The 72,089-nt window shown below is 40.8% G+C and overlaps 4 protein-coding genes across 5 annotated transcripts; 3 read left to right on the plus strand and 1 right to left on the minus strand.

Annotated features, from left to right (window-relative positions):
- The first annotated feature begins 7,453 nt into the window (after positions 1 to 7,453).
- On the plus strand, positions 7,454 to 22,607 carry disp2 (dispatched RND transporter family member 2). Its single transcript, XM_031829229.1, has 8 exons — positions 7,454 to 7,621; positions 14,638 to 15,060; positions 15,149 to 15,178; positions 15,584 to 15,707; positions 16,283 to 16,410; positions 16,769 to 16,887; positions 17,129 to 17,226; positions 17,601 to 22,607. Exons 1-8 carry the CDS (start codon positions 7,530 to 7,532, stop codon positions 21,099 to 21,101), a joined length of 4,515 nt encoding a protein of 1,504 aa, XP_031685089.1. The 5' UTR covers positions 7,454 to 7,529; the 3' UTR covers positions 21,102 to 22,607.
- Positions 22,541 to 25,299, minus strand: rpusd2 (RNA pseudouridine synthase domain containing 2). Its single transcript, XM_020488395.2, has 3 exons — positions 24,374 to 25,299; positions 23,908 to 24,204; positions 22,541 to 23,714 (listed from the first exon to the last, which is right to left on the minus strand). The coding sequence occupies exons 1-3, from the start codon at positions 25,076 to 25,078 to the stop codon at positions 22,935 to 22,937; spliced, it is 1,782 nt and encodes a 593-aa protein (XP_020343984.1). The 5' UTR covers positions 25,079 to 25,299; the 3' UTR covers positions 22,541 to 22,934.
- An 8,926-nt stretch (positions 25,300 to 34,225) lies between these two features.
- Positions 34,226 to 42,742, plus strand: LOC109893816 (coiled-coil domain-containing protein 32-like). Of its 2 annotated transcripts, none has more exons than XM_031829231.1 (4): positions 34,226 to 34,323; positions 35,817 to 36,092; positions 41,152 to 41,305; positions 41,480 to 41,909. In XM_031829231.1, exons 2-4 carry the CDS (start codon positions 35,831 to 35,833, stop codon positions 41,661 to 41,663), a joined length of 600 nt encoding a protein of 199 aa, XP_031685091.1. In that variant the 5' UTR covers positions 34,226 to 34,323; positions 35,817 to 35,830; the 3' UTR covers positions 41,664 to 41,909. The 2 variants fall into 2 exon arrangements, with proteins under 2 accessions (XP_031685091.1, XP_031685090.1); XM_031829230.1 differs by lacking the exon at positions 34,226 to 34,323 and adding an exon at positions 34,445 to 34,748 and having other exon boundaries at positions 41,480 to 42,742.
- A 1,726-nt stretch (positions 42,743 to 44,468) lies between these two features.
- prlh2r (prolactin releasing hormone 2 receptor) lies at positions 44,469 to 51,512 on the plus strand. Its single transcript, XM_031829232.1, has 2 exons — positions 44,469 to 45,110; positions 48,766 to 51,512. The coding sequence occupies exon 2, from the start codon at positions 48,768 to 48,770 to the stop codon at positions 49,986 to 49,988; it is 1,221 nt and encodes a 406-aa protein (XP_031685092.1). The 5' UTR covers positions 44,469 to 45,110; positions 48,766 to 48,767; the 3' UTR covers positions 49,989 to 51,512.
- Positions 51,513 to 72,089: the final 20,577 nt, after the last annotated feature.

The following is a 72,089-nucleotide window of genomic DNA, read 5'->3' on the forward strand; positions in this document are numbered from 1 at the left end:
GGCTCAGGGGAACAAAACATCGATATTTTGGGTCCATGGCCAGGAAACTCCCCAGACCTTAATCCCATTGAGAACTTGTGGTCAATCCTCAAGAGGCAGGTGGACAAACAAAAACCCACAAATTCTGACAAACTCCAAGCATTGATTATGCAAGAATGGGCTGACATCAGTCAGGATGTGGCCCAGAAGTGAATTGACAGCATGCCAGGGTGGATTGCAGAGGTCTTGAAAAAGAAGGGTCAACACAGCAAATATTGACTCTTTGCATCAACTTCATGTAATTGTCAATAAAAGCCTTTGGCAAGCCTTTGGCACTTATGAAATGCTTGTAATTATACTTCAGTATTCCATAGTGACATCTGACAAAAATATCTAAAGACACAGAAGCAGAAAACTTTGTGGAAAGTAATATTTGTGTCATTCTCAAAACTTTTGGCCACGACTGTATGTAAACTTCTGACTTCAACTGTATTTCCCATGCCAATGAAGCCCTTTGAATTGAGAGAGAGCGCGAGAGAGAAGAGAGAGAGAGAGGAAGAGAGACTAGTGCCTAGTGTTCTTCGTACCCGAAAGCGTTCCTCTCAGGGGCGCTGTAGTAGCTGGATCATCTGCAGTGGGATGCCCTGCTCCAAGATGGTGATACCACCTGCCCTTTTACTGTCCTCACAGTGGCCTCAGAGCTACAGGGGGAAATAGGTTATACTGCACTATCAGGAGAGAATTATGAGAAAGCAGCATAACTGTTTCAACACGTTCTCAGGACAAACCAGCAAAATGTGCTCTATTACTTTGGTCTGTTACGGTTAATAACTGTTTTATTTGATTTATTTAACCTTTATTTAACTAGGCAAGTCAGTTAAGAACAAATTCTTATTTACAATGAAGGCCTACACCGGCCTAACCCAAACGACACTGGGCCAATTGTGCGCCGCTCTATGGGACTCACAATCACGGCTTGTTGTGATACAACCTGGATTCGAACCAGGGTGTCTGCAGTGACACCTCAAGCACTGAGATGAGGTACTTTATACCGCTGCACCACTCAGGAGCCAAGTGTGTTCATTAAGGTAGTCATCACAGTAGCCTACAACTACAGTTACGACTGCTTACATTCACATTGCAAATTAGACTGTAATGGATTGATTAAATAGACTTGGTGGATTTTTAGAGCAATGGGCAGAGTAGCCAACAGAGGGACACTGTATCTCCTCCAGCTGCTGATGCAGAACTGAGAGCCAAGGTCAGGAGAGGTTCAAGAGGAAATACATTAGGAAGGTCCTGCAGATGCACATCGAGGCTTTTCATCCATTTTACACATGCAGCAGAGCATAATAGACATAGAGAAGGGGATAGCTCCTTAAATACGCAACTAAGTCACACTGATGGGCTTGAGGTTTCTAGTTTTCTAACACTGTAGGTCATGTTTTTTTAAAGGCGGGGCTATGTTGTATGTTTGTGTAAGCCTTTGACACCTTGATTTGTCGATACCCCCTGGATATCAATAAAGTTATTTTCTATTCCTTAGTCCATTTATGTATTAATTCAATTAATACCCTTTTCACGTACCTTGATGATGTTTGGATGTTGCAGTTTCTGCAGCAAAAGTATTTTATTTATTTTTCAGTTTGAAAGACAGGAGCTTGTGACAGCCCAAGGGGTCTTTAAAATCTGCGAGACATCTCCCCATGTCAGTTCCTTTGTCGTACACAGTCTTCAAAGCAACAGAATGTCCCTCCGATAGCACAAATTTGAGCACTATTTTGGTATAACCCGAACCAAGGATATTCACAGCTTTCATATCAGCAAGCTGATCACAGACAATATGATCCTTATTCGTTCTAATAGATTCAATGGAAACTTCACTCTCCTTCTACAAACTAATATCCAAATTATTACTTTCAAATGATTGTGCAAAATGTACGGATTCATCCAACAACCTCTCTGCCCCAGAATAGATGAGGAAAGGGAGGATTTCCTTGCGTCTTTCGTTGAGTTCATGAACTAATGCGTTATGCTCCTGTAACAGTATAACCCTCGCCCATACCCGGGCGCGAACCAGGGACCCTCTGCACACATCAACAACAGTCACCCACGAAGCATCATTACCCATCGCTCCACAAAAGCTGCAGCCCTTGCAGAGCAAGGGGAACCACTAGTTCAAGGGCTCAGAGCAAGTGATGTCACCGATTGAACCGCTATTTAGCGCGCACCACCGCTAACTAGCTAGCTATTTCACATCCGTTAGACTCCATAACAAAATCATCCTCAAGAGTTCCATTGGTAAATTTAAGATGAACTCTGAAGTACCAACTGTTCATATAAAAATGTTAAAGAAAAGACCAGAATATATAAAAGTGCTGCGGCGCAAAGAGGGCTGCGCATTGTGGACAGGTCTTTCAACGGTTGTAGGAAAACACACCAAAAGCTGTCAATTCAATCGGATGATAGATCTACTTTGTGGTCATGGTCAGAGAGAAAGCAAGGTTGAACTCATTGTTTTTACCTCTTGAGGCACGCCCACCAGAAAGAAGCGTGTCTTCCCGTAAAATCAGGCCCCTGAGTTAGCTGATGCAGTGTTTTCACAAGTAAAATGGTTTAAATCAGGGATGGGCAACTGTTGGTCTGCGGGCAGCATAACACCCTCAGATCAATTTCCACCAAAAACAAATTGAACTCAATCGGGGTCTCAATTTACTGTTGCAAATGATAATAGTAGAATACACAAGGTGCAATTTCGATATTTGGTTGTGCATCAGCAGTTTTTATCATGTTGTGTAAGTCACTGATAGTCAGTCAATTAGCCATTTCAGCAATTTTTTATTTTTTATTGCTAAATTCATTTATCATGATCGAATTACCGGCTGGTGGTCCCTCAGATATCACATTAAAAACTGCAAACATTTCTCTCTGCCCAATGGCAAAACAATAATAATTGGTGGGGGCCCACATCCTCATCAAAGTTGTTCATCCCTGGTTAAATGTGTTATATATACATATATATATATATATATATGTATATATATATATTAACCTTTATTTAACTAGGCAAGTCAGTTAAGATCCAACTCTTATTTACAATGACGGCCTACATGACAAACCCAGACGACGCTGGGGGAATTGTGCCCCCTATGAGACTCCCAATCACGGCCGGATGTGATACAGCCAAGATGCATAAACCTAATTCAAGAATTACAGGAGAGAATTTCTTTTACAGAATATTCAAGTTCATATTCTTCCTAAACATTTACAACTTTGTCACTCTGTAGACTTTCCTCTCACACACATGTGCATATAGCAGACACTGTTATCCAGAGACACTGTTATCCAGAGACATTCTTGTTTAGAGACACTGTTACCCAGAGACACTGTTACCCAGAGACACTGTTACCCAGAGACACTGTTACCAAGAGACACTGTTACCAAGAGACACTGTTACCCAGAGACACTGTTACCCAGAGACACTGTTACCCAGAGACACTGTTACCCAGAGACACTGTTATCCAGAGACACTGTTATCCAGAGACACTGTTATCCAGAGACACTCTTGTTTAGAGACACTGTTATCCAGAGACACTGTTATCCATAGACACTCTTGTTTAGAGACACTGTTACCCAGAGACACTGTTACCCAGAGACATTGTTATCCAGAGAGACTCTTGTTTAGAGACACTGTTATCCAGAGACACTGTTATCCAGAGAAACTCTTGTTTAGAGACACTGTTACCCAGAGACACTGTTACCCAGAGACACTGTTATCCAGAGACACTGTTACCCAGAGACACTGTTACCCAGAGACACTGTTATCCAGAGACACTGTTACCCAGAGACACTGTTATCCAGATACACTCTTGTTTAGAGACACTGTTATCCAGAGACACTGTTATCCAGAGAAACTGTTATCCAGAGAAACTGTTATCCAGAGACACTGTTATCCAGAGACACTGTTATCCAGAGACACTGTTATCCAGAGACACTGTTATCCAGAGAAACTCTTGTTCAGAGACACTGTTATCCAGAGACACTCTTGTTTAGAGACACTGTTATCCAGAGACACTCTTGTTTAGAGACACTCATATCCAGAGTGACTTACAGTACAGCATCCCTCTTTAAGATAGCTAGGTGAGACAATAACATATCACAATCGTAGCAAGTTTATTTTCCCTCAACAATGTAGTTATTAGCAAAGTCAGTGCTAGTAGGAAAAGACAGTTGCATGGTTTAATTTTACCAGTAGTGACTAGTAGTCTATCAGTAGGCCTACCCAGTATAGGGACTAGTAATCTATCAGTAGACCAACCCAGTATAGTGACTAGTAGTCTGTCAGTAGTCCTACCCAGTATAGTGACTAGTAGTCTATCAGTAGACCAACCCAGTATAGTGACTAGTAGTCTATCTGTATCATACCCAATATAGTGACTAGTAGTCTATCAGTAGCATACCCAGTATAGTGACTAGTAGTCTATCAGTAGCATACCCAGTAGTGACTAGTAGTCTAAGTGTAATATATCTCATACAGGTGGGATTCACTTGGCATGTTATTAAATTAATTAATTTGGAAAAGAGATTAGGAGAGTCTAGACCCTTCAAATTCTAATCTGGACCTTGAAGTCAGTTCCATTGCTTTTTGTACATTCTTTCCCTGCAATTCAGGGGACTGATTTACAACTGGGAGACCAGGTGGGTGATTCCCCTGGAATCAGAGAATGATTTACAACTGGGAGACCAGGTGGGTGATTCCCCTGTAATCAGAGACTGATTTACAACCGGGACACCAGGTGGGTGATTCCCCTGTAATCAGAGACTGATTTACAACTGGGACACCAGGTGGGTGATTCCCCTGTAATCAGAGACTGGTTTACAACTGGGACACCAGGTGGGTGATTCCCCTGTAATCAGAGACTGATTTACAACTGGGACACCAGGTGGGTGATTCCCCTGTAATCAGAGACTGATTAAGAACTAGGAAACCAGGTGGGTGCAATTAATGATCAGGTAGAAGAGAAAACCAGCAGTACTTCAGAGTTCCAGGGTAGGATTTGAATACCTCTGGTCTAGACTGAAAATACCTTTGTTAGTGACTAGTACATTTACATTGAAAATAACAGTTTGATGATTGTCAGTCTAAACTAAAAAAATAAAGGTCAAATTAGATTTTGTAAGAACTTTTTTTTTTTTACACATAAAAATTAACATGTTATTTCATTGTGAGATAAGATAGGTAAACATCCTCATGCAGATGGATGGAGTAACCATAGCAACACACCTTCCTAGTCTGTTTTTTTAAATGGCACCATGCACAAAATTCATCAGCAAAATGGCATTATCTTCTTATGGATACAAGGGCAGAGGAATAATAGCTAGCCAACTGTCAGTGCCAGGTAAAATGAACTGGAACTATACTTGGATGAAATCCCTGCAGTTCTGCATGCAATTACTTTAGCTAACTATATGTCTAATGGTATTAAAAATGGAACAGTTGAATTATTAACCATTACTCTCTATCCTAGACTGAAGGTCAGATGTGATGATTCATTGTGAAATATTGTTCACAGTTCACACTTCCCTTACTGAAATATAAAATATATCTTGTTGCTCATTTGGGAACAATCGTCACAATTCTCATAGCATGCCTTTTAATAATACTCCTGGCGCTTTATCTTCCTATCTCGTGTTCATAAGCAACATCTTGCCTTTGGGAACCTCTTGTATCCCTTATTAGGGAAATCTTTCCGCTCCGTCTTGAGCTGTATCCAGGACATAAATAAACCATTTTCGCTCGCATCACTACTCACTGAGAAGAAATCTGCCACAGGAAATTACCATGGGTGTCGTTTCACGTCCAACCTTAATACAGAGTAGACAAAGCTATAGGCGGGCTGAGGCTGTAGCGGCATTAGCCTCAACGCTTCATGATCAACCCTCACAGCTTATTTACAGACTGAATGTACAGTAGATAAAGTACAATATAGATGCTAAACCCAGTGTTAAATCTGTCATGTGAAAATCCAATGGCAATGGGCAGATTGAAGCTCATTCTGAGTACTGTGCATCTGTAGGCCTACTTAAGTATCTTGTCATATAGACTACTCGAACTTGCATAGATTTATCTTAAGAGCGAAATGCCATGTTTCAAATGTTATTAAGTCAATAACCTCAGAATTTCTTTGGAGCTAATTGATTGTTTCTCGAAAGAAAAAAAAGGGGACTGTTTGGAACATGTACATCTAAATGTGAGATACATCAATGGGTTCTTGACATAATATGCTACTCTGTAGGCATATTTAAAATGTTATAGTCAAAACTAAAATCGCTAGCTAACAAAAAAAGTAATGGTTTCTCTAGAAAAGGATCTGCTTGCTTGGATCATCTAAATGTTTTGACACATAGTCAAGTTGTTGATAAAGGATGATTTCAGAATACGTTGGTATTTTCAACCAATTTTTCCAATGGTTGCCTCTGAGTGTAAAAAAAGAAAAAAAACACACCATTGTTCTTTCCTCCAGCCAATACTAATGGGATCAATGATGACGACGAGGTGTCTGCATTATGATTCATATGTAGACACAAACCAGCTGGCGTGCCACTGATCATTCACCAGAGGAGCCTGCGTGATGTCTTTATGAAGAGTAACCGAAGGAGGAGCAGACTCGCTCCCTCTCGGGTCCCAGGTGCATTATCTGTCTGCATTAAAAGAACAGCAGAGTGTTAATCAGCAGAAGAGCGTCGTCACCTGATGCCTACAGTGACGGTAAATTAGGGAACGGCTCTAAAATATGAGCTGGAGCTAAACTTTAATTCATGGAGTACTGTAATTCTATTTGGAAGCAAAACTAAGAGTATTTCCCAAATCTAACCCTCTGGGGCCACAATAATAAATACAAAAAATAGGTGTAGCTTATTTAGTCTTCTGTATTGTATTTGAACCAAAACGGTGTAATATAACGATTGCTTCGGCCAATCTAATCTAAAATGATAGTTGCCCGTTATATAGGCTAGTTATGTGACAATACAAACATTTCGCTACACCAGCAATAAGATCTGCTAAATATGTGGATGTTACCAATCAAATTTGATTTGATACTGTATTATTCACAATAAATTATTCAGACTTACAGATTCATGGCATTCTGCCAGCTTTCTATATAAAGGTAAATAATAGATTTAAGAAGAGGAGAAAAATTTAACAGATATTGTTTTGAATAGCGGGCTACGCACGAATCAAAACAATGCAGGCAATATTGTCGATACATTGTATCCGTGTCATACTGTATAGGCCAGCACCACCCTCAATTGAACAGCGCCCGTGCTATTCACGGTCATCTAAACTTCTCCTCAACAGCAGAAGAGCTCATCACAACACGTCGACCAATAGCAAACCAGGCTTTAGCAGATAGGTTACTCAAACATCCATCCATCCCTTTTGCCGTTGTACAATATAACAGATCTTACTATTCCAAGTAGTAAACACGAGGCTGAATCCCTCAATTTCCCAGTTGGAAATTTCCGACAGGAGAAAAGTAACTGATAGAATGGATACTTGCTCTATCACCGATGAGCGCGCAGACGCTATAGTCATGGATTCGCCAAGAACTGAAAGACCTGCAAGGGAGACATTTCAAAGGTACGTAGCCTTTCGTTCTCTGTTCCCCTCAAAGAAAAAGAACGGTGTTTGTCTTGTCGGCTGTTAAATTATTCCTCTGCATCATTAAATATACATTTGTATTGGTGTTTTGTCCAGCCATTATTGCCGTTATGTCAGTGTAGGCTATATCCATCTGTCTGTCAATGAATATCAATGTTCTTTGTATTTGTAAGCACTTGATGACCACAGCAATACATTTTATGGATTTCCCAGAGTCCTATTCTTCAATATTGTATTTATTATAATGTACAAATGTGCCACTGCTTACATGAATTGTAAATCAAGAGCAGACTAAACAGGAAGAAGTCCATCTTTCATTTACTGTTTTTTTTGGTGGGTGAGAGATACATTGATTTGTATTTGTAAAATGTGTTTTCAAATGCTGTACAATAGCAGCCAATCTCTCCCCAGAGTATGTTGAATTGAAATGTTACAGTCCAATAACAGGTTGAGTGTGGCAGTCAATTCACCCAATCCACAATTAACATTCACTTCAATAGGCAATCTCCCGGGATCCAGAGATATCTGGTATTCCTCAGCTACACACTCACTCTGTGCTCTCCCAAGTCAGCATAATGCAGATATGCATACGACATTGCTGACACAATAGCCTACTGTAGGGTCAGCCCAGGGGAAACCACAAATCCACTGGGCAAAACTCCACCGTGCCAGTTTTTTGATAGATAACTAATAGTCACTACATTGCCCCTGCTTTAGTTTAGCCATCAACATTGGACATACACTATATATACAAAAGTATTTGGAAACTTCCCTCAAATTAGTGGATTCGGCTATTTCAGCCACACCCGTTGCTGACAGGTGTATTAAATCGAGCACACAGCCATGTAATCTCCATAGACAAACAATGGCAGTAGAATGGCCTTACTGAAGAGCTCAGTGACTTTCAACGTGGTACCGTTACAAGATGCCATCTTTCCAAAAAGTCAGTTCATCAAATTTCTGCTTCCTGCTTCCTGCTTCCCCGTTCAACTGTAAGTGCTGTTATTGTGAAGTGGAAACGTCTAGGAGCAACAACGGCTCAGCCGCAAAGTGGTAAGCCACACAAGCTCACAGAACAGGACCGCAGAGTGCTGAAAAATCATCTGTTCTCGGTTGCAACACTCACTACGGAGTTCCAAACTGCCTCTAGAAGCAACGTCAGCACAATAACTGTTCATCTAGAGCTTCATGAAATGGGTTTCCATGGCTGAGCAGCCGCTCTTCTATAGAAGAGTGGAGATGCGTTCTCTGGAGTGATGAATCACGCTTTACCATCTGGCGGTCCGACGGACTAATCTGAGTTTGGTGGATGCCAGGAGAACGCTACCTGCCCGAATGCATAGTGCTAACTGTAAAGTTTGGTGGATGAGGAATAATGATCTGGGGCTGTTTTTCAATGTTCGGGCTAGGCCTCTTAGTTCCAGTGAAGGAAAATCTTAATGCTACAGCGTACAATGACATTCTAGACGATTCTGTTTCCAACTTTGTGGCAACAGTTTGGGGAAGGCTCTTTCCTGTTTCAGTATGACAATGCCCCATGCACAAAGTGAGATCCATACAGAAATTGTTTGTCGTGATCAGTGTGACTGGCCTGCACAGAGCCCTGACCTCAACCCCATCAAACACTTTTGGGATGAAATGGAATGCCGACTGCAAGCTAGTCCTAATCGCCCAACATCATTGCCCGACCTCACTAATGTTCTTGTGGCTGAATGGAAGCAAGTCCCCACAGAAATGTTCCAACATCTAGTGGAAAGCCTTCCCAGAAGAGTGGAGGCTGTTATAGAAGGAAAGGGGGGACCAACTCTATATTAAAGCCTATGCTTTTGGAATGAGATGTTTGACGAGACGGTGTCCACATACTTTTGGTCTGAAGTGTATTACAGTACTTCATGTAATAGCTATGGTTAGATACAAATAATTCTCTCAACATACTGATGAATTGGTTTGACTTGTGGATTAGGGAACTATTGGATAAACACTTAAAAACAATTAACAGGGAATAATACTCATGTCCGGTTTCTCCAACACAGATTAAAACTAGTCCTGCAGTCCAGCACCAGGCCTAATTTGTGCCTGGGTAACTGGCCCTAAATGTTCTACGTAGAAGTATTTTTGTTGAGATTTGTGCTATCGGTGCATCTTGGGAGGTTACGAGGTTACGAAAAGGAAGGTCAATAAAGGGATAATGTGAGATTCTGTCAGATTAACCATTTTTATATGTCTGTCTGCAGTATGAAGGAATTTAGAGTTAGTTTCGCAAGCTAATGTTAATTAACTAGCATTAGTGCAACGACTGGAACTCTGCAACTTAACTGCCAGAATCTCGTAGTACCCGTTTAAGACAGCCAACAAACAAAATGACTGGCCCCGCTGGCCGCCAGTTGGGCAACTCTGCTTTAAGTTAATATTCAACTTAATATTCAGGGGGGGAGGTGTCCGTTTTTTTTCTTCTCCAGAGGTCACCGAGGACAAGAAAGCTGAGCATCATAGACCATGTGTCTGCCATATGGAAAGATGAGCATTATAGACCATGTGTCTGCCATATGGGAAGATGAGCATCATAGACCATGTGTCTGCCATATGGAAAATTGTGTTTCATAATGCAAAAAAAAACAACTACAGTGAACAGAAATAGAAATGCAGTATGTAAAGTGTTGGTCCCATGTTTCATAAGCTGAAAAAAAATATCCCAGAAATGTCCCATTAAAGCACAAAAAGCTTATTTCTCTCAAATTTTGTGTACAGATTTGTTTACATCCCTGTTAGTGAGCATTTCTCCTTTGCCAAGATAATCCATCCACCTGACAGGTGTGGCATATCAAGAAGCTGATTAAACAGCATGATCATTACACAGGTGCACCTTATGCTGGGGACAATAAAATGCCACTCTAAAATGTGCAGTTTTGTCACACAACACAATGCCACAGATGTCTCAAGTTTTGAGGGAGCGTGCAATTGGCATGATGACTTCAGGCATGTCCATCAGAGCAGTTGCCAGAGAATTGAATGTTAATTTCTCTACCATAAGCCGCCTCCAACGCCGTTTTAGGCCTCACAACTGCAGACCACGTGTAACCACGTCAGCCCAGGACCTCCACATCTGTCTTCTTCACCTGCGGGATCATCTGAGACTAGCCACCAGGACAGCTGATGAAACTGAGGAGTATTTCTGTTTGTAATAAAGCCTGTTTGTGGTGAAAAACGAATTGTGTTTGGCTGGGCCTTGATCCCCAATGGGTGGGCCTTGCGCCGAACTGGGTGGGCCTATGTCCTCCCAGGCCCACCCATGGCTGCGCCCCTGCCCAGTCCTGGGAAATCCATAGATTAGGGCCTAATGAATTTATTTCAATTGACTGATTTTCTTATATGAAACTGTGACTCAGTAAAATCATCAAAACTGTTGAGTTTATATTTTTGTTCAGTATATTGGTCAGAAAAGGCACATACAAATACTTTTCTGTCCTTTTCATAACAATAAGCCAGACTCCTGTTATTGACACTGGAGGAGGGAGTGACAAAGCTGGAAGTAATAGTTGAAAGATCCTGTTGTCAGTGTAGCATCTCTTGCACACCTCTATGCAGTGCCTTTCCAAACCTGTTTTTTTTTTTGCAAATGGATAGAGCTGTTACATATAAAATACATTTTAAAATACATTTTAAAATACATTTTAAAATACATTTTGTCCGATTTGATACATGTACAAGTGTGTATTAAAACACTTGTGAATTGTAGATGTTTTTTGTTGTTGTTGCATATCCCACTCTCCCTGATGATATGCAACCACTGACACTCAGGTACCCTTGTCAAACTTCCCCATGATGCATCAGATGCATGCTTACTCATTAGCCAACAAAAACCAACCACAACAATCAATATTCAATTCTGCATGAGAAGTACCAAATGCATCATAATAATTAGGCGAGTGGTTAAATGATCTTAAACCAAGAGAGTGGTTAAATGATGTGAAACCAAGAGAGTGGTTAAATGATGTAAAACCAAGAGAGTGGTTGAATGATGTGAAACCAAATAGAGTGGTTGAATGATGTGAAACCAAATAGAGTGGTTGAATGATGTGAAACCAAATAGAGTGGTTGAATGATGTGAAACCAAATAGAGTGGTTGAATGATGTGAAACCAAATAGAGTGGTTGAATGATGTGAAACCAAATAGAGTGGTTGAATGATGTGAAACCAAATAGAGTGGTTGAATGATGTGAAACCAAATAGAGTGGTTGAATGATGTGAAACCAAATAGAGTGGTTGAATGATGTGAAACCAAATAGAGTGGTTGAATGATGTGAAACCAAATAGAGTGGTTGAATGATGTGAAACCAAATAGAGTGGTTGAATGATGTGAAACCAAATAGAGTGGTTGAATGATGTGAAACCTAGTAAGCAGAGAATCCCACTTCGGACACCAATGTATTTCTGCATGTTACTCCACATCATACACACCTTAAGATGGCGGGAGATCATGAACGTTTTGCTATGGTGTATGCTACTACTGAACACGACCCCCCCGGTACATCGTGTGGGTTCAAACAAAGGACAAACCCTGAGATGGTTCCCTCATGAACAACGTGCTTGCTAATTCCATCTCCATAAAATCATTAAACAGGCCACCCGTAGTAGTACGGGGGGCCAAACATGAAAGCACCTTTAGACCTAAATACGATGTAATATCAACGTTTAGCAAAATGCACAGCGCTGTTCCATCGAGGGTGGTGCTGGCCGACAGTATGACACGAATGCAATGTAGCAGAGTATCAGAATAGTAACACCCTGTTTAGACTGAAATACAATGTCATATCAACCTTTGATAGAACATTTCCCATGTCAAATCATATTTGAGAGATTGGCAATATCTCAGGCGATTGTTGTTTGATTACGTAGCTTGCATGCAGGGGGCTCGTAACACCCAGCAGGAGATATTTTTTGTAACTGCTCTGTTCGATAATGAACTGGATCCACTAATTGCCTAGCTTTGCAAGCATGACCTAGCTCTATTAAAAGTGGTCAATGAGAAGCAGTGAATACCAGAGTTTACCACTGCAGTAACACAGTCCTAAGGAGTGCAGTGGGCAGCACCTGCTGTTAGCACAGAAGCCCCCATCATGCTGCCGTCAGTGCTCTGCGCAGCTTGTGATGTGTCAGCTGAGGGTTACATGGCAACTTCTAATTGGACAGCAAATAAATAGTGCTTTCAGCTGAGTAAGTTCAGAAGCAAGCTGGTGACGCATCAGCCACCCAACAGCAACATATTTTTTCCCCCTGCCAAAAATGGTCATCTTGACGGGGTGATTTGAGTGGAACCACTACGAAGGTTTGAGAAATTGACTCCACTCTTTTAAGAGACCGATACATCTTTAGACCCTTTTTTATTATTCTTAAAACAGCGACATTTTGAAATGCCCAATGGCACACAGTCGAGTTGTGATGAATTTGCTGCCCACCTATCTCTCCCCCGGTGGTTGGAAATGCAAATAAAGCCCTCAAGTACTGCTCTCTGTTTACTTACCCCGTCGCCTTGGCGATGAGGTGATGGGGATCAAAGAAGTGGCGTCTCAGTCCACCCAGACGACCAGGTCTGGGAAAACAACCCATAACGTCATTTGACCCTTTAACTGGAGAAATTAGACTGTGCATAAATGTCTGGTTGTCCCCCACAATGAAATCGGGGAGGGGACTGTGGATATGTTTCCGTTTGTCACACGCAATATCTCAGACAGCACTGGGCCAATTTTGACTAAACTTGGGTGAATGATGGATGAGTCTTGCCATCGAGATCCGGCATTTTTTGTTAAAATACACTGATTGGCCCAAGACGGGATCTGTAGTAATGAACTGAAATGTATTAGTCACATGCAATATCTCAATTGGCCCAAGGCGGGAGCTGTAGTAATGAACTGAAATGTATTAGTCACATGCGATATCTCAATTGGCCCAAGGCGGGAGCTGTAGTAATGAACTGAAATGTATTAGTCACATGCGATATCTCAATTGGCCCAAGGCGGGAGCTATAGTAATGAACTGAAATGTATTAGTCACATGCGATATCTCAATTGGCCCAAGGCGGGAGCTATAGTAATGAACTGAAATGTATTAGTCACATGTGATATCTCAATTGGCCCAAGGGGGGACGTTGCATCATTCGTTGGGGGATGACATGTTTACTGTTGCCTTGTTTAATTCAGTCATACTATCGAGCCCGCAAACTCAACTCTGGACCCCGAAGTCAGTTCCACTGCATTTTGTCATTGTTCCCCTCTTAATTAGACCTGGGACACGAGGTGGGTGCAATTAATTATCAGTTGGAACAGAAAACCAGCTGTCTCCGAACCTCGTACGTTCAGAGTTGAATACCCCTGCTATAGAGTATTGTAATAACGGGAATTTAATATTACTTACAGTTCGGTAAATAAGGATTCCGATTTCTAAACGTTACTTGTCATTAGGCCTAACGCAAGTAGTCAGCTCTCTCTCGCTGATAGTCAGCAGAGTGTCATTGTGTATAGTCTATGTCCTGTTCTTTAGAGAAAACATGAGGAAGAAAAGCACATAACTTAACCCATAACATCTGTGCAATGTACTTCTTCCATAAACAGGAGTCATTCTTCATCAGATCCACTGCAGTCTCCATCAACAGGACTCTCTTTTGGATGTTGAAACACAGACAGGGCAGATGGAGCATCTCTTGGACTAATTGGGCCTTCGAGCAACGAAACAATACTTTAGGTGTCATTCCTTACCTAATTCATTTGGTTTGCCAAATTGGGTTTCAAGCAACAACGCAACAATACATTGGAAGTCCCCCCTTACACGATTCATTAGGTTTACCTACTCAAGGCTTAGTAAAAAATTGTTGCAGCCGGGGAAGCCACTGAGCTGAAACATTGATTATCGAAAATTCTGGTGTACATTTGACAATGACAAACACTGCAACCGTAGGGGTTATAAATAAATACACTTTCCCCCCCTCTGTCTTTTCACAGTGAGATACCGGAGGTGTCACTGTGTCCTCCTGACAGTGTGTGCCCGGAGGCCCAGGCCACTCGGATTCAAACCGAAGGGGACCAGTCTGACAGCTGCAGCCTCCCCAGACCCTCCTCCTCCACCTCCTCCCAGCTCTACCACCAAGTCTCCCAGGGATGCACCTACCATTCACAGCAGCACCGACAATGTCACTGTTGTGGCCATCACAAGCCAATCAAAGGCAAAGCCTGTCTGGAGTCGCATCCAATCACTGTGGGTCCTCCTCACACCGACTGCTCGACAAGCGCTGTCAAGACGGGTCGCAGCTGCAGCCCCTCCCATGTTCCTTCCTGTCACAACGCTGTCCGCTGCCACTGGCTGCACGGTTCCCATGACGGCGGTGGCACCCAGAAGTCCAAACAGCATCATGTGGTCACAGTCAGGTCTGTATTCCATATGCTGTACACAAGCATAATTATCATGCAAAAATTATAAAAAGGTCAATGACGCAGAATTATTTGTCTATTTTAGGGATGACGGACTCTACTGGATCCCTAGAAAGTCAGTATCCACGACAACAAGATGATTGTGTAACAGCAAAATGACCTACAATTTCCATTGCATCCTTAATGTGCACAGTGCATGGCAGTAATTAGGACAAAAATATATTTTTAGTCTTTAAGTTAGCTATACAACATGGTTCTAAGCTCAAAATAGTATTTCATTAAGCTATACAACATGGTCGTAAGCTCACAATAGCATTGCATAACTCAAAATATGAGTACTGGTGACCAATGTTTTGAAATTTAATGTTAAATGTTGTACTTACCTGAAAAATACTTGAACCATGAGACTTTCCTAGCACACCCACCAAGTGAGACACACAGTACAGTCCTTTAACTATGCAAAGCCCATTAGAGATAAGTGTCACTGAGATCCTCTTTTCCTGTGGCATTTTCTTGACAGTTACTCCCAGGTGGTAGTGAGGTATCCTCTGGCGGTGCTCGTCGGGTGTGCAGCGGCCCTCCTGGGATGTTCCCTAGCCGGCCTGTTGATTGGTCCCCTGCCAGACTTCTCTGACCCGCTCATGGTGAGTGCCTCTCTCTGCAGCACTGTCGCGTTCTCTGCCAACTTTCTGTCAAACCGAATGCTACTGTAAACCCCTTTTATTTTTTAGCTCGTTCCTGCCTCTTGAAAAGCTGTCGTAAATAAAGTAGACCCGGCAGATCTCTCAAAACATTTCATCTTGTCAGCTCAAGAAATACAAGTGTAGCCATATCAGTGCAATTGCAGGTATAATGAACAGTCAAGAATAGTTAAATAAACAAATTGAATTACCATGTGTGTAATAAATGTGTACAGTTAAACTCATGGCGATCAACATGTAATGACCATGGCAGAGACCAGGGTAAAAAAAATAATCTGGAAGAATATTGAAGACAACGTTATATCAATCAACACTGCATGTACAATGTTACTATCAATTTTCAAAGCATCCATTATAGTATGTCACTAAACCTTAGCATCTAATCAGTCTTCATTCACCTACTGTAGGCCAAACAGTCAGCATTAGGCGTACATATTTCTCATGTAAATTAATTCAGTGCATTGTTTTCCTGCTTCGGCTGTCGTCAGATTCCGTTGACTTTTATGTTTTTAATGCAGGGGTTTGAGCCTCGAGGGACATACATCGGGGTGCGACAGTCTGCCTTAGCCAAGCTTCAACAGAACACAGGGCCTGGAAACACACTGTCTCTGATACCGCAACACCTCAAAGACAAGACAGCTGGGAGGTACTGTGCTAAAACCGGAGGAGCTCTCCACCACACACAGAGAGCCCTGCACAAAATGGCTGCCACAACAGAGTAGAACCATGGGACATTGCGTTCACTCAGCCCCAGATTATAATTACTCACTAAAACAGGCTACAATTTGGCATCTTTCAGTTCAGAGGCACGATAGAGATGGAACAGGGTTACACTTGCACATGATATAGTATAGCTACGATTAAAAAATGCTGGATAATTGTATAGGGAGTCCATATGTCCATTGTTGCGTGGGGTACTGATTTAGCTATTGCCTGTGTGATTGATATGAATTGTCTAGATGTCTCATGTATAATTTTGTTGTGTTCATGTTTATTTTATGAAGCTATGGAGATGGTAGCGGAGGGGATGCCGGTGGGAGCCAGGAACAGTCGTCCAGGCAACGGTCTAAAAGAATGCTAGACAGGGATTCGGCCCAAGACACATTCCTCTGTGATGCTCCAGGTAGGCTACTAACATGTCTCTCTGCTACTAGAGAAATGTTCCTAAAAATGTAGCAGGAAACATACCCAAAATGTATCAATCAAAAATCTAGGTATTGACGAGCTAGTTCATCATTCCAGTGTTCACTTTCAGTTATGAGCAAAACATAAGCAATCCCTCTAGATACAATTTTGTAAGTGAAGACTGAGGACAGTCTTTGTTTAGGGGTGCCATGTTCTTGACTCCATCTGTGACATCACAGGAGAACGCTATGCCCAGCTTGTCTTCCGCTCTGGAAACTCTGCCAGTCTTTGGAGCCTGAAGGCGATCTACTCCATGTGCGAGATGGAGCAGGCCAGGGTAGGTCTTCGTGCATCTTAAACATCATATATCATATATGCCATATATCCAGCATTACCAACCAGACCACGAAATCAGGGAGCCAACTCAATCAAATACCTTTCTGGGCTACAGAACTTGGCAGGCACTGATAGCGCACATCTTAAAACATTTATATGTATTTGAAAGAGCACAAAAAAAGGTGTTATTGATCCCCATTAGCTGGTAGATGGAAATAAGTTATGTGAAAAGTTGCTATAAAATCTGTCCATTTCAATTTACTCTTGTGGTAAAAAGATATATGGAACATCAATTACATTGATTTTGCCATGGGTAGAGGGAGAATAAGTCAACAGAAGTGTGTAACTGCCAAACTTCTCTTCTCCATGTTTCAGATTCGTTCACAACCCCACTTCCAAGATCTCTGCAAGCAACATATCCGATTGGAAGTGGACGGTGCCCTAATCAGGGGCGGATGCTGTCCAAGTTGGTCACTGGGAAACTACTTGGCACTTCTCAGCAATGCCTCATCCTGTCTCAGCCTGACCTCTGTGCAAGTGTCAGAGAGTCTGAGTCTACTACGCTATTGCGCCCCATACTACCACGATGGAAGGCTGGTGGCATATTGCGCAGAGAGGGGCTCGCAAGGCAACTGTGCATCTGTGCCGACTCGGTGCAAACACTCTCGTGCCGTATTCCAGATATTGCATTACCTGGTTGATAAGGACTTCCTAGGGCCACAGACAATAGAATATCAGGTCCCCTCACTGAAATATAGTCTCCTGTTTCTACCGGTTGAAAAAGGAGATCACTTGATGGAGATATACATGAACAGCCTTGAAGGTCGTGAGCTTACATACAAGAACACTACTATTACAGGAATGGACCTAGGCATCAAGCAAAAGCTTTTCAAGTATTACCTGGCTAGGGACTCCATCTACCCTGTTCTGGCTGTAGTTTCGCTGTTCCTCACCATAGCCCTTTATTTGCAGTCTCTTTTCCTATCAGCTCTGTCTTTAGTTGCAATTGTGGGTTCTCTCTTGACTTCCTATTTCTTCTACAAAGTGGTTTTTCAGCTGACATTCTTCCCTTTCCTCAACTTAGCTTCAGCTTTCATCCTGTTTGGTAGTTGTTCTAACCACGCCTTCACTTTCATTGATTTCTGGAATCTACAACTATCCCAGAATCCACCCGTTTCTCTAGAGATAAGAGTCAATAGAGTTCTCCAAGAGGTTGGATATTTGATATTGGCATCAGGCCTAACTTCTAGTGCCACGTTCTTCTCTGGGTTCCTGAGCAGCATCACGGCAGTCAGATGCTTTGCTGTGTACCTGGGAACAGCTTCCTTAATCTGTACTTTTTCCGCCCTTGCGTGGCTGCCCAGCTCGCTCATATTACGCGAGCGCTACACTGTGCCTGCCTCAGCCTCTGTTACTGCACAGGCATGGAAGCCTTGCTGCACGAAAAATATTGGCGGGTTCTGGGACACAAGCTCACGAAAGCGGTGCCTCTTCACCTTGGGTCAGAAGCTACGAGGGTTGAAGCGAGGACTGTCCGACACCTCCAATTTACTTTTCCTGAAAATCCTCCCATGTGGAGTGGTCAAGTTCAGATACATTTGGGTCTGCTGGTTCGCAGTGTTGGCCGCAGGAGGAACATACATCTCAGTTGTAGACCCTGGTATGAGACTACCCACTTTAGACAACAGGGCAACTCAGTTATTCCGCTCTAGCCATCCCTTTGAAAGATATGACGCTGAATATCGCCACCAATTCATGTTTGAACGGCTGGTGAACGGGGAGGACAAGCTCATTACATTGACTCTTGTTTGGGGAGTCATCCCAACTGATAACGGCAATCACTTTGATCCGAAAAGCAACGGATCTTTAGTTATGGATCCAGAGTTTAACATGAGTAGCCCAGAGGCTCAGGTGTGGTTGAGAGACTTGTGCGGAAGAGTTCAAAACCAAAGTTTTTATTTACCGTCATCATCATCATCTGAAAACGAAGGCTCAACAGACAACGTCTGTATTGTCGAGCAACTCATACACTGGGTGTCTATCCGACGATGCTCAGAAAGTGAGGACGCCTTACAGTTTTGCTGCAACGATATTCCTTTTCCTTACCCACCGGGTGTTTTTGAACAATGCCTGAGCATGATGGTGGCCGAGCGGCATGCAGAGGGCTATGTGTCCGAGGTTGGAGGCCTACATTTTGAGGCAGATGGTCGAATAGCAGCCCTGGTAATGGTATTTAGAACTACGCACCGCTATAGCTACAACTTTAGTCACACCACCCTTTTCTATAATGATATTGTGTCATGGTTTAATGGTGAAATGTCTGGCGCACCACTGGGACTAAAGGAAGGGTGGTTTGTGAGCCAGTTGACACTATTTGACTTACAACAATGTCTAAGCTCAGAAACCCTTGTGGTCACTGGGTTCTCTGTAGCTCTAACATTTGTCTTGCTTCTTCTGACCACATGGAATATTCCACTGAGTATTTATGGCGCTGCTGCTGTTGGAGGAAGTGTTTTTGTCACCATCGGCCTCCTGGTCCTTCTAGAATGGCAGCTTAGTGGTGTGGAGGCACTCTTCATATCAGCTGCTGCTGGGCTGTCTGTCGACTTTTTAGCCAACTACTGCATATCATATAATTCAGCTCCACACTCTGATAGAATTGGAAGAGTTGCACATTCTCTGAAAAGAATGAGCTGTCCTGTAGCAATAGGATCCGGGGCCTTCTGCTGTGTGGGCATTGCCATGCTCCCTACTACTGCCTTGTTGTTCAGAAAGCTGGGGATTTTCTTATTTCTGGTGAAATGTGTAGCATGTGGATTTGCCACTTTCTTTTTCCAATCCCTATGCTGCTTTTTCGGTCCTCAAAAGAACTGTGGGAAAATAATGTTGCCATGTTCATCTGAACCGGGGACTGAAAGTCTGCCCTCCTGCTCAGCAGGAGAACCTAGGTCCTCAACCTGCGCAGCAAACGGAGCTTTTGGAAGATCAAGAGTTCGAAGGAATTTCAATAAAGACGAGGGTAATTACCTTTACCCGAACCATCAGCGTCAAAGACAGCGACAGGTAGAGGGCGGAAGGGAACCCGAGCAGTATGAGCTTCAGCCATTGGCCTGTCAGCTGAGTGACAGCTTTGAGAACAGCACGTGTACTAGTAAGCTATCCAACAGACCCTCAGTTCTCTCCGATGACATCCAGTTCGGTGGACTGAGTCCCAGGAGGGATGTGGAGAGGAGCAACATTGAGGCAGATAGTGAAGAGCTCTGTGGGAGGAACCACAAAGGCTGTCACCCACCCCCAGCTTTGCAGACCTCTTCCCCATATAAAGAAAGCACCCTAAGGCCTGTAGTAGCTCCTCAAGGTGACCTGGCTAAGGAAAGGCTCTTGTGCAAGACGTGCAGAGGACAGTCTGCTGGCATCAAGCACTGGAACGTATCGCTGTCCTCTTCCTCAAGCATGGAGGACACCATCATTAGTCAAACAATAGAAACAATTTACCAGCCGTCCCTCTCAAAGGACGAGGCCCCTAATAGCACCTTTAAGCATCACCCTCACAAACGCCTACTGTCATCTCAGAGTTCATTTGACGGGCTAGAGGATTCCAATGAGACTTGCCTGAGTGACATTGAACCTGGACCCTCAAACCAACAGACTTCTATTGAAGCAGAGGGAGAACTGGAACCACAACCAGGGCACCTTAACGGAAAGAGAGACACCCTACGTCTCTCCCTGAGAGAGACCACGTATGAGACAGCCTCTCCGGGGTGTGGGAGGGGCCGTACGAGCCAGAGTGAAGGACCAGTGATGTTGCCAAACAGTAAACCAGATTTGCCTGATGTATGGATCAAACGAGATGGGCAGAGGGAAGATACAAGCTGAATTAGATTTCAAAAGATATGTCTAATCTAAGCATGCAGAAGTGTTCGGTTCATCATCTGTCAGCTTGACTAGCTCAGTCAGAAACGGCAGAATGTTACGTTTGTGAATAAGATTCTTTGTAATGGATTTACACATTTTGGAAAATTCACAGCTGGACACACACTGGAAGTTAGATAATCACTGACCTTTTTGTTATTCAACTGTATTACCCTGATCTATATCCATAGTCTGGATGGATTCTTAGACAATAATGTCATTTGAACACTAGAATAATTTCAAAATACATTTTTTTTTTTGATGTGAGGGAAGGGGCTCTTTTGTTTGAGCTATGTATTCCACGCACCCACCATCAAAACAAGACATATAACATAGTGATGGAAGTTACATCACTACAAGTAGATCAGAAATTGTGTGTAATTTAAAAAAACATTTTTGTAAACCACTTCACTGTCAGAATGTACAACACTCATTGCTGTTGTACAAAGTCAAATGCCAAGAAATGTAACATTAATTTGGTGACTTAAGACAATTCTGTGTGTATTAATTATTTAGGGGACCTGAACAGCACTGTTATATACACTTACAGTAGGGAGCTGCAGATGCACTGCAGATGTATATAGTGAGCCTTATCCTTTGATAATGAAAGAATGAAGGTCTTGTACATGAAACCAACTGATGTATTGGCAGGCCTGAATCTGACAAAGGTGATTTTTACCAGCTTGGTGGCTCCTTCCATCATTAAACATGACTTGTAGATAACCAGCTTCACAGCACGGTTCAAAGAAATGTAGAATCATTGTTCTATGTAGAGTAACACGATCTCTACTAAGGCTTGACTGGGTAATCAAAAATTGTAGTTCTACATCCGCAGAGCAGCCTTCACTACATTTCACCACCTGCTGGAACATCAGATTAAATATATATATATGTGTGTTTGCCTTGACAGAACACATGCAGTCTATGGATCATGGTGTACAATGTGCAGCATGTGCCAAATCTTTGCAACAGTCGTTTTTCCATGAAGAAAATGTAAATGTGTTTTATGTGAAAGGGATTATCCTTTACAATAGTGGAGTTGTATTTTTGTTTCAAAATACAACCCAGAATAATGTATGTATTAAGGGTTTAATGAAATGACTGCAAAAATTAATGCGAAGAATTGTAAAATGTGCCTACAAGCAGGGTTATTTTGAAGTTGTCTCATCCGAAAGGGTTTCCCTTTTGACCACTGACTCAGTGATCATAAGTCTTGGATGAGCTTTTGAAATAACCTGCCTTAGAGAAAGGAATGATAGAAAGGAATGATAGAACTTAACTTTAGGCTTTTGAGGAGCAGAGAAAACGGAAAGGTTGCAATGACTATTAAAACCTGAGATAACACGGTACTTGTACTCATTTTCACATGGTGGAAAGTTTAAAAATAATTATAATAAAAAGTGTATTTTTCCCGCAGAATGGGTTGTTTTATTCAATGCCATGAAAATAAAATTTCATTGTCCAACTTTATGAAAATGTTTATTTGGTTTTCAATTAGAAGGGCTACTGAAAAGAAATCCTAGATAAACATCTTCCTGGCTTAGAGTCCAATGGAAAATATATGGTCCAAAGTAATATATCCCTTAACGTGAGTCAGAGGGAAATGAATTATACAATTTAAAAACAGAATTATTCATGATTTACAGAACCGTGAGCCATAGAACTAACAACCGAGCTTGGTTCACCAAGTGTCCAAAGACACTTCAACAAAACAACAATAGTGATATTTTACATCCTATTGGGCACATCACATAGTACACTGCCTGCACTTCTGTTGTACAACATCCCTATAGTGCCTTAGTCTTCAATCCAGTCATCCTTGGCCCAGTCAGGTAGGCGAGTTGAATATTCAAAGTCTGGTCCTTTATAGCGCAACGCATGGAGGTACATGATGAGCTCCTTCTCGGTGGGATCCGGACGGACAATCTTACACTCGCTACACAGAGGGTCTTTCGTGTTTGTAGCAGCTAAGTGAGAAGATTCTGTGGACTCAGTTTGATCATTTTCATCAGCTGGTCCGGGTACTGCACCGGGTAAGGCTGGACTGCTGTGGACCTGAATTGCACTCTGTTCTACGTCACTCAGTGTACAGTTACTTGAAACAGAATTGCAAACACGTGGCAACAGCTCTGGCTGAGGTGTCTGAGCATCAGTCTGCACATTGCTCACTTGTACCAGTACCTCATCTGGGATGTCTAGGAGATGAAGACTCTCCTTCAAACGATGTTCCTCCAGAATCGCTTTGAGAAGCTCATCGTCGCTCATGCCCATCAGGCCTCCCTTTGCCCTTTGGGGACCCCAAGCAGAGGAGCCATAGACAGGGTCGTTGAGGATGGGGTAGCCCAGGAACTGGAGGTGGACACGAATCTGGTGAGTGCGGCCAGTGAGAGGGAGGCAACGCACTACACTGGAGTGGCCGTTCCAGCTGAGCCTTTGGAAGACTGTGCGGCAATCCTTGCCTTTAGGATGCACTCTGCACAGTCCCACCTTGAAGGAGACCACCAGGATGGGCTCCTCACAGATGATCTCACCCTCTGGGAACTCCCCTTCCACTCGACAGACATACTCCTTCTCCAGCTGTAAAAGATGACAGACTATCAGTCACATATCAAACTGTAATAATGTATATTTGATGTTCCCTCTCAGAGAGATTATACTTGAGCCCCTATTTAATCCAAACTGATGACCAGATTTCTAGGATAAATATCATCAGGAAACACAATGTTCCTTTTCGATTGATTGGTGCACACTGGACTAGAGGATGTCTTACCTGTCTGTCTCGCACCAACACATCCAGTTTCTGGGACACTTCCAAAGTCCGGGCGAAGAGCAGCACCCCAGATGTTAGGCGATCCAACCGGTGCACAGTGTGAAGGCCACATATGCCCCGTTCCTTTCCCAGGATGAAAATGACCGTGTTGTGACGGAAGCGCCCACAAGGATGAACTGGCATCGAGGCTGGCTTGTCAACTACCAAAACCTCCCCATTATCTTCCAAAATCTCCAGTGGCCGGCCAACTACAGGTGGCTCATGGCGATGCACTGTATTCCTTAGGAAGTCATTGTTCTGAGGGTGGAAAAGACAGGTCTGACAATATTTATTCTGCACAGATTTTTTTTTTTACAATTTAGGGACAAAGTTAGATAGACTCTTGTATCTAATTCAAGCCAACATAATCAGAAACCATCTAATTCAAGCCAACATAATCAGAGTCAGAGACAAAGATTGAACTCACCCTGAGTGTTACAGAGAGGTCATCCATTGGGGTTTCATTGAGTCGGATGCGTCCTAGTTTGGAAGCCATAACGTAGTACTCCAACGGCTCAGCTCGGAATTCACTGCTGAAAACCTCGAGAAGAGTTTTCCCAATCCAGCGTCCCTTGCAGTACGTTTTGAAGTCGAAGTAGTATGGGCGCACTTTGCGTAGACCTCCTTCAAAATAGTATGTTGTTTCATCAAAATGCTCTTTGCTGAAACTTACGCCGGGGTTGCGTTTTTGAGGGGGAGGAATGTATCTCTCTCCTGTACGGAGTTGTTTCTTCCCACCTCCTCGTCGTCTCTTTCCACGACTACTTTTCTCTGGGTCTTCCTTCTCTTCGCTCTTACGTTTACAAGTTTCTTTCAACTCGTCTGTGGTAGAATTGACTGAAGTGTTTGAGGTATTTACCGCTGACACCCTCGTCATTTCTGTCGACTCCATTGTATGCGACATTACTGTAAAATGGTTTTGATGCAAACGTGGGCCAGATGATAACTCATTTACTGAGTTGTAAAGTGTATGTTCTTTTGTCACTTTACAAATTAAATCGCTATAATTTGTGACGTTTGTCAATTGCGCATTGCAAGGTCTAGCACGTGATAGTGTTCTGTTATTAAGCGTTATTTCGCGTTTGTTAAAGATTTGGAGAACATAGAAAATGTTCTTGATATAACGTACCATCAAATTTAAGAAAGAGTATCGTTTTCTCTAGGGAGCTCTGTAAAAATCACTGTTTTGTCGATTAAAGGTAAATAAAAGCATCTGTAAAATGTGTCCAAACTACTCACACGTATCTCACTGAAGCAGCCTAACATGCAGCCAAAAAGTATGGGTCTCCCTTCCAAATGACTACGGGCACTCGTCGATGACGCCCCTGTGTGTTAGTAGTCCGTTTCAAAGCCTTATCAAATATCCTCATCCTCCTGACACTGAATATTGCTTCACACCTAATGCTTCACACATAAAAACATAATAAAATCATAGACGTAAATAAATAGCATTTTTGATCTCTTATACAGGCAATGGTTAAATTGATAGAGGCAAAGTGTATTAAAAAAAAGCCCAAAGCCAAACAATCCCATCTCTCTCAAATAAAACAACATTATTTCCCATGCATTTACACACAAACAAGCGTTTTCATTACAATATTTGTATTAATAAATTATGACATTACTGTATAATCATTTCAGTATTTAAAAAATAAAGACTAAACTGCATCTATTCTCATCGTTATGTAAAAAGGGTTGTTTTTCTGTTGCCGATACAGACTACTTGTAATCATTTATAGGTTAGACTATGTTTACTTGCATTCACATCAGTAATTAGAAGAAAAAAATCATGTTCACTTTTATCAAGACATCTTCCTGTTGGTTGGTACGATGACTCAATTTGTATGAGGGTTGTCATATCCCTTTAATTTTTGTAAAATGAAATACATGAATAAGCCGACCTTTCAGCTAGACATCTGTGAGGAACAAACAGTGGGTCGATGTTTTGAATGCATATACAAAACGGGAGCACTTAAATGAACGATTTTAGCAATCACAGACAGAGTCGTTAATCCAAAAAGCCCTTGGCAACCCTCTTCAACCCTCTGGGATAATGTTCATCTGCTGCCCAGTTTTAGTCAATAAGCAAATGGGAAGTGTTGCTAGGCAGCAGACAGACAGAGATCTAAAAAAAAAAAAAACTCAATAGCTGCAGCACCAGCACCACCATCTGCAAGGGCAACCACACCACATGGAAGTCACCTCCTGCAAGGGTAACCACACCACACAGCAGTCAGAGCTCACCTCTGGAAAGAAAAACACAGAACAGCATCTCTCAAGAGATCAACTCTAGATGTGGGATGATGAATTAAGGCAAAGTCATGACGGCAGGCGGTGACGAAACTGACATCAGTTAAGGTTTAAGATTTTCTTGACCTGCCCATTTATCTGCTTTATACTGTATATTTTATATACAATTTATGTAGCTAGTGTATACGTACCCTTTATATAGTGTATACATACCCTTTATATAGTGAATACATACTCTATATAATGTATACGTACCCTTTATATAGTGTATACATACCCTTTATATAATGTATACATACCCTTTATGTAGTGAATACATACTCTATATAATGTATACATACCCTTTATATAGTGAATACATACTCTATATAATGTATACAGTCATTGACAGTAGCTGACACTTGTATTTTCAATTTGTATTTATTATGGATCCCCATTAGCTGCTGCCAAGGCAGCAAAATTAAGGCAGTTTATACAATTTTAAAAACATTACAATACATTCACAGATTTCACAAGACACTGTGCCCTCAGGCTCCTACTCCACCACTACCACATATCTACAGTACTAAATCCATGTGTATGTGTGTGTTTAGTGAGTGTTATCGTGTGTGTGTATGCATGTGTCTGTGCCTCTGTTTGTGTTGCTTCAGTCTCCGCTGTTCCATAAGGTGTTTTTTGTGTCTGTTTTATAAATCAAAATTTACTGCTTGCATCAGTTACTTGATGTGGAATAGAGTTCCATGTATTCATGGCTCTATGTAGTGCTGTGTGCCCCCCATAGCCTGTCCTGGACTTGGGGACTGTGAAGAGACCTCTGGTGGCATGTCTTTTGGGGTATGCATGGGTGTCCGAGGTGTGTACCAGTAGTTTAGACAGACAGCTCGGTGCATTCAACATGTCGATACCTCTCAGAAATATAAGTAGTGATGAAGTCAATTGCTCCGCCTGGTGTCCCCGATATTTCATAGTGTTCTATTGTTTCCAGTACTTATATTATCTCCAATGTATCGTCCATGTTTACTTTTTTAATTCCATGTGCCAAGCATTTTGCTAGGATTTTTGCATCACAACACTGAAGTGTAAGAGGACTTCACTTTTTTAAATGGACTGGATCTTTATATTTACAACTTGGGTCCTGTTTCAGTAATAATGATATCAGACCTTCTTGTTGCGTGTCTGATAATCTACCATTTATATAGGAGTGGTTAAAACAAGCCAATAATGTTTTTTTGAGTATACCAAAAAAAGTGTTGTATACTTCCACTGGTATGCCATCCAGCCCTGGAGTTTTCCCATCCTTAAAGGCCCTAATTGCCTCAAGCAGTTCCTCTTCTGTAACTTGGCCTTCACATGAGTCTTTCTGTACAGATATTAATTTTACATTATTATTAGGAAAAACATCCATACAATTAGTTTCAGTTAGTGGAGATGGAGGAGCCTGAAATGAAAACATATTCTTAAAGTACTTTACTTCCTCTTTCAAAATATCATTTGGTGAATCATGTGACTCCATCATTCATTTGGTGAATCATGTGACTCCATCATTCATTTGGTGAATCATGTGACTCCATCATTCATTTGGTGAATCATGTGACTCCATCATTCATTTGGTGAATCATGTGACTCCATCATTCATTCGGTGAATCATGTGACTCCATCATTCATTCGGTGAATCATGTGACTCCATCATTCATTCGGTGAATCATGTGACTCCATCATTCATTCGGTGAATCATGTGACTCCATCATTCATTCGGTGAATCATGTGACTCCATCATTCATTTGGTGAATCATGTGACTCCATCATTCATTTGGTTAATCATGTGACTCCATCATTCATTTGGTGAATCATGTGACTCCATCATTCATTCGGTGAATCATGTGACTCCATCATTCATTCGGTGAATCATGTGACTCCATCATTCATTCGGTGAATCATGTGACTCCATCATTCATTCGGTGAATCATGTGACTCCATCATTCATTCGGTGAATCATGTGACTCCATCATTTGTAACAAGTTTTAATAAAAAATAATTTGGGAGCATTTCTATATTGAAGATTGAAAAATAATTTGGTGCATTTTTCCCCATATTCCATCCAGTTAGCTTTATTATTATAATATATTACACTAGATCTTTCTTGAATAAGTTTTTCCATTTCTTTGTGTTTTTCCTCTAACTTATTCTGTGCCTCTATAGTACCGTTTTTATTGCTATCTAACTGTATTGTTAGTCCTTCAATATCCTTTGAAAATATGGACTCCTTTGATCTAAATTGCTCTTGTTTTATAGATGAGTACTGAATTGCATTGCCTCTAAAGGCACATTTAAAAGTGTCCCTTACAATAAGGGGATCTGCTGTACCTGATATGTCTGAAAAAGTCAGTTATAAATTCTTCTGTCCTAGTTCTAAACAATTTATCATCTAGTAGGCTTTGATTAAATTTCCAATATCCTCGCCCACGTGGACATTCTGTAAGAGTAATTTATATGCCAATTATGTGATGATCCGACCGCATTCTGTCACCTATCAACACTTTTTAAACTTTTGATGCCAGAGAGAATGGTATAAGAAAGTAATCAAGACGACTAGCTTGAATAAGCCTCCGCCATGTACAGTGGGGAGAACAAGTATTTGATTTACTGCCGATTTTGCAGGTTTTCCTACTTACAAAGCATGTAGAGGTCTGTAATTTTTATCATAGGAACACTTCAACTGTGAGAGACGGAATCTAAAACAAAAATCCAGAAAATCACATTGCTAACAGGTCTGTGAGAGCCGGAATTCTTACTGGTAGGTGATCAAATACTTATGTCATGCAATAAAATGCAATTAATTACTTAAAAATCATACAATGTGATTTTCTGGATTTTTGTCTCTCACAGTTGAAGTGTACCTATGATAAAAATTACAGACCTCTACATGCTTTGTAAGTAGGAAAACCTGCAAAATCAGCAGTGTATCAAATACTTGTTCTCCCCACTGTATATCTCACTAGGTCAAGGTATTTAAGTCTCCATATATCCACTAATTCCAATATATCCATGACATTCATGATTTCCTTAAGTGCCTGAGGGTGATAGTTTGTAGTGTGATTTCCTTTCCGGTCCATAGAGGTATTTAAGACCGTATTAAAATCTCCCACCATAATAATAGAGTCTAGTGTTGCTTGTAGAGTTGATAAATTCTTATATATATTTTTAAAGAAGCTTGGATCATCATTATTCGGACCGTATAGGTTATCCAATAACATATAAATAATAACATCCCCCAATAACATATTTAAAATAATCCATCTACCTTGAGGATCTGTTTGGACAATTTGCACATTTGGATCACAATTATTGTTAATTAAAACCATCACCCCTTTTGAATTTCTTTGCCCATGGGAGAAGTATATTTCGCCCCCCCCCAGTTCTTTTTCCACAAAACTTCATCTAAAACTGTTGAATGGGTTTCCTGTAAAACAATAGATATTATATTCCTTCTCTTTTAGCCAGGTAAATACTGATTGTCTTTTCTTATTATCTGCTAGGCCATTACAATTGTAACTGGCTATACTTATTTCACCACTTACCATAATGAGACACAACTTTCAATTCTATTCATCACAATATATGTTTGTAAACGTACCATTAGAAAGTAACATGATGATTGAGTGTCTATATAGCTGTAACATGATCTTTGCCTTTCTACTAAGTAAACCTCCAATTGGTCCCTACTATTCCACCCACTAAAAGCCCTTCTCATCCCAAGTTGGGTTGTCATCCCAATGCCCGGCAGACCACCCTCGACCCCCTGTAACCGACTGGGATTACCGAATTGAAGTAGATTAACTGCCAAATCCATTTCCATTGCCCTCACCTTGATTTGTATTATATATAGCTGTGGATCATCCTCTATTGTCCCTAACATCTTTTACTCCTTCGCAACAGTTGTGGGATACACACATACACCCACACTCAACCCATACCCCCTCACAACCATAAGCTCACTTACTCAACAATTGCACCACCCCAGAGCCCAACTCAAGATAGGTCTTGATTTACAAATGCACTTGCAGTTGCAGCTGCACGAGAAGTCCTGCAAGACCGCACAAAAAATAGGCAAAAATTAAGAGATTTTATTTACCATTGTCACATCCTAGATGATGGAGGTCAAATGTACACCTTTTCCCTGAAACACCCACAATACGGTCACCCGCATCTCCATGCAGTCCGACTTTGATTCTGTGCCACTAGGGTCACAATAATATACCCCCTCTCTGAATGTCAGAGTGTGACCCCCTCCCCATGGGTTACTGCAGCTAGTGTTGCCAACACTGCCACTGCCTGGGTGCCCCCCCCCCATGGGTTACTGCAGCTAGTGTTGCCAGCTCTGCCACTACCTGGGTGGGCCCCCCCCCCCCCATGGGTTACTGCAGCTAGTGTTGCCAGCACTGCCACTGCCTGGGTGGGGGCACCCCACCGGAATCCCCACCGGCTAGGTACAAGGTCATCAAGGTTCTCATTAGCAGCTTTGAGAATTTCCTTGTGTAGTATGCTCTCCCTTTAGGGGGCTTTGGCTTTGCAGGACCAACCCTGCCAAGCAGGCTCAGAATCTTGAAGGGGCAGTGCTGCTCTTGGTCTCTGACCATCATTTGGCTGCATACATACCGCTTACAGCATGCACATAAAACAGTTAGGGACTTCTCCTTAGTATCTGGGTCATTCAGGTGGGTGTCTAGGGTATAGGGTCATGGACCGTACCATTAAAATAGGATCATAAATAAATAATTAGATATAATTTATTTTAAAAATGTAGTTCCCCATGATAGGACAATAACAAATCAAATGTATCATTTATTTAAAAACTGTTCCACCATGATAGGACAATAAATAAATAAGACGTATAATTAATTATAAAAGTATATCCACCATCTGAACAACATTGAAAGCCCTCTCATACCCCGGCTCACAGCAATACATTGGCTCTGAGATATGCAACCATTTCATTACTCACTCACTCAACTTACAAACATAACAAATCAAAATAAACATACACCACACCATCCACACATACTGTGCTTTCTGTTTAGTTAGTTTTTATCTTCACTATGTTGAATTAGTGCTTGTGTGTTCAATTAGTTATATGTGAAGATATATAGAAAAGCTATATTTTTTTATTGTATTGTTTACAATCCATAACCGGGCTAGAATTGTGTTTATTTTCCTCATCTATGAGAACTTTGCAATTTTTAAAATAACAATGGAGTAGTGTTTGTGTCTCTGAATATTATGTTGCTTTATCTCTCTGTCCTCAGTTTTTCTCACTAGGGACTGGAACTGTGGGAGGACATATTTTCATTATGTCCTTCCACAAAGGTACCTGCTCTATCCAGAGTAGCCTACTCTCCCTTCTCTGATAGCTGGAAATACTAGCTAATCCTTTCACCCTCTTCCATGGTAACACAGTCAGCCATGTGGATGATTGGAAGCATCTAACAGACTGACTCTGGTCTTCCAACATGGTGCCTGGTGCGGTTGCTAGGTGATTTGTGACACAACTGCAAACCCTCTATTATAATAATAATCTGAAATCATAATGGCTATAATGATGTAATAGTGCTCTGACAACATAATGCCCTTAATGGGGTAATAATTATCTGTAATAACAATACACTTTATGTGCACTTTATGTGTTAGCTAGCCAGAAAACATTGCAAATGTAGCAAAAGCGGTTGGTTTAAAATACTACATGTAAGTAGTATTATAGTAAGCCAACAAATGGCAAACTAATATGAGTAGCAAAGCTTTTCCCAATTATTGATCTTCAAAATTCCATTTGGGTTGCGCAATGGCAGAAAAGGAACTGGATGGCGAGTTTGAAACAAGAAGCGTGTCGAGTAAGGTTGGAGAAGATGAATGGAAAACAGTCGATGACTGGAACAAAATGGAAATGGTCTAAAATGGAAGAATATGATAAGTGTAATGCAGACAAGTATTAGTTTTCTGGTTGGGATGTATTTTTTGGATAAGGTTGAATATCTGGGAGATACGTATGACGTCTTGGTGCTTTCAAGACCACTCTGAAGAAAATGGGTCAAATCATGATGCCAGTGACCCTCAGGTTGTAATTTCGGAGCTCCCAGAGTGACCAGTTGTCTTGAACGCGCTGACATCGGAAGTCGGAGAGTTCCCAGTTGTTTTGAACATGGCATTACCATTAGGCAGAAGAGGCAATTGCCTCACAGACCTCACATCATCAAGGGGCCTCGTAAGCTTTTGGGTGATAAAACCTAAAGAGCATTCCAGAGCATGAGTTAGTGTTTCTGTTCTATACTGGACCAGGGAGACATGGTTCCAGTTTGGAGTTAGAGGGACAGACAATGAAAACTGTTGACACAGCAGATACTGTCTGCTATGTATTATAGGTATCTTTCATACAAATCTTAACCTTGTGACCCAATCTTTATATCTGTTGTTCGTCATGTAGGTTGAAAGGGGTGTATCTTGGCTATAAAAGACCTTTGTACATTTGTCTCGCCGCTCTCAACGGATCATCAGAAACTATGATTCGTCGACCAGCCATTGCTATTGCAAAGCTCTCACTATTAAAGATTTAGTTTAAAGTATAACTCTGACTTGTGTGATAAGTTTGTCTCTCCTCATTTGATAGTAAAGAAATGAACCGCCACAGTAGTTAGTACCCGTCACCTGACCAGAATGGAAAAAGGGAAGAAAGTCTGTTGGTTATTTATTTTTATATACAAAGAACACCTCCCTATGCATTTAAAGATATATAAGGTACCACAGGATGGGGTATATAAGGTACCACAGGATGGGATATATAAGGTACCACAGGATGGGGTATATAAGGTACCACAGGATGGGGTATATAAGGTACCACAGGATGGGGTATATAAAGTACCACAGGATGGGTATATAAAGTACCACAGGGGCGGTATTTAAGGTACCACAGGATGGGTATATAAAGTACCACAGGGGCGGTATTTAAGGTACCACAGGATGGGGTATATAAGGTACCACAGGGGCGGTATTTAAGGTACCACAGGATGGGTATATAAAGTACCACAGGATGGGTATATAAGGTACCACAGGATGGGGTATATAAGGTACCACAGGATGGGGTATATAAGGTACCACAGGATGGGGTATATAAAGTACCACAAGAGGGGTGTATAAGGTACCACAGGGGCGGTATTTAAGGTACCACAGGATGGGGTATATAAGGTACCACAGGGGCGGTATTTAAGGTACCACAGGATGGGTATATAAAGTACCACAGGATGGGTATATAAGGTACCACAGGATGGGGTATATAAGGTACCACAGGGGCGGTATTTAAGGTACCACAGGATGGGTATATAAAGTACCACAGGATGGGTATATAAGGTACCACAGGATGGGGTATATAAGGTACCACAGGGGCGGTATTTAAGGTACCACAGGATGGGTATATAAAGTACCACAGGATGGGTATATAAGGTACCACAGGAGGGATTTATAAGGTACCACAGGAGATTGGTGGCATCTTAATTGGGAAGGACGAGCTTGTGGTAATGGATGGAGCGGAATTGGTGGAAGTGTATCAAATACACATTAAACACATGATTTCCATTCCATTCACCATTATTACGAGCCGTCCTCCCCTCAGCAGACTCCGCTGTAAGGTACGGAGTAAGACCATTCGTCCCCAAAATACTACAATGTAAAAAAGTGTAAAGAATTTGGCAATGTGGCAAATGTGTATACTGAAGATTGGAGTGAAGAAGGTCAGTGCTGCAATTGTGGAGTAGAGGATGATGATCCAGAGTTCCTGTAAAGGTGAAGGAAGTCGAGGTGGTGAAAGTCAGGACGTTCTATCGGATCTCCTATGTGGAGGTAAAAGGATGATGTGCCGCCCTCAGGCTCCTTGGAGGTTTTGTTTTATTTTTACGATCTTTTTGTTTTCAGCCCGCACAGTAGGTGGCGGCAATTCACCTTTTGGGGTGTAGTCTGCCAATAAACCCTAAAGGGGAAGAAGAAGAAGAAGATGAAGATGGAAAAGGAAGATGATGATGATGATTTCATTTGGCCTCAGCTGATGCAGAGATATTACAGAAATGTATATCTGGCTGTAGGACGGTAAAACCTAACCCTAACCACATTGCTAACCTTATGCCTAACCCTAACCATAAATGAAGACCAAAAGGCTTTTTTTTTTTTTTACGATTTAATCTATTTTGACTTTGTGGCTGTAGTAACTAGAGACAACCATGTAGGACCCAGCTGCAGGACATACTTTCTGGTACCCACAGAGCTGGCCAATAACATTGGGATTACATAAATCAAAGCCAATAAGCACCCATAGAACCTCAGAATGACTTGACAGGCAGTTACCTTATCTAGTCAGATCACTCAAAACACGCCAAAGAAGGATTACCTTGTTTGGATTTTGTTTGGGATTCTTCCAGCTAGAGGAGCAGGCTAGCTAGCTAACGTTAACCAAGTAAAGTCCTAAAGTTTTACCTGGTAAAATACGGTTTAGCTGCTCTAAATTGAAGTCGAAGGTAAGACACCAATAAACATATTTCAGCTAGCCTGAATTCCAATGACAAGGTGATTATTTTAGTTGCAGCTAGCTAACGTTAACTACATTGGCGTTAGCATTAACTAGCTAGCTACATCTAAAGTACGGTAATATCCTAGCTAACAAATAGGACATTCTGATTCATTGTTGCAGTTTATCTAATTTGGTGGACAGTTTACCAACACCTTGGGTTTGGTATACCTTCAAACTTAATTGCATTGCTCTTTCTAGCTGTAATTTAATGTATTATTGACCTTGCTATTAGTAGTTCATCACTTTTTTCCATGGTAGAAAAAGTACTAAATTGTCATACTTGAGTAAAAGTAAAGCTACCTTAATAGAAAATGACTCAAGTGAAAGTCACCCAGTAAAATACTACTTGAGTAAAAATCTCAAAATATTTGGTTTGAAATATACTTAATAAGTACCAAAAGTAAATGGAATTGCTCAAATATATTAAGTATCAACAGTATTAATCATTTTAAATTCCTTATATTAAGCAAACCAGACGGCACAATTTTATATATTTTTTAATGTATTCACGGATAGCCAGGGGAACACTCCAACACTCAGACATTTACAAATTAAGCATTTGTGTTTAGTGAGTGCGCCCGATCAGAGGCAGTAGAGGGATGACAAGGGATGTTCTCTTTATAAGTGTTAATTGGAACATTTTCCTGTAAACATGTAGTGAGTACTTTTGTTTGTGAGGAAAAATGTATGGAGTAAAAAGTACATTATTTTCTTTAGGAATGTAGTAAAGTAAAAGTTGGCAGAAATATAAATAATAAAGTCATGTGCAGATACTTTAAAGTACTACTTAAGTAGTTTCTTGGAGTATTTTTACCTAAGTACTTACTTACTTCCTTACTGACTTTATTGTTCCCATGGGGAAATTTTGTTGCAGTGTCATGTACATTTAAAGTGGTGTTTAAATACAAAACAAGATTGACAATACAACTTTCATAACAGTTACTGTACATACCAATACAGCTTGGGTCTAAAATGACAACACTGACTATATTGTTGATGATGCTTGTCTCAACAGAACACTGTATCTACATGAAGATGATTGACGATTTCGAGAGTCATAAGGCCCGGTCCAGCAGAGATCTGTGGTCCGAGATCTGCTGGAGCCTGCCTGACGTGCAGGTGCAGGAGGAAGATCAAGGCCAAGGAGAGGATAATGCTGCTCTGTTCAAAGATTCATTCCAACCTTCACATGTTGGCAATGACCTGCAATCTAATGGCATGTCTATGAGTTTCTCCTCTCACAGTGTCTGGGAACCTATGGAAGACTCGGATGTCTACATTGCTAGTTTAGGTAAAGTCAATCTAATATCGACCTTCTGTTTTGACTCACCCTTATCTATGGCCCAGTTGATGCCATCAATAGGGCTGTGGCGGTCATTACATTTTGTCAGCCTGTTATTGTTATGCAAAAGGCTGGCAGTCTCACGGTAATTGATCATTAATAAACAGAAACATGTTTAGCATCTCCAGGCTCTACTCATACAAGCAGCATACAACTTCTGATGTGCACCTTTGGAACATCTACATTTTAAAAAGTATAATAAATCAATTGAATACACACCATCACAATAAATTCATTATTTATGTTAGTCAGGTCTAAACAAAACATTATGATATGTTTATAATTTGTTTTATTTCAGAATATGTGTTGGGCCTACTTTATATTATCTGGCTATCCACCATGCCATAGGCTATAGGCTTGTTCATTTAGCAGACAAGATATAAGTCCCGTGCCATTATTTTATATGGTATAGGCTTTTATAATAAGAAGGATATATTTGAACTTAGCTTAACTTAGCTGAATAAAATATAATCAATATTTTTCCCATTCTGGAGTGAGATATGCGTCAATGCGCGCATATGAAGTGGCTATTTTGAGCATAAAAGTGATCATTTGAAACAGGTCCTATATACTAGATTTAGAGTTCTTTGGCAACTTTAGAATGCCTTATAAATCAAAAGATATATGGGTTGCATGATGCGACTATATAGGGCTATTGATGCGACTATATGGGGCTATTGATGAGGCTATATGGGGCTATTGATGAGGCTATATGGGGCTATTGATGAGGCTATATGGGGCTATTGATGAGGCTATATGGGGCTATTGATGAGGCTATATGGGGCTATTGATGCGACCTATATAGGGCTATTGATGCGACCTATATAGGGCTACTGATGCAACCTATATAGGGCTATTGATGCAACCTATATGGGGCTATTGATGCAACCTATATAGGGCTACTGATGCGTCTATATAGGGCTATTGATGCGACTATATGGGGCTATTGATGAGGCTATATGGGGCTATTGATGAGGCTATATGGGGCTATTGATGAGGCTATATGGGGCTATTGATGCGACCTATATGGGGCTATTGATGCGACCTATATAGGGCTATTGATGCGACCTATATAGGGCTATTGATGCGACCTATATGGGGCTATTGATGCGACCTATATAGGGCTACTGATGCGTCTATATAGGGCTATTGATGCGTCCTATATAGGGCTATTGATGCGACCTATATGGGGCTATTGATGCGACCTATATAGGGCTATTGATGCAACCTATAGGGCTATTGATGCAACCTATATGGGGCTATTGATGCAACCTATATAGGGCTACTGATGCGTCTATATAGGGCTATTGATGCGACCTATATAGGGCTACTGATGCGTCTATATAGGGCTATTGATGCGACCTATATAGGGCTATTGATGCAACCTATATGGGGCTATTGATGCAACCTATATGGGGCTATTGATGCGACCTATATGGGGCTATTGATGCGTCCTATATGGGGCTATTGATGCGTCCTATATAGGGCTATTGATGCGTCTATATAGGGCTACTGATGATTTGAGAAAGTCACCGGGAAAAAAGCATGCTCTGTTCCTTGCCTCAGACTGCACAGCCTGTTCTCTTATCAAGTGATCATATTTTCACCCATCAGACTATTTTCAACTTCATCTTGTCTTTACTAATATGTAACATTTGTTTTTCGAATTTATCAAATGGGTAGGAACAGGGGCAGGGGGAAATACATGTCATCCATATGCACTGGAATAGGTAATGGAGGCCGCTTTCCTGCCGATAAGTTTCTCACTCATGTTGGGTAGGCTACTCTGGTAATTTCGCTGCGGCAAGTGGAATGTTCTGCCTAAACTCTGTATGCAATGGGTTCTCCCTGTTCCTGCAGCTACCCCGTGCTTAATTTGGGAAACCAAGTGAAATCTATTGCGGAACATCGATAGTAACATGTTTTCACAACGAAAAAAAAGTATTTAATTTAACTGTTGACAGACCCTCTCTCCTTCATTTCTTTCTCCAGCCCGCAAAGAGAGGGTCTGTCATTCTTTAGCTAAAGGTAATGTCTTAATTATGGGGCGGCAGGTAGCCTAGTGTTTAGAGCGTTGGGCCAGTAACTGAAAAGTTGCTAGATCGAGTCCCCTAGCTGACATGGTACAAATCTGGCAGTTTAACCCACTGTTCCTAGAATTTGTTCTTAACTGCCTTGGCTAGTTAAGTAAATACTAAATAAATAAATGAACATTTAACAAAAAGCAATATTTATAGGCTATGCAAAATCCAAAACAAATGCACTATAATTGTAGGCTAAATCTGAATTTGTTTATTTTACGATAGACAAATTATTTACCAAATATCGTAAATCAGTATTTTGTTTAATGTTTTTCTGCCATGTGTAATTATGCGGTTGGCTATGTATTGTATAATGGCACAATCATTATTTTAATTCAGCTTTTGAGGGGGCTTGGGTTCATATATAGGCCTGTGCTTATGCATTAGCTCTAATATGCATATGGAAGTTTTGAATTAATCATCACCTTAGAAAGCGCTGACCACTTCGTGGTCAGGCTTTGAAACAACATCCACAAGTACCATGTTTTCCACTCATGTCAGAGTGGTTAGCAGGACAATAGAGCCCTGAGTAACCAGGCCATTAGCGACCTGATGATCGTTAGCGAGTTGGGTAGGCTACTACTAATGCATGTCCAGAATGCATAAAACGAGATTTCCGTGACTCAACTGTCATGTAGAATTTTACTGCAGCCGTGGCGATAATAGAGTCACAGTTAACAGCGCTAGTCATGACTCATGACTGCAGGTGTGGCGGTAATATAGTCACCGTAACAGCCATCAACCCTGGTCCTTGCTAGTATGGAACAAAAGCCTGTATACCCAACAGCTACCTAGGACCAGTGTTGGTGACCATCACTGCTTTACTGTAGTTTAGATGATGTTGTATTGACTCTGTACCGGTACCTCCTGTATATAGCCTCCACATTGACTCTGTACCGGTACCTCCTGTATATAGCCTCCACATTGACTCTGTACCGGTACCTCCTGTATATAGCCTCCACATTGACTCTGTACCGGTACGCCCTGTATATAGTCTCCACATTGACTCTGTACCGGTACCCCCTGTATATAGCCTCCACATTGACTCTGTACCGGTACCCCCTGTATATAGCCTCCACATTGACTCTGTACCGGTACCCCCTGTATATAGCCTCCACATTGACTCTGTACTGGTACGCCCTGTATATAGCCTCCACATTGACTCTGTACCGGTACCCCCTGTATATAGCCTCCACATTGACTCTGTACCGGTACCCCCTGTATATAGCCTCCACATTGACTCTGTACTGGTACGCCCTGTATATAGCCTCCACATTGACTCTGTACCGGTACGCCCTGTATATAGCCTCCACATTGACTCTGTACCGGTACGCCCTGTATATAGCCTCCACATTGACTCTGTACCGGTACCCCCTGTATATAGCCTCCACATTGACTCTGTACCGGTACCCCCTGTATATAGCCTCCACATTGACTCTGTACCGGTACGCCCTGTATATAGCCTCCACATTGACTCTGTACCGGTACCCCCTGTATATAGCCTCCACATTGCCTCTGTACCGGTACCCCCTGTATATAGCCTCCACATTGACTCTGTACCGGTACCCCCTGTATATAGCCTCCACATTGACTCTGTACCGGTACCCCCTGTATATAGCCTCCACATTGACTCTGTACCGGTACCCCCTGTATATAGCCTCCACATTGCCTCTGTACCGGTACCCCCTGTATATAGCCTCCACATTGACTCTGTACCGGTACCCCCTGTATATAGCCTCCACATTGACTCTGTACCGGTACCCCCTGTATATAGCCTCCACATTGACTCTGTACCGGTACCCCCTGTATATAGCCTCCACATTGACTCTGTACCGGTACGCCCTGTATATAGCCTCCACATTGACTCTGTACCGGTACCCCCTGTATATAGCCTCCACATTGCCTCTGTACCGGTACCCCCTGTATATAGCCTCCACATTGACTCTGTACCGGTACCCCCTGTATATAGCCTCCACATTGACTCTGTACCGGTACCCCCTGTATATAGCCTCCACATTGACTCTGTACCGGTACCCCCTGTATATAGCCTCCACATTGACTCTGTACCGGTCCGCCCTGTATATAGCCTCCACATTGACTCTGTACCGGTACGCCCTGTATATAGCCTCCACATTGACTCTGTACCGGTACGCCCTGTATATAGCCTCCACATTGACTCTGTACCGGTACCACCTGTATATAGCCTCCACATTGACTCTGTACTGGTACCCCCTGTATATAGCCTCCACATTGACTCTGTACCGGTCCGCCCTGTATATAGCCTCCACATTGACTCTGTACTGGTACCCCCTGTATATAGCCTCCACATTGACTCTGTACCGGTACCCCCTGTATATAGCCTCCACATTGACTCTGTACCGGTACCCCCTGTATATAGCCTCCACATTGACTCTGTACTGGTACCCCCTGTATATAGCCTCCACATTGCCTCTGTACCGGTACCCCCTGTATATAGCCTCCACATTGACTCTGTACCGGTACCCCCTGTATATAGCCTCCACATTGCCTCTGTACCGGTACCCCCTGTATATAGCCTCCTTATTGTTATTTTATTGTGTTACTTAAAAAAATATATGTATTTAGTTTGTTTGGTAAATATTTTCTTATCTCTTGAACTGCATTGTTGGTTAAGGGCTCTGAAGTAAACATTTCACGGTAAGGTCTACACCTGTTGTATTCCGCGCATGTGACAAATAATTTGATTTGATTTGATAGGTGTAAGCTGTAGTTCATGCAGAATATTTTATGTCCAGAAAGATAATGAATTGGGAAAGTATCCAAACACAGGTTTTACTGTTAATCCTGGTCTCCCCTTGGCTATTTGGAATGATTGTGAGATAGCCAGAAATCAAGGTCCCATATTACTTAGCTTACTAATGAAATTCATTCTAAATCCTGTCTTTCAGAGAATCGTCTGAAGAGAATAAAGGGTCAGTGTACTGAGGTGACGTCCAGGGAGATGCTGCGCTCCCTATCTCAGGCCAAAACAGAATGCTGGGATAGATTCTTGCACGACGCTCAGAGCTCGGAAATCTTTCAGGAGGACGAGCTAGATCAGAGGTGAGTAGAAGAGCATAATTTGTTGTACAGGCAGAAGTAAGTCTATAAAACTCACTATCACTGAGCAGCTTTGAAGGCTGAGCTTGTAAAGTTTATTACAGGTCCAGCGATTGTTCTGTTGTCCACCTTGCCTCTTTGTGTAATGATAGGATGTGTGATAACTTCCCTTCACAGTACCCTGGAGCATCTAAAGCGTTGGCTGGTACCTGAGAAAGTGGCCATCAGCGCTGAGGAGCTGGAGTGTCTCCTCCTGCCGTCACTGAGCCGAGAGCAGACCTCCACGGACCAATCACAGAGCAGACCAGAGGCAGCCGCTCAGAACCATGAAGAGGACAAGAGTCCCATACCTGAGAAATAGCTTCCTGTTCACCGCAGACATTTTTGTACGTTATCATGTGTTATTCATGTTCAGAAACATGATTGAATTTCCTGTACTGTCATTATTAGGTTATGTGTATTTGTCTTTATTATTGAGGAGAAAGAATTCGGTGACATATCTTTGCAAATATTGGATCGGTCCATTTTTTTGTCATGTTACTCCCATCAAATGTTGTTGATTTTATGATCTGGTTCAAATAAAAAGCAGTTAATTCTTGGAGTAATATCCTGAAACCGCACCGGGTACATTTTTGTTAGGCTACTACACTATGTTGGTCTATAATGTTGTAACGAGCTTTGGCACTGCTTTAATTAAGATACCAGTCCAATCAAGAGTATTAATAGCTCAGATGAAATCATTATAAATGTAGCTACTATATGGTCATTACCATGTATGGTAAATATACTTATTTTATTATAATGTATGGTGAATATATACTTTCATTGTAACGTAGTATATTTACCATACATGGTCATGAATGTAGTATATTTACCATACATGGTCATGAATGTAGTATATTTACCATACATGGTCATGAATGTAGTATATTTACCATACATGGTCATGAATGTAGTATATTTACCATACATGGTCATGAATGTAGTATATTTATCATACGTTATAATGAACATAGTATATGATTAGCATTAGTACCATGTATGATAAATATGCTACATTCATGACCATGTATGGTAAATATACTACATTCATGACGATGTATGGTAAATATACTACATAATGTATGATAAATATACTACATATTGTATGATAAATATACTACATTCATGACCATGTATGGTAAATATACTACGTTATAATGAAAGTATATATTTACCATACATAATAATGAACGTAGTGTATTTATCATATATATATATATATATTTATTACCATGTATGATAAATATACTACGTTCATTACCACGTGTGATTAATATACTACTTTCATTATCATGTGTAATGTACTGTGCTAGATATTTTAGATTCTGTAAGTTGGATGAGAGATTCATTTTAATTGCGGAAGCTTTTGAAACAAAGCTAATGAACTTGAAAAAGGTATTTCTCTACTTGTCTTTCTTTCAAGTTCAGAAAATACTCCCAAAAATCACTGGACATGCACACTACATGATACTCTTTAGCCTCTACTGTATATCCTCTACTGTATAGCCTCTACTCTATAGTCTCTACTGTATATCCTCTACTGTATATCCTCTACTGTATAGCCTCTGCTGTATATCCTCTACTGTATATCCTCTACTGTATATCCTCTACTGTATAGCCTCTACTCTATAGCCTCTACTCTATAGTCTCTACTGTATATCCTCTACTGTATATCCTCTACTGTATAGCCTCTACTGTATAGTCTCTACTGTATATCCTCTACTGTATATCCTCTACTGTATATCCTCTACTGTATAGTCTCTACTGTATATCCTCTACTGTATATCCTCTACTGTATATCCTCTACTGTATATCCTCTACTGTATAGTCTCTACTGTATATCCTCTACTGTATATCCTCTACTGTATAGTCTCTACTGTATATCCTCTACTGTATAGCCTCTGCTGTATATCCTCTACTGTATAGTCTCTACTGTATATCCTCTACTGTATAGTCTCTACTGTATATCCTCTACTGTATAGTCTCTACTGTATATCCTCTACTGTATATCCTCTACTGTATAGTCTCTACTCTATAGTCTCTACTGTATATCCTCTACTGTATATCCTCTACTGTATAGTCTCTACTGTATATCCTCTACTGTATAGTCTCTACTGTATATCCTCTACTGTATATCCTCTACTGTATAGTCTCTACTGTATAGTCTCTACTGTATAGTCTCTACTGTATATCCTCTACTGTATATCCTCTACTGTATAGTCTCTACTGTATACTCTCTACTGTATATCCTCTACTGTATATCCTCTACTGTATAGTCTCTACTGTATATCCTCTACTGTATAGTCTCTACTGTATATCCTCTACTGTATAGTCTCTACTGTATATCCTCTACTGTATATCCTCTACTGTATATCCTCTACTGTATAGTCTCTACTGTATATCCTCTACTGTATAGTCTCTACTGTATATCCTCTACTGTATATCCTCTACTGTATATCCTCTACTGTATAGTCTCTACTGTATATCCTCTACTGTATATCCTCTACTGTATAGTCTCTACTGTATATCCTCTACTGTATAGTCTCTACTGTATATCCTCTACTGTATATCCTCTACTGTATATCCTCTACTGTATAGTCTCTACTGTATATCCTCTACTGTATAGTCTCTACTGTATATCCTCTACTGTATATCCTCTACTGTATAGTCTCTACTGTATATCCTCTACTGTATATCCTCTACTGTATATCCTCTACTGTATAGTCTCTACTGTATATCCTCTACTGTATATCCTCTACTGTATATCCTCTACTGTATAGTCTCTACTGTATATCCTCTACTGTATAGTCTCTACTGTATATCCTCTACTGTATATCCTCTACTGTATATCCTCTACTGTATAGTCTCTACTGTATATCCTCTACTGTATATCCTCTACTGTATAGTCTCTACTGTATATCCTCTACTGTATAGTCTCTACTGTATATCCTCTACTGTATATCCTCTACTGTATAGTCTCTACTGTATATCCTCTACTGTATATCCTCTACTGTATATCCTCTACTGTATATCCTCTACTGTATAGTCTCTACTGTATATCCTCTACTGTATAGCCTCTGCTGTATATCCTCTACTGTATATCCTCTACTGTATATCCTCTACTGTATATCCTCTACTGTATAGTCTCTACTGTATAGTCTCTACTGTATAGTCTCTACTGTATATCCTCTACTGTATAGTCTCTACTGTATATCCTCTACTGTATATCCTCTACTGTATAGTCTCTACTGTATAGTCTCTACTGTATAGTCTCTACTGTATATCCTCTACTGTATAGTCTCTACTGTATAGTCTCTACTGTATAGTCTCTACTGTATATCCTCTACTGTATAGTCTCTACTGTATATCCTCTACTGTATAGCCACCCCTAGATGGCAGCATTGTGATCCACAAAATAACTTAGACGTCAATAAATCCGCACAGCCAAATAATATGATGACTGAGAACTAGTAGTGAGTGACATTCAGAATTATATCAACTTTCTTATGTACTTCATTTAATAATAGTCAGCAGTGGCGACTCAGGCAAATTAAATCATACGTCTGTGGAGGTCCCCCCCCCCCCCACCCCCCCCCCCCCTAGCAGTCAGATTGCTCCTTATTCAGATGCAGCAGTGAAAAGGTGGACTACTTGAAGGGAGACAGATAGACGGAGGGAGCTGTGCAGATATCCTTCTCACAAGAGTTGCTTTGAAGAATCTCTCTTGGATCTCTGTTGAAGTTGTTCAACTACAACAACAAAAAAGGTAAATATATATTCAATGTGTTTTTGTTATATATTTATAGAAAAGCTGTTTCCAAAGGGAAATGAAAGAATATAGGATATTTCAAACGTCGATTGTAAAAGAAGTTATGATTAAGTGTGCATGCTTTTGCGTAATATAATTATTGCATTTTTTACTATATGATATTAATTCTGGAATACATTTATTTCACACTATGACCATGGACTGTAGTTGATTTGATACAAGACCACTATACAGTATGATACAGAAAACATCTTGTTTGCATGTCAACTGATTTAAATGTTTGAAATTTAAGCCAATTTATTAGTCAGGTGAGTGAGCATTAACATTTTTCCACAATGGAACAACAACTATAGGCAAAGGCACCGACTTTATGTTTATACAGTCTTCCTAGACTAGTGGCTATGTTAGTAGACAAGTATGCATGGACAGTAACTCTAGTCGTGAAGAGCTACGGGTCTAAAACTTCATTAATTAAACCATTCATTCATCCAACAATGTATTCATCCATCCATCTCTTCATTAATTAGACCATTCATTCATCCATCCATCTCTTCATTAATTAAACCACTTATTCATCCATCCATCCATCTCTTCATTAATTAAACCATTCATTCATCCAACCATTTATTCATCCATCCATCTCTTCATTAATTAAACCATTCATTCATCCAACCATTTATTCATCCATCCATCCATCCATATCTTCATTAATTAAACCATTCATCCAACCATTTATTCATCCATCAATCTCTTCATTAATTAAACCATTCATCCAACCATTTATTCATCCATCCATCCATCCATATCTTCATTAATTAAACCATTCATCCAACCATTTATTAATCCATCCATCTCTTCATGAATTAAACCACTCATTCATCCAACCATTTATTCATCCATCCATCTCTTCATTAATTAAACCTTTCATTCATCCAACCATTTATTCATCCATCCATCCATCCATATCTTCATTAATTAAACCATTCATCCAACCATTTATTAATCCATCCATCTCTTCATGAATTAAACCACTCATTCATCCAACCATTTATTCATCCATCCATCTCTTCATTAATTAAACCATTCATTCATCCAACCATTTATTCATCCATCCATCTCTTCATGAATTAAACCACTCATTCATCCAACCATTTATTCATCCATCCATCTCTTCATTAATTAAACCATTCATTCATCCATCCATTTATTCATTCATCCATCTATCTCTTCATTGATTCATTAATTAATTCATGATACATTTTACTGAGATATCATACTCTTGAGTCACGTACAGCCCTGATAAATATGAAATCATGAATGATTTGGTTCTCCTTCACAGATGCATTTATTATGTAAAGGACTTACCTGATTTATGTATCGATCTGTCTTTTTGAAAATGGATTAGGCTAACATGATGAATTTTCTTCAAGTTTACCCGTGGTCCAGTTCACACCAAGGTCAACCTGTGGTCCACACAGAAACACAGTCACCTCAGACTCGTGTTTTCTCTGCACAAGCTCAGAAATACAGTTTGACTCATATCTATGAGCACATTGAGCTTTCCCACTATTATTATTGACCCATATTGTCATTTGGAGAATCTGTTTAGCCATGACCTAAATACACACATTGTGGCCTATCCGTGTCAAATCTGAACATGATTTAATCGTATTATTTAATAGTCCAGATCAGATTCAGAACGTTTGCTAATACCATTTGGAACTTGCCCTGTCCCCCCCTCAACCCTCACCCAACATTAAATTGAATGTAGCTGTGGACTTTTGAATGGAACATGTTTATTTTTGTAATGGCGGGCATGTTCTCTCTGCCCAACAATAGCAAAGGATAGAGGGGGAAATGTAGAAAGCAACAGAGTTCTGAATGTATTACTACATAAGACTGATATTGTCCAGGGCAAAGTGCACTTCATTGTCAGCTCAGGTCAATCCAAACGGGGCAGCAGGTAGCCTAGCAGTTAACAGCATTATGCCAGTAACCGAAAAGTTGCTGATTCAAATGCCAGTGCCGACAGGTAAAAAAAATCTGCCGAGGTGCCATTGAGCAAGGCCCTTAACCCTAATTGCTCTGGATAAAAGCGTCTGCTAAAATGTAGAAAATGCAAATAACCTCTATTCAGAAAAACTCTCTGAATACCAACAAGTCTCAATCATTTCACATTTCTAATCCTCTTCAAAGTGTTGAAGAGGCATAGTTCATTTTCAAAGGTTATCCCGGCTGATATTTCAGTAGGTCTTGTTGAATATGGAAGATGATAATTAGCCTTTTAAATATCATTATTCAGAACTTTACCATGATATGAGAGACTATGATGAGGTGATGAAATAGACAATGAATGAGATATCACAATTACACCATTGATAATATGCGATTTGACAGCCAAATCATCAGGGAAAACATCATCAAAGTAAACAACATCAGAGAAAACATCAGTAGGGAAAACAACATCAGGGAAAACAACATCAGGGAAAACAACATCAGGGAAAACATCATCAGGGAAAAGATCATCAGAGAAAACATCAGAAAAAACATCATCGGGGAAAACATCATCAGAGAAAACATCATCAGAGCTAAATCGTACTACAATAAAGAAATGCAGATCAGTAAAAAGAGAAACCAAATTTTACACTTGAATTAATGTTAAGGGGTACATTAATTCAGCTACATTAATTCAAGTGTAAAATTTGGTTTCTCTTTTTACTGACCTGCATTTCTTTATTGTAGTACGATTTAGCTCTGATGATGTTTTCTCTGATGATGTTTTCTCTGATGATGTTTTCCCCGATGATGTTTTTTCAGATGTTTTCTCTGATGATCTTTTCCCTGATGATGTTTTCCCTGATGATGTTTTCCCTGATGTTGTTTTCCCTGATGTTGTTTTCCCTACTGATGTTTTCTCTGATGTTGTTTTCTTTGATGATGTTTTCCCTGATGTTGTTTTCCCTGATGTTGTTTTCCCTGATGTTGTTTTCCCTGATGTTGTTTTCCCTGATGTTGTTTTCCCTACTGATGTTTTCTCTGATGTTGTTTTCTTTGATGATGTTTTCCCTGATGATCTTTTCCCTGATGTTGTTTTCTCTGATGTTGTTTTCCCTACTGATGTTTTCCCTGATGATCTTTTCCCCGATTATGTTTTCTCTGATGACGATTTCCCTGATGAGGTTCTCTGATGATGTTTTCCCTGATGATGTTTTCCCTGATGATGTTTTCCCTGATGTTGTTTTCCCTGATGATGTTTTCCCTGATGATGTTTTCCCTGATGATGTTTTCTCTGATGTTGTTTTCCATGGTGATGTTTTTTCTGATGATGCTTTCTCTGATGATGTTTTCCCTGATGATGATTTTTCTGATGATGTTTTCCCTGATGTTGTTTTCCCTACTGATGTTTTCTCTGATGTTGTTTTCTCTGATGATGTTTATCCTGATGATGTTTTCTCTGATGTTGTTTTCCCCGATTATGTATTCTCTGATGACGATTTCCCTGATGATGTTTTCCCCGATGGTGTTTTCCCTGATGTTGTTTTCCCTGATGTTGTTTTCTCTGATGTTGGTTTCTCTGATGTTGGTTTCTCTGATGTTGGTTTCTCTGATGTTGGTTTCTCTGATGTATTCCCTGTTCTGTTGTGTTTTACAGGGATGGACAGCAGGGAGTTTTCTCTGAACTGCTCTTGGGTAGAGAACACATCTCTCCCTGCCTACTCCTCAACGTCCTCCTCCTCCTTCACTGGGTTGGATCTCCTATTTGACCTGAAGCCCCTATTCATCCCTCTCTACTCCATGGTGATCCTGGTCGCCTGCTCTGGCAACCTCCTGCTGCTCTTCCTCATCGGGCTCAACAAGAAGAGACACAACACCACCAACTTCCTGATCGGCAACTTGGCGCTAGTCGATTTGGTCATGTGCATCTTCTGCGTGCCCCTGACAGCCTCCTATGCCTTCGACAAGCGAGGGTGGCTCTTCGGACGCTTCATGTGCCACTTTGTCACCTTGATGCAGTCGGCGACGGTTTTCGCAGCCGTCTTGTCACTCACAGCCATTGCAGTGGACCGGTACGTCGTTGTGGCCTATCCCATTCGCAGGCGGTTGGGTTGCCAGTTTTGCTGGGGTTTGGTGGCTGCCATCTGGTTGTGTAGCCTTGCGTTCTCCACTCCCACGGCTCTCCACATTGGCTACCTGGACCTGAGCGCCACCGGTCTCCACATGGTCGTCTGTGAGGAGTTCTGGCATGGCCAGGAGCGGGGACGCCTTGTCTACTCCTGCTTTGTCCTGGTCTTCTCTTACTTTGTGCCACTCGCCGCTGTGTCTTCATCCTACCTCGCTATCTCCTACCACTTGAGACAAAGGAACATTTCTGGTTTGATGGCGGCGGGTCCTGTTTCCAATCAAATGAACTGGGGGCGAAAGAGAAGAAAGACTTTCTGCCTCCTCCTTGTGTCAGTGCTCTGCTTCGCCTTCTCCTGGCTCCCTCTTCAGGTGGTCAATCTCATCCGCGACCTGGATACTGACTTCACCATCCTGGGCAAGAACCACGTCAACGTGATCCAAGTGTCGTGCCACCTGTTAGCTATGAGCTCGGCGTGCTACAACCCATTTATCTACGCGTCGCTCCACGACAAGTTCCTGTCCTGCCTGTGTCATCGTGACCTCTTCCCCCGTCACAGAGGAGTGGGGGGTCGAGGGCCAAGGGGAAACAGCAGCAGCTTCATGACATCCCACCGACTGCACCGTGTGAACACCTTCTCCACCCTGGGCGACATCCCGGTGGTTCTGGGGAACAAGATGCCACAGGAGAGCTGGCCGTTGCGGCAGGCACATAAGTCCTCAACCACTACAATAATTGACCATAATTACATGTAGTTGGAGTTTGAATGAGGAAGCACCTTATGGCACATGGGCCAGAGCACTGAAAGCGAAGGATGTATCTGAAAGATCCATTTTCTCCCCTTTGACCTCATCCTCTAATTAATTCTGAGAAGGACGTCAGGAGAGAGTAATCAAGAAAATACTATTGAGATAGAGTCCCTATCGCTGAGAAGTCAACCAACAAAACATTTGGAAATCAGGTGGGATGAGGTTGGCACCAATGTAGCTGACAGCTGCACCTGAACGAGCACGGATCCATGACAAAACAATATATTTCTGAGCTCACAGTCACTGGTAGTCATTGGTAGAAGATAACTGCCAAAATAAAGGAAACACCAACATAAAGCATTGGGCAACCACCAGCCAGAACAGCTTCAATGCACCTTGGCATAGATTCTACAAGTGTCTAGAACTGTATAGGAGGGATGTGACACCATTTTCCTATAAGAAATTCCATAATTTGGTGTTTTGTTGATGATGGTGGAAAGCACCGTCTCAGAATCTCCCATAAGTGTTCAATTGGGTTGAAATATGGTGACTGAGACAAGAATGGAATATGGTTTACATCATTTCATGCTCATCAAACCATTCAGTGACTACTAATGCCCTGTGGGTGGGGGCATTGTCATCCTAAAGGGGGCTAGCAAAATAATGGCCTGCCCAGCATTTTTCATACATGACACTAAGCATGATGGGATGTTAATTGCTTAATTACCTTAATTAAGCACCTGCTTTCAATATACTTTGTATCCTTCATTTACTCAAGTGTTTCCATTATTTTGTCAGTTACCTGTATATCTATGAAAATACAATTTATGCAGAATTATTTTTAAACAGTTTTGTTGGCCACACAAAACGATCATACTATGAAGCAGATCAAAAGGTGGTCATTATCTGTCATAATAAACAGGGTAGTTTGGGTCCTGAATGCTGGTTGGCTGAAACAGCATTCCAGCGGTGTGTATATCAGACAATATACCACAGCTACGACACAAGTTCTTTTTTACTGTTATATTTATGTTGGTAACGGGCTTATAATAGCAATAAGGCATCTTGGGGGTTTGTGGTATATGGTCAATATACCACTGCTAAGGGCTGTATCCAGGCACTCCGCTTTGTATTGTGCATAAGAACAGCCCTTAGGCTGAGTATATTTAAGCAATATGGCCAGAGTGGGTGTGGTATATGGCCAATATACCATGGCTAAGGGCTGTTGTTAGGCACGACGCAACTCGGAATCGTGGTATATTGAGCATATATCACAAACCCCCAGAGGTGCCTTATTACTGTTATAAACTGGTTACCAACGTAATTAGAGCAGTAAAAATAAATGTTTTGTCAAACCCATGGTATCAAATCAAATTATATTTGTCACATGCGCCGAATACAACAGGTGTAGACCTTACAGTGAAATGCTGACTGACAAGTCCTTAACCAACAATGCAGTTTTAAGAAAAGTAAGTGTTAAGAAATAGTTTAATAAAATAAACTGAAGTAAAAAAATAGAAAAATAACAAATAACTAAAGAGCAACAATAAAATAAGAGTAGCGAGGCTATATTCAGGGGGTACTGGTACAGAGACAATGTGCGGGGGCACAGGTTAGTCGAGGTAACTGATGTAATATGCACATGTAGGTAGAGATAAAGTGACTATGCATAGATTATAAACAGAGAGTAGCAGCAGTGTAAAAATGGGGGTCGGTGGTGGTGGGTGGGTGGGGGGGGTGCAAATAGTACGGATAGCCATGTGATTAGCTGTTCAGGAGTCTTATGGCTTGGGGGTAGAAGCTGTTAAGAAGCATTTTGGACCTAGACTTGGCGCTCCGGTACCGCTTGCCGTGGGGTAGCAGAGAGAACAGTCTATTCAGTAAATGGCTGTTTATTTGACACTACAAGACACTATAAGACACTATACCGTCTGATATACCATGGCTTTCAGCCAATCAGCTTTCAGGGCTCAAACCACCCAGTTTAAAATGGCCAACGTACCACACCTTCTCAGGCCTTATTGCTTAAATAAACATAGGAATCAAATGAACAGCCATTTAATGAATAGATTGTGGTGTCAATATGCTTCACTGATTGGATTATGGTGTCAGTGTGAATAGATTGTGGTGTCAATATGATTTACTGAATAGATTGTGGTATCAATATGATTTACTGAATAGATTGTGGTGTCAATATGCTTTACTGAATGGATTGTGGTGTCAATATGGTTTACTGAATGGAATGTGGTGTCAATATGAATACATTGTGGTGTCAATATGCTTTACTTAATACATGGTGGTGTCAATATGATTTACTGAATCGATTGTGGTGTCAATATGCTTTGCTGAATTAACTGTGGTGTCAATATGAATACATTGTGGTGTCAATATGAATAGACTGTGGTATTAATGTACTTTACTGAATGGATTGGGGTGTCAATACTATTTACTGAATAGATTGTGGTGTCAATATGAATTTGTCTCCCGGGTGATGCTGTGGTCTAAGACATTGCATCTCAGTGCAAGGGGCATCACTGCAGTACCTGGTTTGAATCCAGGCTGCGTCAGATCTGGCTGTGGTTGGGAGTCCCATATGGCGGCGCACAATTGGCCCAGCGCCGTCCGGGTTTGGCTGGGGTAGGCCGTCATTGTAAATAAGTATTTGTTATTAACTGACTTGCCTAGTTAAATAAATAAAATATATATTGTAGTGTCTAAGGGGCTGATTCAGACTCATGAATTTATACCTTTCCTACGCACTTCTCAGTATTTGGTATTCAGACATACCTTATTCAGTCGCATAACGCACTCTGGTTACCCTGCGTGCTCTGAATACATTTCATTCACACGCTAAAAATCATCCCACTTGCTGGCTAACATATTTTAATAATAATATATGCCATTTAGGAAGATGCTTTTATCCAAAGCAACTTACAGTCATGTTTTCATACATTATCCCCCGTGTATTTATACCTGTGTTTTCTGTCTGTCTGTGGACAGTTCGTCTTGTTTGTTCAAGCCTACCAGTGGTTTCTCTCAGCTCCTGGTTTTCCCTAGTCTCTTTTTTTCTGCGTCCTCCTGGGTTTTGACCTTTGCCTGTCCTGACCCTGTACCCGCCTGCCTGACCACTGCCTGTACCTGAGCCTGCCTGCCGGCCAGTACCTTTGCTCCTGCCCTGGGTTATCGACCCCTGCCTGCCCCTGTAGTTACAATAAACACTGTTAATTCACTCAGTCTGCACTTGGGTCTTACCTTGGAACCTGTTCGATACAAAGGACCACCTAGATATAGGAGGCAAATAAACAGACATTTACTGAATAGATTGTGGTGTCAATATGCTTTACTGAAAGGATTGTGGTGTCAATATGCTTTACTGAATGCATTGTGGTGTCAATTTACTTTACTGAATGGATTGTGGTGTCAATAAACTTTACTGAATGAATTGTGGTGTCAGTATTCTTTACTGAATTTATTGTGGTATCAGTGTACTTTACTGAATGATTGTGATTTCAATATGATTTACTGAATGGATTGTGGTGTCAATGGGATTTACTGAATGAATTGTGGTGTCAATATGCTTTACTGAATATATTGTGGTGTCAATATGCTTTACTGAATAGATTGTGGTGTCAATATGCTTTACTGAATGGATTGTGGTGTCAATATGCTTTACTGAATATATTGTGGTGTCAATATGCTTTACTGAATGGATTGTGGTGTCAATATGCTTTACTGAATAGATTGTGGTGTCAATATGCTTTACTGAATAGATTATGGTGTCAATATGACATATTGAATAGATTGTGGTGTCAGTATGCTTTACTGAAAGGATTGTGGTGTCAGTATTCTTTTATGAATAGATTATGGTGTCAGTATTCTTTTCTGAATAGATTGTGGTGTCAATATGCTTTACTGAATAGATTGTGGTGTCAATATGCTTTACTGAATGGATTGTGGTGTCAATATGCTTTACTGAATGAATTGTGGTGTCAATATGCTTTACTGAATAGATTGTGGTGTCAGTATGCTTTACTGATTGAATTGTGAGTGGATTTTCTTGTCGAGTTTTCATTCAGTAGGGTTTACAGTACATTTAAATACGGTGTACCTTTTAGTTAGAATTTCGGTCGACAGACTCACTAGAATATATCGAGAGAACGGGTTCATAATATTAATGATCAATGAAAGACAGACATCTAAATATATGTGTATTCGTCTCCGTTTCAGTACAAATTGGTCGATTTAAAAAATACTCTGATCTTGAAGATTATTTAGGTTTAGGAAAAAAATGCCTGAATCATAAAAAACAGGTTTGGAGAGCTTTTATGCACGAAAGAAAGAAAAAGGTGGTTTGATTAATTCAGAAAAAGTCCACATTGCGCTCTTTAATAACCCAAGGTAATGGTGTAAGATTAGTGTACATAGAATTCTAATAGGGAGAATTGTGTACAATAGTAGGCTATACCCTCGTCTATTACCTGCACCTGCACTATCTTTAAAAAATAATATTATCAACTGTTGCTAATGATACTCAGCAACAACCACACGGCCGTGATGGCGTTTACAAAGGAAGCAAATTAAGGTAAACAAAACAATGTTATTTAAATGGAATGATAATGTAGGCTACACCAACTGAAGGGGACTAACAGTAAATGGAATGATAATGTAGGCTACACCAACTGAAGGGGACTAACAGTAAATGGAATGATAATGTAGGCTGCACCAACTGAAGGGGACTAACAGTAAATGGAATGATAATGTAGACTACACCAACTTAAGGGGACTAACAGTAAATGGAATGATAATGTAGGCTACACCAACTGAAGGGGACTAACAGTAAATGGAATGATAATGTAGGCTACACCAACTGAAGGGGACTAACAGTAAATGGAATGATAATGTAGGCTACACCAACTGAAGGGGACTAACAGTAAATGGAATGATAATGTAGGCTACACCAACTGAAGGGGACTAACAGTAAATGGAATGATAATGTAGGCTACACCAACTGAAGGGGACTAACAGTAAATGGAATGATAATGTAGGCTATACCAACTGAAGGGGACTAACAGTAAATGGAATGATAATGTAGGCTACACCAACTGAAGGGGACTAACAGTAAATGGAATGATAATGTAGGCTATACCAACTGAAGGGGACTAACCGTAAATGGAATGATAATGTAGGCTACACCAACTGAAGGGGACTAACAGTAAATGGAATGATAATGTAGGCTACACCAACTGAAGGGGACTAACAGTAAATGGAATTATAATGTAGGCTACACCAACTGAAGGGGACTAACAGTAAATGGAATGATAATGTAGGCTACACCAACTGAAGGGGACTAACAGTAAATGGAATGATAATGTAGGCTACACCAACTGAAGGGGACTAACAGTAAATGGAATGATAATGTAGACTACACCAACTGAAGGGGACTAACAGTAAATGGAATGATAATGTAGGCTACACCAACTGAAGGGGACTAACAGTAAATGGAATGATAATGTAGGCTACACCAACTGAAGGGGACTAACAGTAAATGGAATGATAATGTAGGCTACACCAACTGAAGGGGACTAACAGTAAATGGAATGATAATGTAGGCTACACCAACTGAAGGGGACTAACAGTAAATGGAATGATAATGTAGGCTATACCAACTGAAGGGGACTAACAGTAAATGGAATGATAATGTAGACTACACCAACTGAAGGGGACTATCAGTAAATGGAATGATAATGTAGGCTACACCAACTGAAGGGGACTAACAGTACATGGAATGATAATGTAGGCTACACCAACTGAAGGGGACTAACAGTAAATGGAATGATAATGTAGGCTATACCAACTGAAGGGGACTAACAGTAAATGGAATGATAATGTAGGCTATACCAACTGAAGGGGACTAACAGTAAATGGAATGATAATGTAGGCTACACCAACTGAAGGGGACTATCAGTAAATGGAATGATAATGTAGGCTACACCAACTGAAGGGGACTAACAGTACATGGAATGATAATGTAGGCTACACCAACTGAAGGGGACTAACAGTAAATGGAATGATAATGTAGGCTATACCAACTGAAGGGGACTAACAGTAAATGGAATGATAATGTAGGCTACACCAACTGAAGGGGACTATCAGTAAATGGAATGATAATGTAGGCTACACCAACTGAAGGGGAGTAACAGTAACAGTATGCTAGCATAGCATCATGCTAGCATAGCATAATGATAATGTAGGCTACACCAACTGAAGGGGAGTAACAGTAACAGTATGCTAGCATAGCATTATGCCATGCTAGCAGCAGGCAACATTTTCACGAAAATAAGAAAAGCAATCAAATTAAATCATTTACCTTTGAAGAACTTCGGATGTTTTCACTCAGGAGACTCCCAGTTAGATAGCAAATGTTTCTTTTTTCCAAAAATATTATTTTTGTAGGCGAAATAGCTTCCGTTTGTTCTTCACGTTTGGCTGAGAAATCGACCGGAATTAGCTCCATAATATCGACAGAAACATGGCAAACATGGTTTAGAATCAATCCTCAAGGTGTTTTTCACATATCTATTCGATAATATATCCGTCGGACAATTGGTTTCTCATTAGAAGCAATTGGAATAATGGCTACCTCTGTACTTTACGCCTGATTTTCTGCGGGAGCCAACATGTGACCACTTGCTCAATGTGGTCCCTTACGGCTATTCTTCAACATAAATGCGTAAAAAGACGTCACAAAGCTGTTGACACCTTGGGGAATACGTAGAAAACGTAAGCTCATTAGTAGCCCATTCACAGCCATATAAGGAGTCATTGGCATGCAGCGCTTTCAAATTATGGGGCACTTCCTGATTGGATTTTTATCTGGGTTTCGCCTGTAACATCAGTTCTGTTGCACTCACAGACAATATCTTTGCAGTTTTGGAAACGTCAGAGTGTTTTCTTTCCAAAGCTGTCAATTATATGCATAGTCGAGCATCTTGTCGTGACAAAATATCTTGTTTAAAACGGGAACGTTTTTTATCCAAAATATGAAATACCGCCCCCAGAGTTCCAAGAGGTTTTAACTCGGGTCGGACTACCCAATGTGGATAAATTGTCATGTCAATAGGCTTTACTGAATGGATTGTCATGTCGATATGCTTTACTGAATGGATTGTGGTGTCAGTATACTTTACTAAATGGATTGTGGTGTCAATAAACTTTACTGAATGAATTGTGGTGTCAATATGCTTTACTGAATTAATTGTGGTGTCAATATGCTTTACTGAATTAATTGTGGTGTCAATATACTTTACTGAATGGATTGTGGTGTCAATAAACTTTACTGAATGAATTGTGGTGTCAATATGCTTTACCGAATTAATTGTGGTGTCAACATGCTTTACTAAATGGATTGTGGTGTCAATATGCTTTACCGAATTAATTGTGGTGTCAATATACTTTACTGAATGGATTGTGGTGTCAATAAACTTTACTGAATGAATTGTGGTGTCAATATGCTTTACCGAATTAATTGTGGTGTCAACATGCTTTACTAAATGGATTGTGGTGTCAATATGCTTTACCGAATTAATTGTGGTATCAGTGTACTTTACTGAATGGATTGTGGTGTCAATATGCTTTACTGAATAGATTGTGGTGTCAATATGCTTTGCTGAATGCATTGTGGTGTCAATATGATTTACTGAATGAATTGTGTTGTCAATATGATTTACTGAATGGATTGTGTTGTCAATATGATTTACTGAATGAATTGTGTTGTCAATATGATTTACTGAATGGATTGTGGTGTCAATAGGATTTACTGAATGGATTGTGAATGAGACAGATGTTCAGTTTGTTAGCAAATGTTTGAAAGATTTCCCTAAGACACTTTACTGTACATATAGCTTATGCAGCTCAAGAGATTGAATATCATTGATGATGTGTATGGAAATATTTTTGATTGAGTTATTTATAATCCTCAAGATGAGCAAATGTTTAATGTTGTAGTCCCATTACACTACTACTCCAATTTGAATCAATATTAATACATGTTAATGTGAAATGTAATATTGTGTAGATTTTTGTTTCTTTAAATGTTGTATAAAATTAACAATTTGTTATGTTGTTTTGTCTATTAGATTATGACAGGATGAACTTGATAATGAACATACCATTGTATAGCATTTTAGATTGTCATGCAGCATGTTGGTTGTGTTGCTCTTGATGTTAAAGTTGAACATTAAAATAACATTGAAGGACCTGTGGATTGGGCCACTCTGAGACTAATACTTACTGACGCTTAATTTGAATAAACAGATGCTTTGGAAACCACTCCAACTACTCAATATGTCTGTCTTGATTACCATGAAGCCATCAGCCAGGTGTCTGAGAAGATTTTCAGATAGCTTATGCACTTTGCAGTGCTTAAATGTAAGTTTGATTTGTGCAAATGAATTCACAACTCTGAATATCTAAATGTCACGTTGGTATGCAACTGATGAAGTCAGAATCATCCAATATGTTTTATTTCCAGGGACCTCATGATACGATATCATCACAATACTTTGGTGCCGATATGACGTATTGCGATTCTCACGATTCTAAACTCAGCAAAAAAAAAAGAATTGTCCTCTCACTGTCAGCTGCATTTATTTTCAGCAAACTTAATATGTGTACATATAAACATAACAAGATTCAACAACTGAGACATAAACTCAACAAGTTCCACAGACATGTGACTAACAGAAATGGAATAATGTGTCCCTGAACAAAGGGGGGGTCAAAATCTAAAGTAACAGTCAGTATCTGGTGTGGCCTCCAGCTGCATTAAGTACTGCAGTGCATCTCCTCCTCATGGACTGCACCAGATTTGCCAGTTCTTGCTGTGAGATGTTACCCCACTCTTCCACCAAGGCACCTGCAAGTTCCCGGACATTTCTGGAAGGAATGGCCCTAGCCCTCACCCTCCGTTCCAACAGGTCCCAGACGTGCTCAATGGGATTGAGATCCGGGCTCTTCGCTGGCCATGGCAGAACACTGACATTCCTGTCTTGCAGGAAATCACGCACAGAACGAGAAGTATGACTGGTGGCATTGTCATGCTGGAGGGTCATGTCAGGATGAGCCTGCAGGAAGGGTACCACATGGATGATGTCTTCCCTGTAATGCACAGAGCTGAGAATGCCTGCAATGATAACAAGCTCAGTCCAATGATGATGTGACACACCGCCCCAGACCATTACGGACCCTCCACCTCCAAATCGATCCCGCTACAGAGTACAGGCCTCGGTGTAACTCTCATTCCTTCGACGATAAACGCGAATCCGACCATCATCCCTGGTGAGACAAAACCGCAACTTGTCAGTGAAGAGCACTTTTTGCCAGTCTTGTCTGGTCCAGCGATGGTGGGTTTGTGCCCATAGGTGACGTTGTTGCCTGTGATGTCTGGTGACCTGCCTTTGCAGACAGTCTGAGCGCTGATGGGGGGATTGTGCATTCCTGGTGTAACTCGGGCTGTTAACTCTATCCTACCAGGCTACCTGTCGCCCCTACTGACTACTACTACAGTGTAATATGATGAATCACTGCAAAGACAACATTTATACCACTCACTAATGAATGCAGTTACAGATTTTTTTATTTTTTTATTTTACCTTTATTTAACCAGGCAAGTCAGTTAAGAACAAATTCTTATTTTCAATGACGGCCTAGGAACAGTGGGTTAACTGCCTGTTCAGGGGCAGAACGACAGATTTGTACCTTGTCAGCTCGGGGGTTTGAACTCGCATGCAGTGAGTAGGTATAAACAGTAGGAGTGGGTAATAATTATACCAAAATCCATAGATTTGTTGATGACAATGGTGCTTGTCCCCCCCAACACAGCTGGTTATTTTACTGGGCTCTGTCTCTCGTGCTGAAATGGTAAAAACAGGATAGGTTCATGATCAGTAGGCACCACTTGAAAAACAGACTGAAACAGGGAGCGACTTGAACCATGTAAGCACTTTGAGCATCTGGAAAATCTAATTATCAATTCAATCTATTATTCATCATCATTAATTATTACCTTCTACTTGTCCAATAATATGAAACTTTTTTTCCCCCATTGCAAAATGAAAACATTTTCAGTTGCTTGCCCCTAATGAACAAAGATCAGAACATGATACATCATCCAATCAAATACACCCCAAACATCTTATTGTGAACACATTGCCCAGATAAAAGTGAGGGACACAAGATGCGAAGGAGACCAACACAGCAGGTAAAACCATCCCCAGTGAAATTCCATAAAGAGCTGTACAAATGACATCAGTTGGTGCAGTGTTGTGATTCCATCTCCACCGCCTTCACCATTACACTTACACATGTGTTTAACTGAGTGGGGCATGAATCAAATCTCTTCAATGCTTACTTCAATGAAAAGGCAATCAAGGTGACGTATGAATAGATTTTTCATTACTCCACTGTTTTCACATGGACTGAGGTCAAAGAAATCCCTCAATACTTCCTAAGGAGATCCTGGTGTTATGCTTTAACTGACAATTTATAATTAGGCTACAACATACAACTACTTATGACATGACATGACTTCACTGACATCAATGCTATACGGGGAACACTCAATTAACTGTGGCCTTTGACGTGTAATTGTATTTTCAGAAAGGAAATGACATTCAATGGTATTTGTATTTGTATTTATTATGGATCCCCATGAACTCTTCCTGGGGTCCAGCAAAATTAGGGCAGTTTATACAATCTTAAAAACATTACAATACATTCACAGATTTCACAACACACTGTGTGCCCTCAGGCCCCTACTCCACCACTACCACATGTCTACTGTACTAAATCCATGTGTATGTATAGTGCGTATGTTATCGCGCGTGCTCGAGCATATGTGTGTGTGAATAGGGTGCCGTTTGGGACTATATGGTGATTAGGGTTCCATTTGGGACTCGGGCGAGGTCTGCACTCTGAAAAGGGCATCCATTATAAAAAGCTGCAGCACTCACTCCTTCCTTCTCTCCAACAGCCCCCAGATTCCTGGGCCATTGTTAGCCTTTCTTATGATGTACCTTCATTGTCATGCAAATACCAGGGGTCAGGTGCTGTACCTTTAGGCTACGCACTACGCTCATTTATACCGTCATTTGTGGAGCGGGGAAGAGATTGACAAAGGTGTTGCCAACAATATATAGAATTTAGAGGGAAATTATGGGGAGAGTGGTTTTGGGGCATCCCCCATGCACCACAACCACCCACACCATGTTGTCATTGTCGTATGTTCAAGTATTGCGTTTAGTTTTGTGCATAGTATTGTCTTCCCGGACATATGTTCCCGATACACTTGGCATTCACAGGGGATCAGGAACAACACTTCAATGAATTTCACGTGGCAGATCAGCATGGGATATCAAGCTGATGCACATGATGATGTTTTCATGTAAAAGAGCCTGATTTTAAAATTTCCTCTTTCACTTTCAAATATACACCCACTCTCAGAAGATGTGATGGGGCATCTCATCATAATTAGGTATTAAGGATAATTATAGATTATATTGTTGATAAACCATATCAGGAACTCTGAAATCATTTTGAGAGGCAACACAACAACCCTCCAAAAAGGCATGGGAAAGAACAGTCAACCTGTCACCCAGAATGTTTCCATCATTTTTCTCCAGATAAATTTACTTCTGCTGTGTCACATCGAATTACATAGTTTGTCATTCTGCATAAGTAATCAGTAAAAACTCTATGCATTTGTAATTTTCCTGTGCTTCCTGTAAACAATTCAAGCAATCCAACTGAAAAGAGAGTATCATGGGGGTTTCTGAAATATGTACTTCTCAAACTCATCTGGCTTTGTGATATTTAGCCATTTTGATGTAATATAAAAATCCATCATGTTAGTTGAACCTGTTGTTGTGTCCCAAGTGACACCCTAATCCCTATGGCTTTGATAAAAAGCATGACACTAAATAGGGAATAGGGTGCCAAACTCTGAGTGCATCTCAATGGTCTGAGGGCTCTGACACACTGAAATTTTGTATCTGACCATTTAATGCTTTTTAAATGGTAGTCAACCATTGCTGGACGAACGACAGCGAAGATCCACTGTCCGACAAAAAATGTACAAAAATGTACAAACTCCGTCTTTCTTCATACAATAGTTGACTTGAGTTCTGCTTTTGAAGGACTAACCCCGTTTCCATCCACAGTTTTAATGCGAGTAAAGTCATACCTAAAATAAGAAAATCAGGACAGCTGTGATGGAAAAAGGAAGTTACATTACAATTTTATAAATGCCAAAAGATAATTTGCCTATTCATTATGGTGGGATCTAATTGTGTTGGTAAAAGGTATTTTTTCTAGAATTGATCGTGGAAACGCCTTTATGGGCAAGTATTGATATAATAACCATCACATGGAGTGAAACTTGGAGTCACGTGATGATATGGTGTGTGGTCCTCCCACTATGATTCGGGAAACCATGACGTTCATTCTTCTTTATACGATTTTATTTGATATCTTATACACAATACAAAAACATACACATACTGTACAAATGACTACACTATACAAACATGCCTACCTCACACGTGCCCAGATCCACTAGCTCCATCTCCAGCATCCTTCAGCCACATGGCCTCAAGTGCTACCATTTTGTTTCTCTCCATTGCACACGCTCTTTCAATTTTTTGATAATAAAGCATTTGACCTTCCCATGGTGTGAGCAACGGAGGAATGACTGATTTCCCGTTTTTGAGAATACTTTTTAAAAAGATAATTGATGAGAATAGTATTGTCCAACCCATCAAGTTGTCATGTCTTGAAATATACAGACAGACAAATTACAAGTAAATTTACTTTGCAATACCTCTGACATCCATCTTTCCAACTCCGCTCATAACTTTTACATTTTGTAACATTCCCAGAAGGCATATTGAGTAATTAGTATTTTTACACGTAAGACATGACTCTGCCATTGTGCTGAAAAATGTGTGAATTTTATCTCTAGTTTTTTACATTCTATACATTAATTTATACTGGATTAAGCATACATTTTCATTAACTGTAATCTCGTGCTAATATCTTTTACCGATATCAGTTATATTTCAATCTTAGTTCCAATAGCTTTAATTTTTTAAGAGATTGTCAGTTCTGAAAGTATTTGTGTGTCTTACCTATCAAAGGAATATCCTTTCAGAACTCAATTAGGATTCCCTCAAGAATGCTCTGATGTCCACAAGATTTCAAATTGAAGTTTGTGATATAAAACTTGGTCAAACTACATTGGTCAACCCAAAATGGCTTTTTAAAGCTGTCATGGAAATAAACACATTTCCTATTATCAAGCCATTTAGTGTTTCTATGGCTTTAGTTTTCCATGTGGGCTAATTTATAGATGAATTCTAAATAGCTATTAATGGTACACTATATGACCAAAAGTATGTGTACACCTGCTCGTCGAACATCTCATTCCAAAATCATGGACATTAATATGGATTTTGGCCCCCCTTTGATGCTATAACAGCCTCCACTCTTCTGGGAAGGCTTTCCACTAGATGTTGGAACATTGCTGTGGGGACTTCCATTCAGCCACAAGAGCATTAGTAAGGTGGGGACTGATGTTTGGCGATTAGGCCTGGCTCGCAGTCGGCGTTCCAATTCATCCCAAAGGTGTTCGATGGGGTTGAGGTCAGGGATCTGTGCAGGCCAAAACATCCCCAGACCATTATTCCTTCTCTACCAAACTTTACAGTTGTCACTATGCATTTGGGCAGGTAGCATTCTCTTGGCATCCGCCAAACCCAGATTCGTCCGTCAGACTGCCAGATGGTGAAGCGTGCTTCATCACTCCAGAGAACACGTTTCCACTCCTTCAGAGTCCAATGGCAATTTGCTTTACACCACTCTAGCCGACACTTGGCTTTGCACATGGGGATCTTAGGCTTAAGTGCGGCTGCTCGGCCATGGAAACCCATTTCATGCAGCTCCTGGAGAACAGTTATTGTGCTGACGTTGCTTGCAGAGGCATTTTGGAACTCGGTAGTGAGTGTTACAACCGAGGCAGATGATTTTTTCGGGCTACGCACTTCAGCACTTGGCCGTCCCGTTCTGTGAGCTTGTATGGCCTACCGCTTCGCTCCTAAATGTTTTCACTTCACAGTAACAGCACTTTTGTTGACCGGGGCAGTCGAATGGGGCAGCTCTAGCAGGTCAGAAATTTGATGAACTGACTTGTTGGAAAGGTGGCCTCCTATGACGGTGCCAACGTTGAACAACTAAGCTGTTCAGTAAGGCCATTCTACTGCCAATTTTTGTCTATTGAGATTGGATAGCTGTGTTCTAGATTTTATACACCTGTCAGCAACGGGTGTGGCTGAAGCAGCCAAATCCACTAATTTGAAGGGGTGTCCACATACTTTTGTATATATAGTAAAGCCTTGGGTAGCAAGTTGATACAATTCCAAGTCTGGAAGGTTAAAACCACCTTCAGACTTTGGAAGATTTAAAACTTGGGCCCCCGAGTGGCACAGCGATCTAAGGCACTGCATCTCAGTGCTAGAGGCGTCACTACAGACACCCTGGTTTGTATCCAGGCTGTATCCCAACCGGCCGTGATTGGGAGTCCCATAGGACGGCACACATTTTGGCCCAACGTTGTCTGGGTTTGGCCGGTGTAGGCATTAATTGTAAATAGGACATTTTTCTTAACAGACTTGCATAGTTAAGTAAAAAATGAATAACATTTAAAAAAACATTCATTTTTATTCTATGCATTTTATTTGCACATATAAAGTCTGTTATGACCAAGTATACTGTTCTTCAGTGGGGTAATAAATAGAAAAACAGCCATGACATTTTAAAGAGGTTTATTCTACCTATAATATTAATGGGAAGATTATTCCATTTAATTAGATCTGCTTTCATATTTCTCAGTAATAGGATACATGTATCTTTATATGTTTGTTGTCACTTGTTTTTAACATCCTAGGTATTTGATATTTTTTGTTTGTCCACATAAAGTATTGCTGTAGATCATAGAGTTATTGTTTAACTTTTTCATATTGGGGGGGAGCAAAGCATAGATAATCATTGTACCATCTATACCGCTGTGAAATACATTTGTATCTTCAGGTGTTTGAAGCTGGTGTACAAAACCAAAACTTAAGAATGGGAAGCATAAAAATAGCTCACATAGAACAGATCTACCACTTCTTAGAATTGCTTTGAATGAGAATGACAGATCTATAATGCACATTTCTCTGTGAATTTGGTGGACTCACCCAAAAAGTTACATATTTCATCTTTAAGTGAAAAAAGTTGATTTTGTCTACATTATGAAATCTCTGAAATCTGTGCCATATTGCTTTCACCTCTATGACAGATGAAGGACAGTTTAGACTATTGTGATGCAACTCATCTGTGGGTTTTTATCTGGGTGTTTTATAATCTCTCACAGGACTGCCCATTAGGAAGACCCTGCCAAGCGGAGTCCCAGGCTACCAGTGGGACTCCATTCTAGGGCTTTACAATCACACATTAGAATGGAAACACAGGTAGTTGCCATTGAGTGGCCATGACTAATACCTGTTCCTTCTCTTTCCATGGCAGCAGGAGTCTGTTATAAGGAGAGAACCAGTGAGAGCTGGCTGGGGTAGAAAGGGCATGGAGAGAGAGCACACGGAAAATAAATCCATACCAATTTGTAGTAGTCACACAAAGAGCTCCCAGGGAATAATCTTTCAGTCATTCCATTTTAACTGTGTTGGTCACACAGTGGCATAATACCTGACAGAAGATGATAATGACAGCTTTCATCTGGCTTGGGATAATACCTGATATTGACAGCTTTTATCTGGCTTGGGATAATACCTGATATTGACAGCTTTCATCTGGCATAAAATTACATGTTATATTTTCTTTATCTTGCTTTCACAAGAAGCCAGAGCTGGACCATTGGGGATGGATTGTAGTTTGATTTACCTTTTTAGTCATTTAGCAGACGTTCTTATCCAGAGCGACTAGGGTTAAGTGCCTTGCTCAATGGCACATCGGCAGATTTTTCACCTAGTCAGCCCGGGGATTCAAATCAAAGATTTTTTGGAAACTAAATAATGTATTCTCTGTTGAGGCTGAGAAAGCAGAGAACAAAGATGAAGCCTATCCTTACCTATTTAAAAATATATATTTTTATTTCAACCCTAGATTGTAAACTGTCATGGTCAAAGCATATTGATGCAGTAGTAGCTAAGATGGGGAGAAGTCTGTCTATAATAAAGCAATGCTCTGCCTTCTTAACAACACTATCAACAAGGCAGGTCCTACAGGACCTAGTTTTGTAGCACCTTGACTACTGTTCAGTCGTGTGGTTCGGTGCCACAAAAAAGGACTTAGGAGAATTGCAATTGGCTCAGAACAGGGCAGCACGGCTGGGCCTTGGATGTACACAGAGAGCTAACATTAATAATATGCATGTCAATCTCTCCTGGCTGAAAGTGGAGGAGCGATTGACTTCATCACTAATTTTATTTATGAGAGGTATTGACATGAATGCACCGAGCTGTCTGTTTGAACTACTGGCACACATCTCGGACACCCATGCATACCCAAAAAGACATGCCACAAGAGGTCTCTTCACAGTCCCCAAGTCCAGAACAGACTTTGGGAGGCACACAGTACTACATAGAGCCATGACAACATGGAACTCTATTCCACAGTACTACATAGAGCCATGACTACATAGAACTCTATTCCACAGTACTACATAGAGCCATGACAACATGGAACTCTATTCCACAGTACTACATAGAGCCATGACAACAAGGAACTCTATTCCACAGTACTACATAGAGCCATGACTACATGGAACTCTATTCCACAGTACTACATAGAGCCATGACAACATGGAACTCTATTCCACAGTACTACATAGAGCCATGACAACATGGAACTCTATTCCACAGTACTACATAGAGCCATGACAACAAGGAACTCTATTCCACAGTACTACATAGAGCCATGACAACAAGGAACTCTATTCCACAGTACTACATAGAGCCATGACAACAAGGAACTCTATTCCACAGTACTACATAGAGCCATGACAACATGGAACTCTATTCCACAGTACTACATAGAGCCATGACAACATGGAACTCTATTCCACAGTACTACATAGAGCCATGACAACAAGGAACTCTATTCCACAGTACTATATAGAGCCATGACTACATGGAACTCTATTCCACAGTACTACATAGAGCCATGACAACAAGGAACTCTATTCCACAGTACTACATAGAGCCATGACAACAAGGAACTCTATTCCACAGTACTACATAGAGCCATGACAACAAGGAACTCTATTCCACAGTACTACATAGAGCCATGACAACAAGGAACTCTATTCCACAGTACTACATAGAGCCATGACAACAAGGAACTCTATTCCACAGTACTACATAGAGCCATGACAACAAGGAACTCTATTCCACAGTACTACATAGAGCCATGACAACAAGGAACTCTATTCCACAGTACTACATAGAGCCATGACTACATGGAACTCTATTCCACAGTACTACATAGAGCCATGACAACAAGGAACTCTATTCCACAGTACTACATAGAGCCATGACAACATGGAACTCTATTCCACAGTACTACATAGAGCCATGACTACATGGAACTCTATTCCACAGTACTACATAGAGCCATGACAACATGGAACTCTATTCCACAGTACTACATAGAGCCATGACAACATGGAACTCTATTCCACAGTACTACATAGAGCCATGACAACAAGGAACTCTATTCCACAGTACTACATAGAGCCATGACAACAAGGAACTCTATTCCACAGTACTACATAGAGCCATGACAACAAGGAACTCTATTACACAGTACTACATAGAGCCATGACAACAAGGAACTCTATTCCACAGTACTACATAGAGCCATGACAACATGGAACTCTATTCCACAGTACTACATAGAGCCATGACAACATGGAACTCTATTCCACAGTACTACATAGAGCCATGACAACATGGAACTCTATTCCACAGTACTACATAGAGCCATGACAACAAGGAACTCTATTCCACAGTACTACATAGAGCCATGACAACAAGGAACTCTATTCCACAGTACTACATAGAGCCATGACAACAAGGAACTCTATTCCACAGTACTACATAGAGCCATGACAACATGGAACTCTATTCCACAGTACTACATAGAGCCATGACAACATGGAACTCTATTCCACAGTACTACATAGAGCCATGACAACAAGGAACTCTATTCCACAGTACTACATAGAGCCATGACTACATGGAACTCTATTCCACAGTACTACATAGAGCCATGACAACAAGGAACTCTATTCCACAGTACTACATAGAGCCATGACAACAAGGAACTCTATTCCACAGTACTACATAGAGCCATGACAACAAGGAACTCTATTCCACAGTACTACATAGAGCCATGACAACAAGGAACTCTATTCCACAGTACTACATAGAGCCATGACAACAAGGAACTCTATTCCACAGTACTACATAGAGCCATGACAACAAGGAACTCTATTCCACAGTACTACATAGAGCCATGACTACATGGAACTCTATTCCACAGTACTACATAGAGCCATGACAACAAGGAACTCTATTCCACAGTACTACATAGAGCCATGACAACATGGAACTCTATTCCACAGTACTACATAGAGCCATGACTACATGGAACTCTATTCCACAGTACTACATAGAGCCATGACAACATGGAACTCTATTCCACAGTACTACATAGAGCCATGACAACATGGAACTCTATTCCACAGTACTACATAGAGCCATGACAACAAGGAACTCTATTCCACAGTACTACATAGAGCCATGACAACATGGAACTCTATTCCACAGTACTACATAGAGCCATGACAACATGGAACTCTATTCCACAGTACTACATAGAGCCATGACAACAAGGAACTCTATTCCACAGTACTACATAGAGCCATGACAACAAGGAACTCTATTCCACAGTACTACATAGAGCCATGACAACAAGGAACTCTATTCCACAGTACTACATAGAGCCATGACAACATGGAACTCTATTCCACAGTACTACATAGAGCCATGACAACATGGAACTCTATTCCACAGTACTACATAGAGCCATGACAACAAGGAACTCTATTCCACAGTACTACATAGAGCCATGACTACATGGAACTCTATTCCACAGTACTACATAGAGCCATGACAACAAGGAACTCTATTCCACAGTACTACATAGAGCCATGACAACATGGAACTCTATTCCACAGTACTACATAGAGCCATGACAACAAGGAACTCTATTCCACAGTACTACATAGAGCCATGACAACAAGGAACTCTATTCCACAGTACTACATAGAGCCATGACAACAAGGAACTCTATTCCACAGTACTACATAGAGCCATGACAACAAGGAACTCTATTCCACAGTACTACATAGAGCCATGACTACATGGAACTCTATTCCACAGTACTACATAGAGCCATGACAACAAGGAACTCTATTCCACAGTACTACATAGAGCCATGACAACAAGGAACTCTATTCCACAGTACTACATAGAGCCATGACAACAAGGAACTCTATTCCACAGTACTACATAGAGCCATGACAACAAGGAACTCTATTCCACAGTACTACATAGAGCCATGACAACATGGAACTCTATTCCACAGTACTACATAGAGCCATGACAACATGCAACTCTATTCCACAGTACTACATAGAGCCATGACAACAAGGAACTCTATTCCACAGTACTACATAGAGCCATGACAACAAGGAACTCTATTCCACAGTACTACATAGAGCCATGACAACAAGGAACTCTATTCCACAGTACTACATAGAGCCATGACAACAAGGAACTCTATTCCACAGTACTACATAGAGCCATGACTACATGGAACTCTATTCCACAGTACTACATAGAGCCATGACAACAAGGAACTCTATTCCACAGTACTACATAGAGCCATGACAACATGGAACTCTATTCCACAGTACTACATAGAGCCATGACTACATGGAACTCTATTCCACAGTACTACATAGAGCCATGACAACATGGAACTCTATTCCACAGTACTACATAGAGCCATGACAACATGGAACTCTATTCCACAGTACTACATAGAGCCATGACAACAAGGAACTCTATTCCACAGTACTACATAGAGCCATGACAACAAGGAACTCTATTCCACAGTACTACATAGAGCCATGACAACAAGGAACTCTATTCCACAGTACTACATAGAGCCATGACAACAAGGAACTCTATTCCACAGTACTACATAGAGCCATGACAACATGGAACTCTATTCCACAGTACTACATAGAGCCATGACAACATGGAACTCTATTCCACAGTACTACATAGAGCCATGACAACATGGAACTCTATTCCACAGTACTACATAGAGCCATGACAACAAGGAACTCTATTCCACAGTACTACATAGAGCCATGACAACAAGGAACTCTATTCCACAGTACTACATAGAGCCATGACAACAAGGAACTCTATTCCACAGTACTACATAGAGCCATGACAACATGGAACTCTATTCCACAGTACTACATAGAGCCATGACAACATGGAACTCTATTCCACAGTACTACATAGAGCCATGACAACAAGGAACTCTATTCCACAGTACTACATAGAGCCATGACAACAAGGAACTCTATTCCACAGTACTACATAGAGCCATGACAACAAGGAACTCTATTCCACAGTACTACATAGAGCCATGACAACAAGGAACTCTATTCCACAGTACTACATAGAGCCATGACTACATGGAACTCTATTCCACAGTACTACATAGAGCCATGACAACAAGGAACTCTATTCCACAGTACTACATAGAGCCATGACAACAAGGAACTCTATTCCACAGTACTACATAGAGCCATGACAACAAGGAACTCTATTCCACAGTACTACATAGAGCCATGACAACAAGGAACTCTATTCCACAGTACTACATAGAGCCATGACAACATGGAACTCTATTCCACAGTACTACATAGAGCCATGACAACATGGAACTCTATTCCACAGTACTACATAGAGCCATGACAACAAGGAACTCTATTCCACAGTACTACATAGAGCCATGACAACAAGGAACTCTATTCCACAGTACTACATAGAGCCATGACAACAAGGAACTCTATTCCACAGTACTACATAGAGCCATGACAACAAGGAACTCTATTCCACAGTACTACATAGAGCCATGACTACATGGAACTCTATTCCACAGTACTACATAGAGCCATGACAACAAGGAACTCTATTCCACAGTACTACATAGAGCCATGACAACAAGGAACTCTATTCCACAGTACTACATAGAGCCATGACAACAAGGAACTCTATTCCACAGTACTACATAGAGCCATGACAACAAGGAACTCTATTCCACAGTACTACATAGAGCCATGACAACAAGGAACTCTATTCCACAGTACTACATAGAGCCATGACAACAAGGAACTCTATTCCACAGTACTACATAGAGCCATGACAACAAGGAACTCTATTCCACAGTACTACATAGAGCCATGACTACATGGAACTCTATTCCACAGTACTACATAGAGCCATGACAACAAGGAACTCTATTCCACAGTACTACATAGAGCCATGACAACATGGAACTCTATTCCACAGTACTACATAGAGCCATGACAACATGGAACTCTATTCCACAGTACTACATAGAGCCATGACAACAAGGAACTCTATTCCACAGTACTACATAGAGCCATGACAACAAGGAACTCTATTCCACAGTACTACATAGAGCCATGACAACAAGGAACTCTATTCCACAGTACTACATAGAGCCATGACAACAAGGAACTCTATTCCACAGTACTACATAGAGCCATGACAACATGGAACTCTATTCCACAGTACTACATAGAGCCATGACAACATGGAACTCTATTCCACAGTACTACATAGAGCCATGACAACATGGAACTCTATTCCCCAGTACTACATAGAGCCA

The sequence above is a fragment of the Oncorhynchus kisutch genome, linkage group LG7 (assembly GCF_002021735.2).
Source record: "Oncorhynchus kisutch isolate 150728-3 linkage group LG7, Okis_V2, whole genome shotgun sequence".
Taxonomy (NCBI): Eukaryota; Metazoa; Chordata; class Actinopteri; order Salmoniformes; family Salmonidae; genus Oncorhynchus; species Oncorhynchus kisutch.

Bases quoted from the DNA above. Each gene is read 5' to 3' on its own strand.
- disp2 (XM_031829229.1), top strand. From the start codon at position 7,530: ATGGATACTTGCTCTATCACCGATGAGCGCGCAGACGCTATAGTCATG. The intron at 15,061-15,148 runs GTCTGTATTCCA...TGTCTATTTTAG, and splicing joins CATCATGTGGTCACAGTCAG to GGATGACGGACTCTACTGGA. The intron at 16,888-17,128 runs GTAGGCTACTAA...GTGACATCACAG, and splicing joins ATTCCTCTGTGATGCTCCAG to GAGAACGCTATGCCCAGCTT.
- rpusd2 (XM_020488395.2), bottom strand. From the start codon at position 25,078: ATGGTACGTTATATCAAGAACATTTTCTATGTTCTCCAAATCTTTAAC. The intron at 24,205-24,373 runs GTGAGTTCAATC...TTCCACCCTCAG, and splicing joins ACCTCTCTGTAACACTCAGG to AACAATGACTTCCTAAGGAA. The intron at 23,715-23,907 runs GTAAGACATCCT...CATCTTTTACAG, and splicing joins TGTTGGTGCGAGACAGACAG to CTGGAGAAGGAGTATGTCTG.
- LOC109893816 (XM_031829231.1), top strand. From the start codon at position 35,831: ATGAAGATGATTGACGATTTCGAGAGTCATAAGGCCCGGTCCAGCAGA. The intron at 36,093-41,151 runs GTAAAGTCAATC...CCTGTCTTTCAG, and splicing joins TGTCTACATTGCTAGTTTAG to AGAATCGTCTGAAGAGAATA. The intron at 41,306-41,479 runs GTGAGTAGAAGA...TTCCCTTCACAG, and splicing joins GAGGACGAGCTAGATCAGAG to TACCCTGGAGCATCTAAAGC.
- prlh2r (XM_031829232.1), top strand. From the start codon at position 48,768: ATGGACAGCAGGGAGTTTTCTCTGAACTGCTCTTGGGTAGAGAACACA.